Raw genomic sequence first — 72089 nt, 5'->3', positions numbered from 1 at the left:
CAGAGAGGCATGTGTATGTGTATGTTTGTGCATGAGTATGTGTGTGTGTTTCTGTGTATGTGTGTGCTGACCCACAGAAAGCTGTGGAAATGTTTACTAGAACACGACATGCCTAGTGGTGTGATTTAAATCCTACAAAACCTAATTTGTCTATTTCATCACCTACAGAATGGTCTGCAAACTGGTGGGGCATCCCCTCAAATATATAGTACAAATTGTTTCATCTTATAATTCTCATTACTTAGTAACAGTGCTCAGACCCATTTACAAGTGACTGAAAGATTTTAGTTTTCACTAGGGCTCAGAGCAGGTCCAGGATGGAATTGACATACCAGTCTCAGGTTTTTTGCATTTCCTGAGACTAAGCCTCAGCCAACATCAGTACTTGTGAACTGACAGAGTATGAGGCAGGAGTGGCCTCGCTTATCATTCCCAGTGGTCTACTGGGATAATTTGTGCTTCCTGTCCCCAAATTTTAGGTTCTGAGCAACTAGAATTCTTGTTCCACAGAGTGGGGATGGGTCTACCAGGAGACACAGTATGAGTCATATTAAAATTGAAGGTGTGGCTGCTGTATGTGCTGTATGGTCACTTTGGCTGCCAGGAGTATTGGCTGCTCTTAGCTTAGAGTTGAATACCTCTCTACCGATTGTTTTTATCCAAAGGGACCTGTCTTAAAAAGGTCATGCCCTTTCTTTGGGAAAAACCCTGCTATCCAATGACTAGTCAATATGGGATTTCAGGGACTCAGCCCTTTTGCCTCAATTCCAGGCACATATGAGGGGTAATCTCAGCTCTTGGACTTCCTGTGTGATTTTCTCAGTCCCCTGTTGTCTGTAACAGTTCAGTTTCCATTTCTGCCTAATTCTGCTTCCTTCACTTCCTTACAAATCTTGTTCCTAGGAGCAACCTTTAAGAAAACTACTACATGTCAATTTCTGTCACAGAGTCTGTTCTCTGAGTACTCAAACTAAGTAATATGGTTTGGCTCTGTTTCCCACCCCCCCAAATCTCATCTTGAATTGTAATCGCCATGTGTCGAAGGAGGCATCTGGTGGGAGGTGATTTGATCATGGGGGCAGTTTCCCCATGCTGTTCTTGTGATAGTGAGGAAGGTTTCACAAGATCTGATTGGTTTAAAGGTGGCAGTTCCTGCTGGGCGTGGTGGCTCACACCTGTAATCCCACCACTTTGGGAGGCCAAGACAGGTGGATTGCTGGAGCTCAGGAGTTTGAGACCACCCTGGGCAACATGGCAAGACTCTGTCTCTACCAAAAATACAAAAAGTTAGCCGAGCATGGTGGTGTGTACCTGTGGTCCCAGCTACTTGGGAGGCTGAGGTGGGAAGATTACTTGAAGCCAGGTGGTTGAGGCTGCAGTGAGCCAAGACTGCGCCACTGCACTCCAGCCTGGGTGACAAAGTGAGACTCTGTCTCAAAAAAAAAAAATACATAAAAATTAAAAGAAATAAAGGTGGCAGCTTCCCTACTCTCTCTTTCTCCTGATGCCTTGTAAAGAAGGTGCTTGCTTCTCCTTCCCCTTCTGCCATGATTGTGTTTCCTAAGGCTTTCCCAGCCATGTGGAACTGTAAGTCAATTAAACCTCTTTCCTTTCTAAATTACTCAGTCTCAGGTAGTATCTTTTCAGCAGTGTGAAAACTGACTAATACACTAAGACAGTAGTGGATTGGTGAAGGTGAGTACACATGCTCTTAGGAAGCTACTTGAGTAGTTCAGGAGTGGCCTTCTTTATCTTAAACTTGCCAATTTACTTTCCAACTTCTAAATATAATTTTCAGTAAAACTTCTTCTGAAAGGTTTCATAAAATATCAGAGTATATTGTAGTATGTAAAGAAAACAATATTAAAATAAATTTATTTTATACAGAAATTGGACTTTATCAATCGGGGATTATTAACAGGAAAGTTAGGAAGAGAGATGCTTAATAACCAAGACAACTCATTATCCAGAACATGTCCAGGTGTATAGTGGACACTCTATAATTGTTTGTTGAATCAATACATGAATGAAATGTTTAGTAGTGTATTCTAATTTTTGTACTGCTACTAATGTCCAAGTTAGTATGGTATTTAGGACAAAGATGATTCTCAGAAAATTCAGCCTTCTTTAGTTGTGTGACTAGGGTAAGATGTTTAATTTCTATGAAACTTTGTTTCTTTGAAAGCATATGAAGGATAATGCAACTGTAGTAGTTTATAATTGCTACTATAATAAATTACCACAAATTTAGTGGATTTACAATGCAAATTTATTCTTTTACAGTTCTGTAGGTGTGGTATACAGAATAATGGCTCTCCAAATATGTCCACAAACTTATTGCCAGAACCTGTGAATATGTTACTTTATATGGTAAAAGGGATTTTAAAAATGTGATAAAGCTAAGGATTTTAAAATGGAAAGATTATTCTGGATTATTTGGGTAGACCCAATGCAATCATGATTCCCTGCCCCCCAACCCAGAGACACGGTCTTTCCCTGTCACTGTCCAAGCTGGAGTGCAGTGGTGAAAACATGGCTCTCTGTAGTCTCAGACTCCTGGGCTCAAGTGATCCTCCCACCTCAGCCTTCTGGATAGCTGGGACTACAGCTGCATGCCACTATGCCTAACTAATTTTTAAAAATTATTTTTGCAGATATGGAGTCTCACTATGTTGCCCAGGCTGGTCTCAAGCTCCTGGGCTCAAGCAATCCTTCCACCTTGGCCTCCCAAAATACTGAGATTACTGGAATGAGCCACGGTGCCTGGCCTATGTGAGACTTTATCAGAGGGAGGCCAACATGTCCAGAAAGAAAGAGATGTAATGAAGGAAGCAGAGATTGGAGTGATGAAATTGCTGACCAGTACTGACATCTTGATTTTAGCCCAGTGAAATCTATTTCAGAGTTCTGACATCCAGAACTATAGGATAATTTATTATCAAATTTGATAAATTTGATATGGGTCTTGTGTGAAAATCAATGTGTCAGCAGGGCTGCATTTCTTTCTGGAAGCACTAGGGAAAATCTGTTTCCTTGCCTTTTTCAGCTTATAAAGATTACATGCATTCTTAGATGCTGGATGCATTCCTTCCGCTCCAAATTCAGCAACACTGCATCTTTCCCTGACAAACTACAGCCAGGAAAGTTTATCCACTTTTAAGTATTCATGTGATTAAATTAGACCCACCCCCTCATCTCGAGATTCTTAACTTAATTACAGCTTCAAAATACTTTTTTGCGATGTAGGGCAATATATTCACAAGTTCAGGAGATCAGGATATGGATATCTTTTGGTGGTTGTGGGGAGATTGCCTTATTTTGCTTATCACAGCCACTTACCTTGCAAGGATTATATTAATTTAATTGATGAAATGTAAATATACAGCATAATGCAGTAAATATTAACAGTTTTTTCTCTTTGGAGTTCAATCTCATATTTAATTCCTTTTATCTCCTTTGACATGTTCCAATGGTTACACTATCCAAATTAAATATAGTGACTTGGTAGATGTTACTTTAGACTCATTTATTAAAACTGTTAAATAGTTTTCTTAATTTCCCTAGCCATCTGAACCTAACTTAAAATTATTGAAGAAGTATGTGAATTGGGTCAAAATAAGCTCACATTCAAACATTTAGTTTTTAAGTTAGAACTCAGCCTTGTCCATCCAACAGATATTTATGTAGTGGCTAGTATGAGCCAGGCACTCTTCCGGGCACTGGGGGTTCAGTAGTAAATAAATCAGCTGAGCATTCATGTGGGTTTCAACTGAATTCAGTCTTGAAAGTAAATTGTCATTTTTCTTATGCCTATTCTTTATGTGCAAAGAATAGCATTATTTGCTTAAGGAGTACCTTTTTCTTTTAGTATTGTTTTAATTATTGTTTTCCTGTAGGGGGCTTATATTTTTTTTTATTATTATACTTTAAGTTCTAGGGTACATGTGCACAACATGCAGGTTTGTTACATATGTACACATGTGCCATGTTGGTGTGCTGCACCAATTAACTGGTCATTTACATTAGGTATATATCCTAATGCTATCCCTTCCCCCACCCCACGACAGGCCCCGGTGTGTGATATTCCCCTTCCTGTGCCCAAGTGTTCTCATGGTTCAATTCCTGCCTATGAGTGAGAACATGCGGTGTTTGGTTTTCTGTCCTTGCGATAGTTTGCTGAGAATGATGGTTTCCAGCTTCATCCATGTCCCTACAAAGGACATGAACTCATCCTTTTTGATGGCTGCATAGTATTCCATGGTGTATATGTGCCACATTTTCTTAATCCAGTCTATCATTGATGGACATTTGGGTTGGTTCCAAGTCTTTGCCGTTGTGAATAGTGCCACAATAAACATACGTGTGCATGTGTCTTTGTAGCAGCATGATTTATAATCCTTTGAGTATATACCCAGTAATGGGATGGCTGGGTCAAATGGTATTTCTAGTTCTAGATCCTTGAGAAATTGCCATACTGTCTTCCACAATGGTTGAACTAGTTTACAGTCCCATCAACAGTATACAAGTGTTCCTATTTCTCCACATCCTCTCCAGCACCTGTTGTTTCTTGACTTTTTAATGATTGCCATTCTAACTGGTGTGAGATGGTATCTCATTGTGGTTTTGATTTGCATTTCTCTGATGGCCAGTGATGATGAGCATTTTTTCATGTGTCTGTTGGCTGCATAAATGTCTTCTTTTGGGAAGTGTCTGTTCATATCCTTTGCCCACTTTTTGATGGGGTTGTTTGATTTTTTTCTTGTAAATTTGTTTACTTTCTTTGTAGATTCTGGATATTAGCCCTTTGTCAGATGGCTAGATTGCAAAAATTTTCTCCCATTCTGTAGGTTGCCTGTTCACTCTGATGGTAGTTTCTTTTGCTGTGCAGAAGCTCTTTAGTTTAATTAGATCTGCAGGGGGGTTATATTAAGTGTATCTTTATTTAAATTCTAGATCTGTGGGTTCTTGCAAAGTTCATATTTGTAGTAAATGATAAATTGCAAAAGTCACTAAACATATATTCAATTAGAGAAATAATTAAATTGTTAACCATGAATTTTGGCAGTTTTCCAACTATAGTCAGCAAAAACAGCTGTTTTAATCAATTGTGATTATAGATCAAAAAATGCGTGACCAAAGCTTTTACATGTATGACTGAATGAGAAAGGCATATTTTTATTCACTGAAAATAAAATTCCTTTTAGGGAAGGAAGAGTCCTTACTTAGGAAAATAAAGATATGCAACTTTTAGGTCACTTGGAGTTGGAAAGAAAAACACCAGGAATTGAAGAAGATTTAACAAAAACACTAGAGTGACATTACTCTCTCTCTCTCTGTCTCTCTCTCTCTCTCTGTATGTATATATATATAAAGGATGATAAGCCAGCATTTTGAACCTTGAAAGTAGCAATGAGAGGGGAAAGAGAGAGATGGAGTCAAATAACATGGAAAGAACCCAGAACCAGAATGGCCAGAATTGTCTAAAAGACTTAAAAAAAGCAAAGATATCAAGTATGAAGTTGTTTTCTTTGCTGTGATGTTACTTCCTGCTCTCCACCTAGCCAAACTCTCTGTGAAGTGTGGCCTTTCAACACACATGGAATGGGATTTCTTTCTGGTGAAAGCTGAAGAAGAGGGATTGAAGTCCTAGTACAGAGCAGACAGAAAGGAACAACTTCATAACACAGAATGAAGACTAAAAATTCAGTATATATATATAGAAAAGGATAGCCAGAGGTGGTTCTAGAAGAGGAAAATTCCTGGGCCTTCAGGCCAGTCTTATTCCTGTAAGGCAGAATGAACCAGACTGACTCTGGGTTATACAAAGTTTGATCTCAAGGTGCATAGCAATCATTTCTACATTACAAGCTGTGATACTTTGATCTAATCACTTGTCACTTTTGGTCTTAGTTCACCTACAAAAATTGAATAAAAATTAAGGGCCTACATAAGTGGGTTGCTGTGGTAATTAAATATTAAATATTATCATTGCAATTGTTATTGTTACTGCTAATATTGTCTGTTCTTTTTTTTTTCTTTGTCTCTTTCATCCCTAGAGGGCAGCAATTTTTTTTTTTTTTTTTTTTTTTTTTTTTTTTTTTTTTTTTTTTTGAGACGGAGTCTCGCTCTGTTGCCCAGGCTGGAGTGCAGTGGCGCAATCTCGGCTCACTGCAAGCTCCGCCTCCCGGGTTCACGCCATTCTCCTGCCTCAGCCTCCGAGTAGCTGGGACTACAGGCGCCCGCCACCGCGCCCGGCTAATTTTTTGTATTTTTTAGTAGAGACGGGGTTTCACCGTGGTCTCGATCTCCTGACCTCGTGATCCACCCGCCTCGGCCTCCCAAAGTGCTGGGATTACAAGCGTGAGCCACCGCGCCCGGCCGAGGGCAGCAATTATTATAATAGACATGGAGACAAAGAAGAATTGAAGTGGATATGAGCAAAATAAATATCTTTTCCTCCTACTTATCCAGAGTTCTCAAAAGGTAGTTTATATTCACTGCCTCTCCTTCTTTATTTCTATTTACTCCTCCATGCACCTATCTTTCTGCTACCAATTACTTTTTCTAAAATATTGCTTACATGAAGGATACAAATGTTCCAGCTGGCAAAATTTATTCTTCCCTTCTTTATTTTCATTGTACCTTTCCTACATTGACACTATTGATACATGCTACTTCTTAAAATATTCTGCACTTTGTTTTCTGTATTCAGCTTTCCTGGTTCTGCTCATCTGTATTTCTTTTTAAATTTCTCGTGACTATCTTTTCCATACACCTCAACCCTATCAACACTGACACTACCATTCCTGTCAGCAAATATCGTTATCCCTTTCACCTCCGCCTGGACCTGCCACCTAGTGTTCTTCCACTTACCCACTTCCAGAGTTTTAACCAGCATTGTACCTTATTAGTTTCCAAATCTGTGTGTTTAATTCCTGAGTTTCAAACCAATTTATTCAATTGTCAGCTGGAAAGCTCTACCAAGATGTCCTCAGATACCTAAATATACATCCAAAATTAAATCTATTCTCACTCTTCCCTAAAACTGGCTTCTAATCTGTTATTTTCTGTCTTATTTGGTAGCAAAAATATATACCTGTCACTTGAGTAGAAACCAGTCTTCTCTATTCCCTTTTCTTCCTACACTCTATCCACATCTAAACAGTGGTCTCCAAACTATTGTGATCTTGCACCCTAATAGTAAAAAATGTTAATCGGGCACTTCAAAATGAGTTAATTTAGTTATTATTTACATGCATTATCAATTGATGTATTAAATATAAGAAAACTCTATTTTTTTAAGATAAAAGAATTTCTAATATTTATTTCCTATAACTACTATATAGCCATTCTACTCTATTTTGGAGATCCCTGAAATAATTATTAAATCCTGCTAATTCCACATCTAAATATTTGTTTAATTGATTTCCTTCTTTCATTTCCTGCCTTTTTCCTTTCCCCTGCTCTGGTTCAGAAACTTGTTGCTTCTTGACTGGGAGATTCCTGCTCCAAATGCCTCACTTCATGGTGGTTCCTGACTTTGTGTGCGTCTTTCCCAAATTCTCACGTCTTATTTTATTTATTTTTATTCAAACTATACAACAGAATCTTCACACTTCCCTTTTTAAAACCATTTGTTAACCTTTCATTGTCTGCTGGATAAAACCCAGGTCTGTTATAAAGCTCTGCGTGGTCTACATCCTTTTCTAGCTTGATGTGTTACTACTCCATTCTTTACATTTTAAATTTCAGCAAAATCAAACTGATGTATTTTCTTAAACTCAAACATTTTTCCCTCACTTCTTTGCCTTGTGTGTTTTCAGTGCCCTTTTTGTATTCTCACCCTGCCATTCACCACATTTCTTTTTCTGACTCATCTTTATTTATTATTTTAGGCTCATATTGGTTACTGCATCATTCAAAATACATTTCCCCTGGTCATGGGGGCTAGCCAGACCCACATAAATGTATAATATTCTGTGGGTAGCTCCACCATTCTGGAACTGATTCTAGCTAGAGAAAAATTCTCAACCATATTGATTACTCTCACCTTAAATATATGACCACAACTTTCAAGTAAGCTCATAAAAGCGTAGTGGATGCCCCTAGCTATTTACTCTCTAAATATCTTGGATTATTATTTGACATCTTATTTTCTCTATGCAAATTCCCAGCATCTCCAAGCCTATCCTCTATTTTACCTAGTGACCTTGCATCTTATTCACTAAAAATAAAAGCAGATGGAAGACATATTACGCATTATCCCACTACCCTATTTGCCAAAGTGCCGAGCTAGCACCTGTAACCACACCAGATACAATGCTTTCTCATCTATTATCATAAACTGTCCATACTCTTGTCTAAAGCTATTCCTGTACTTGTGCACTAGATCACATGTCTGTGTTGCCTACTCAAGGACATGGTTCCAACCATATTTTTTGTCTCTTTTATATCAGTCAATTTTTTCCTACTAGATTATTGTAATTATCATAAATTCATTCTATTGTTTCCCCTATCTCAAAAAACAAAGCAAAACAAAACTTACTAGGTCCTAGACGATATTAAGGACTTGTCATAAATTTTATTTACTGTGACAGTGGTATTGTGGTTATGCCAAAATGCTTTCATCAGTTGAAAGTACATTCTAAAGTATTTTTAGGTGAAATAATATGAAACATAAGATACGCTTTAAGAGTGAGGTGGGATATAGATTAAATTAGATTAGCAAAATATTGTTAATGATCAAAGCTTGGTGATGAGTACTATACTATTCTCTGTACTTACGTGTATATATAAAATTCTTGATAATAAAAAGTAAAACAAACAATAAGAAAACCTATTGACCCTACTTTCCCTACCAGCTACCATACTATTTCTTTGCTCACTTTTATTATTGAATTCCTTGGAAGAGTCATTTATACTCCTTGTCTTTAATTGTGTTCCTTAATTCTCTTTTAACCTACTCCATTTAGATGTTTGCCCCTCCACTCCTTTGAAATTACACTTTTTAAAGCTCATTCATGTTACCATCTTACTGAACCCAGTGGACTATCCTTAGTTACTATTCCATCCGCAGAATTTGACATAATTCTTGATATACTTCCTTCACCACACTCTTCTGATTTTCTTCCTTTCCTTTTCCTCTCAGGTTCATCTGCTCAGTCTCCTTAACTTCAGAAACTCAAGGCTCAGTGATTGATACTCTTTTCTTTTTATATTTATTCCCTTAGTGGTTTTATCCATTCATAAATTTTTAAATAATATATAGCCATCAACTCTTAAATGTATATCTCCACCCTATACCTCTCTCCCAAACCCCAGAGGCATATATCTATATACTCTACACTTTCACTTCAATGTTTAGTACATATTTTACCCCCAAATATCTCAGACCAAACCCCTGCATTACTCCCAACTTCTGTAACAAGGTTTTCCATTAGTTATTTACAACTTCATAATTGTCATTGATCAGGTCCAAAATCATTCATTCTTGCCTCTGCTTTATATCTATATTCAATCCATCAAGAAATCTTGTTGGCTCAACATCTGAAATACATTCAGAATTGGAACGTTTCTCTCTATATCCTTTATCACCATCTTTAAGTCATCATTATCTTTTCCCCAGGATTACTATAATAGTTTCCTAAGTGGTTTCTACCCTTGTCCCAACCTTCCGTTCTCAACATGAGGACCAGAGTGATCCTTTTAAAATGAAAGCCAGATTATGATATATTCCTCTCAAGATCCTGCAATGGACAGAAGTTATTTGTTAACGATTTTGTAATTTTGCATTGTTTGTATTGCTGTACAGTTGGAATTATATTTTATTTTGTAACTTAATATTATAAAATTATTAAATATAGAAATTTACAAAATAGAACAAATTTTCTTTTTTTTAACTTTTATTTTAGATTTGGGGGTACAGTGCAAGTTTGTTATGTAGGTAAACTCGTGTCATGGGGGTTTGTTGTACAGATTATTTTATTACTCAGGTACTAAACCAAGTACCCAATAGTTACTTTTTCTGCTCCTGTCCCTCCTCCCACCTTCCACCCTCAAGTAGTCCCTAGTGTCTGTTGTTCCCTTCTTTGTGTCCATGAGTTGTCATCATTTAGCTCCCACTTACAAGTGAGAACATGTGGTATTTGGTTTTCTGTTCCTGCATTAGTTTGCTAAGGATAATAGCTTCCAGCTCCATCCATGTTCCCACAAAAGACGTGATCTCATTCTTTTTTATGGCTGCAAAGTATTCTATGGTGTATATGTACCACACTTTATCTAATCTGTCATTGATAGGCATTCAGGTTGATTTCAACGTCTCCCATTTGACAGGATAAAAACCCCAATCCTTACTGTATTAGTCTATTCTCAGGTTGCTATAAGGACATTGCTGAGATTGGGTAATTTATATCAAAAAAATAGGTTTAACTGACTCACAGTTCCTGAGGCTGGTGAGGCCTCAGGAAACTTACAATCATTGAGGAAGTCACCTCTTCACAGGGCAGCAGGAAGGGGAGAATGAGTGAAGGGGGAAGCCCCTTATAAAACCATCAGATCTCATGAGAACTAAGTCACTACATGAGAACGGGATGGTGGAAACAGCTCCCATGATTCAAAATTATCTCCACCTGGTTCCTCCCATGACACATGGAGATTATGGGAACTACAATTCAAGATGAGATTTGGGTGGGGCACAGCCAAACTATATCACTTACAACGGTGTATAAAGGTCCCACACAATTCACCTTCCTATGACCTTTCTAACCTCATTTTCTACTATTCTCTGCCTTGCTCACTCTGTTCCAGACATACTCGCTATTCCTGGAACACATCACATATTCTCTCACCAAATTCATTGGCCAGTTCATGGGATTTTACCTCTGCCTCGAACATGCTTTCCCATGGTTTACATGGCTCACATTTCTTTGCTCCAATATCACTTTCTCAATGCAATTTACCCTTACCACCTGATTTTACATCGCAACAAGACCTTTACCTCCTCCACCTTCATATTCCTATCTCCCTTACCCTGTACTAATTTTCCTTTTTTGATAGCACTTATTACTTAATATATTATAATTTCTTCATTTTTTTGAACTTATTATGCATGTGCCCTCAATACAATGTAAACTTCATTTAAAAATTTTGGTTTTTTTGCTGATGTATCTTAAGGACTAAAACGGTGGTTAGCACTTAGTATGACCTCCACAAATACATGTTGAATGAAATATTTGTTGAAATGCTACCTTTAACACATTATATTATAGCTAGTTCATTTATCTGTCTCCAACACTAAATTGCAAACTCCATGATACAGAGACTGTCCTAGTCATCTTTCATTGAAAAGCTATATTTATTAAGGTACAATTTAAAGACCCTAAAACATACATTTTAGAGTAAACAATGAATTTTGACATTTATACAGTTACCATAACCACCACCACAATCAAGATATAGCATATATCCATTACCCCAAAAAGTTCACTCATGCTTCTTTGCAGTCAATCTCTTCTTTCTAGCCCCAGCTGCTGGCAAGCATTGATCCATTTTCTAAACTTGTTTTGCTTTTTGTAAAAATTTTAGAATGTCATATAAAAAGAATTTTACAATATGCAGCTTTTCATGTCTGACTTCTTTCCTGGCCATAATGATTTTGAGGCTTATCCATGTTGCATGTATCAATTATTTTTACTTGATGTTGATAAGGAATATTCTTTTGCATTTATGCACCACAATTTGTTTATTCATTCACCAATTAATGGACATTTAACCATTTCCAGCTTTTTGATATTATAAACAAATTTGCTATAGTAGCATTATTGTGGATTTCCTGGGATTCTCTATGTAAACAATCATGTAGTCTGTGAAGAGAGAGAGAGTTGTACTTCCTTCTTTCCAACCTGTGTGGCGTGTATGTGTGTGTGTGTATGTATGTGTGTTCCCACATGCATGAATGTGCAAATTTACTCCAGTGTTGATTAGGAGTGGTGAGGGTGGATCAACTTGTCTTTTTTATGATCTTAGGGAGAAAATATTCAGTCTTTCACCGTTGTATGTATTCTGTAGTATTTTACACATGTTCTTTTTAAGACTGAAGAATTCCCTTATGTTTCAAGTTGGGAATTGTGTGAATGGATGTTGAATTTTGTCAAATGTTTTTTTCTGCATCAATCAAGATAGTCATATATTACTTTTGCTTTCTTAGTATGTTAATATGATGAATTAAATTAATTGAAGTTTTAATGTTGAACCAACTTTGCTTTCCTAGGATAAGCTAACTGAATTGTGTTGTATTATCCTTTTTGTATGTTGCTGGATTGGACTGCTAGTAATTTTAAAAACTGTGTTTAGATTTGAATATTTATTTTTTTTTACATCTATATTTATAAAGTATATCTTTGTGTGTTTTTTTGCAGTGTTTTTCTGGTATTGGTGATAGGTTTATGCTGGCCTAATAAAATGAGTTGTCAAGTGTCAAGCCTTGTCGACTTTCTTAAAGAGGTGATCTAAAATTTATATTAATTCTTTCCTAAATTTTTGGTTGATTTCATTCTGTGAAGCCATTTTCGTCTAGAGTTTTCTTTGGAGGAGTCTTTAATTTCTTTAGTAGATATAGAGCTATTATGATAATCTATTATCTGTTCTTTCCAAGAGTTTGCCCATTTCATCTAGTTTTTAACATACTAATCATATTCATTAAATTAAATTAATTTATTTATTTGAGGCAGGGTCTTGCTCTGTCACCCAGGCCAGAGTGCAGTGGTGCGATCATAGCTCACTGTAACCTCGAACTCCTGGGTTCAAGCAATCCTCCTGCCTCTGCCTCCCAAGTAGCTAGGACTATAGGCATACACCACTACATCTGGCTAAAGTTTAAATGTTTTGAAGAGATGGGGTCTTGCTATGTTGCCCAGTGCTGCTCTGGAACTCTTAGCCTCAAGTGATCCTCTTGCCTTGGCATCCTAAAGCTTTGGGATTATAGGTGTGAGCCACTGTGCCCAGCCCATATTCATTTTAAAGTCTCTATCTTGTTGTACCATTATCTGGACCATCTCTGGGTCTAGTTCTGTTGACCGCTTAATTTTTTGACAATGGATCTATTTTTCTTGCTGATATTTTGTGTCTCATAATTTTTAAAATTTTAAAATTTTTATGGATACATGGTAGTTGCACATAATTATGGGGTACATGTGATATTTTGATACAAGCATACAATGTATAATGATCAAATTGTAATTAAAATATCCATCACCTTAAACATTTATCATTTCTTTGTGTTATTAATATTCCAATTCTATTCTTCTAGCTATTTTGAAATACACAATAAATCATTGTTAACTATAGTCACTCTATTGTGCTACCAAACACTAGATCATATTCCTTATATCTAACTGTATTTTTGTACAAATTAACCAAGCCATCTTTGTTCCCCCCTCCCCAGTACCCTTTGCAGCCTCTGATAACCATCATTCTACTCTCTATCTCTATGAGATCAAACTTTTCAGCTTCCAGAGATAAATGAGAACATGTGATATTTCTGTTTCTGTGCCTGGCTTATTTCATTTAACATAATGTCCTTCAGTTTCATCTAAGTTTTTGCAAATAACAGAATTTTACTCTTTTCTATAGCAGAATAATATTGTCTTGTGAATATGCACCATATTTTGTTTATTCATCCATTGATGGACATGTAGGTTAATTCCATATATTGGCTATTGTGAATAGTGCTGCAATAAACATGGAGTGCAGATATCTCTTCTATATACTGATTTCTTTTCTTTTGGATATATATACCCACAAATGGGATTGCTGGATCATATGGGATCATATGATGGTTCTATTTTTGGTTTTCTGAGAAACTGCCATACTGTTCTCCATAGTGACTGTACTCATTTGTATTCCCACCAATAATGTACAAGCATTCCCTTTTCTCCACATCCTCAGCAGTATCTATTATTGACTCTTTTTGATAAAAGCCATTTTCACTGGTGTGATATGGTATCTCATTGCAGTTTTGCCTTTCTCTGATGAGCAGTGATAATGAGCATTTTTTTGATATGGCTCTTGGCCATTTGTATGTCTTCTTTTGAGAAATGCATATTCGTATTTTTGGCTCATTTTTAAATTGGATTTTTTTTTTTTTTTTTTACTATTGAGTTATTTGAGTTCCTTGTATATTCTGGTTATTAATCTCTTGTCAGATAGGTAGTTTGCAAATATTTTCTCCCATTTGTAGGTGGTATCTTCACTTTGTCGATTGTTTCCTTTGCTATGGAGACTCTTTTTGGCTTGCTGTGATCCCATTTGTCCATGTTTGCTTTCATTGCCTATGCTTTTGAGTTCTTACACAAGAAATCTTTGCTCAGACCAATGTCCTAGATTGTTTCCCCAGTATTTTCTTCTAATATTTTCAGTTTCAGGTCTTACATTTAACTATTTAATCCACTTTAATTTGATTTTTGTATATGGCAAGAGATAGAGGTCTAATTTTATTCTTCGGCATATGGATATCTAGTTTTTCTAGCACCACTTATTCAGGAGACTGTTCTTTCTACAGTGTATGTTCTTGGTCCCTTTATCAAAAGTGTGTTGACTGTAAATGCATGGATTTATTTCTGGGTTCTTTGTTCTGTTCTCTTGGTCTATTTCTTTGTTTTTATGCCAGTACCATACTGTTTTTGTTATTATATCTTTGTAGTTTATTTCAAAGTCAGGTAGTGCAATGCCTCCAACTTTGTTCTGTTTGCTCAGGATTGGTTTAGCTATTATTTTGTGTGTGTGTGTTTCCATATAAATTTTAATATTACTATTTTTATTTCTGTGAAGCATGTCATTGGTATTCTGATAGGGATTGCAATGAATCTGTAGATTGCTTTGCATAGTATTGACATTTTTAACAATATTGATTCTTCCAATCCATAAACAGAGACTATGTTTCCATTTTTTTGTGTCCTCTTCAATTTCTCTTATTAATGTTTTACAGATTTCATTGTAGAGGTATTTTACTTTTTTGGCTAAGTTTACTTCTTTATTTTATTTTATTTGAAGCTATTGTAAGTGGTTTTACCCTTTTGGTTTCTTTTTCAGATCGTTTGCTGTTAGCATATAGAAATGCTACTGACATTTTATGTTAATTTCATATTCTGTAACTTTACTGAATTTGTTTATCAGCTCTAACACTTTTTTGATGGAGCCTAGGTTTTCCCAAGTATAAGATCATGTCTTCTGCAAGGAAAGCTAATATGACTTTTTTTTTTTTTTTTTTTTTTTTTTTACAAATTGAATGCCTTTTATTTCTTTCTCTTGTCTAATCAGCTAGGACTTCTAATACTATGTGGAATAAAAGTAGTGAAAGTGGGCATCTTTGTCTTAATCCAGATCTTACAGAGAAGGTTTTCAGTTTTCAGTATGTTAGCTGTGAGTTTGTCATGTTTGTGTCTTATATTTTTTTACTGCTGACATTGTATATAGGTCAGTAGAAACTGAAGTAAATAGTATTTATGCCTTGCAATTGCCACACCTCTTTTCCTATCAGGTCATTAGCATGGGGAGTTAAATTAATCCCAGTAGTTTCACTGGGTTTGAATTTTGTTGTTGCTAGTTATTTTATTGTGACATACACTTCAAATTCCTACAGTAGAAAACATGTTATTTTGTTCTTAGTGGAAGTTCTAGATTTCCAGAGTGAAATGGGAGGGAGTGGTAGTCCTGAGTCTTCCTCATCCATCCTCAGATTCATCCTTCTTTTTAGCAGGCCTTCTGTGCCTGCAGGTCAGGTGTGTCTCTCACAGTGGTGCTGTTTCACCTCTCCTGTGGTAATGTGCCATTGCTTTTTACTTGCTTCAAGACTGTTTGTGGTGATATTAGAGGATACCTTTGTTTTTCTTATCCGGCATCAGTCTTAGGTAGCTTTTTGTTCTTGAGCCTGAGCAGTGGGCTTTCTTAACATTCCTGACCTTTCTTCCTGTGTCAGCCAAACTCTGCTTTCTGTCTTTGGGGGATCTTGGGTACAGCCAAATTTCTTGTTTCTCTTTTATTGCAGCAGGCCTCTGCTTTGTATTAATTTAAGATCCTGAACATGAATGCACTTCCTGTCCTTCCCCCAGTGACAGATGTTTTTATTTTTGCTTCATTTCAGTGCAACGTGGGAAGGGTGGATTTCTGTCACACCCCAGCAATTAAACTTTTTTTTTTTTTTCCCAGGGGGTTCATTTTTAGGAGCACTTTCTAGTCTTTTTTCCAACATCATGGGACACTAATTTCCAACACTGCCCCAGTGCTTATCATCATTCACCTGGTAAGGGGGAGGTGAGCGTGTGGGTTTTACTTTCTAAGATATATGAGTCTAGGCCACTGCTGGGTTTGTGCCAATTCTCCATAGTACTGTGCCACCTCTATGATGGTACCCCTGAGAGAGACTCTATCATGTCTCCTGCCTCCCAGTCTTTCTTGTGAGCAGCTGGTAGAAGGAGGTGTAAAATTGCTGGTGAGTTTGTGCAGACTCTCTTTGTGTCTGGAGCTCTCAGGGATTCTAAATTATCATGTTAGCCCGCAGTTAGCCTTTAAGATACGTTAAAAGATTCGTTGTTTCCTTTTTACTCCTATTGCTGCTACCTCTTCTTCCCATGCTCTGCCAAGGGCACAACAGTTAATAGTTCCCAATTCTTGGAAAAGCTTGTTGCATTTTAGAATTCTGTATATTTGGTTGTTTTGAAACCTTGGCTCTCATAGGTTCCAATAAAATTATGACTTTATAGATTTTCTGAATTTTCCTTGTACTTAGGATGAAAGTGATACTCTCTTGCATCTATGTACATTGTAAGTGGAAGGAGAACTATCTTTTTAATCTTTGTGTCCTGATTTGGAACTCTCAGTTTTAGAGAACTTCTAAGAATCTCTGAGGATTTAAAAAAACTTTGCTTAATCTCTGGGTTCATCCAGAAACATCATGGAATCCTGGTCTTTGTAAGAATTTTGGTTTAGAAAGACTTAAATGGTTCTAATTCCCATGATCTCAAATCACAGTCTCAACATGCAATCTAAAGCCTTTCTGGCAGCCATTAGACTCTTTTTCAGGGCTTCACAGTTACCCACCAAGCTCGTTTCCCTCTCAGGGCCTTCACATGTGGCTCCTCCGCTTGGATAACTCCTACTTCATTAGCTCATGTCCTAAACTCCACTTCTTCAAAAATGCCTTAAAAATCCCTTGTCTAAGTAAGGCATCCACCTCCTTAATTATAGTCTCACACAGTACCTCGTTGATTTCCTTCTTAGCACTTACCATAGTTTATAATTTGTAGATATATTTGATTATTCATTTAATTAGTCTCTTCACTGTTAGTTCCATTGGATCAGAGCCTCTGTGCAGTTTACTGTTATTCACTGTCTTGTTGACACAGCTTAACTTGTACTTTGCCTAGTGCATAGTAGTTACTCAAAATTGGTTGAATGATAAAATCCTTCTGGAGACTCAGGAGAAACATGGTAGCTAAAGGAAAATAAATTAAAGGCAGGCTTCCAAGAAAAGGCTAGTTTTGGCATAAGAAAAATGGAAAGCCACTTATCAGAAACAGAATCCAAAACTAGGGCCAAACTAGGCCCTGTTTAAGTTTGTTCTTTAAACAAGCACACCAGTCTCTGCAAGTGAACAAGTAGGCAAGTTGAATATTTGCTTTGAATTTATTGTCCCATGTGAACTTGGTAAAAGAAATGCCCACATAAACTTGAGAGGAAGGGATTATGCATGAAAGCTTTGGGTACACACCTGACCAAAAGAACTCAATAGTCTTCTTAGAGAGAAACATACAGAATTTAGCATTAGGATAGGTTTTTATATATTAGGCAGCTGGCTTTTGCCATGCAGGGTGTTTCATAGAAATCATTCCAGCCCAAATTAATGCAGAAAGGACAGGTTGTTTAGTAAATAGTTTGCAAAAACTGGATCACTCCGTGGAGCAAAATGAAACTGAATTTCTGCCTAACACTACAAAGTTGGATTTCAGGTAGAATAATCCTGCAAAGTTAACCATCTATGATATAGGAGACTATATTTGTCACCTAAGGTTGAGGAACGACTTCATAAAGAAAATCTGAAAAGCACAAATCATGAGCTGAAAGAATGGATTTATTTGATTGTGTTAAAATTAAAGATTTCTTTTAAATTACGGGTGTCATGAACAAAATAAACAGATATAAGAATGAGAAAGGTATTTATAATGTCTATATCTGACAGGAGATATATATCTACAACACACAGGGAACTTTACAAATAAATAAGAAAAATATAGGAAAAAACAATAAAATATAGGAAAAGTAGGAACACACTATTTGCAGAAAAAGCACTCAGTTATCAGACACATAAGATGTTCAATATCAAGTCTAGTAGGGATAATGGAGAAATGGAATCTGGTGGACATACAATATGGGATATGATGTGGCAGTTAGAAGTCATAGCCCAGCTTTGTGTAGTAACATGGAGAGATCTTATAAGGATATATGAAACATATAGTGATGTTAACAATAATAGAAAACACTTACTAGTATTTACTATGTGCCAGTTACTATTCAGAGCTCATAACAACCATGTGATGGATTATTACATCCATGTTTTATATAGATGAAGAAGCTGAGGTATATAAGGTGACATTGTAAGTGGACATTCTAGATCTGAACTTGGGCATCTGGTTGCAAAATTTTTGCTCTATATGCCTAAGAACTACAATAGGAGCTATAGAACAATACTGTCAATGAAATAAAAAGTTTATGCACTTCAAACTATGATACATGTTTTTGTAGGATATATTAATATGAAAGAATATCAAAGCATGTTAATATGGAAATAAAAGGAAATTAAATACATCAAGACGAGGTTCTTGCACAAGCCTGTGATGAGTGTGCCAAAATGGAGGCAGAGGATTAATTTAACTCCTTGGACAAATGAGAATATGTAAATTTAACTTATACATATTTTGTACTTAAATGCGGTTTTTAGTGTGTTTTGTTTTTTGTTTTGTTTTCTTTTTTTTTTGAGGTGGAGTCTTGCTCTGTCGCCAGGCTGAAGTGCAGTGACACGATCTGGGCTCACTGCAACCTCTACCTCCTGGGTTCAAGTGATTCTCCTCCCTCAGCCTCCCAAGTACTGGGACTACAGGCGCATACTACCACGCCCAACTAATTTTTATATTTTTAGTAGAGACAGGGTTTCACCATGTTGGCCAGGATAGTCTCGACCTCTTGACCTCGTAATATGGCCACCTCGACCTCCCAAAGTGCTGGGATTACAGGCGTGAACCATCTCACCCAGACTTAAATGCAGTGTTTTAAAGCATTGATATGAGGAAAGGCCAAGAAGCAGCTCCAGGAAGAGCCCTGAAGCAGTAGCAGGTATGAGGTGCAGATGCTGATGAATAAACATAACGTGAGATACAAAGAGAAAAATCAGAAAGTCGAAGAGTCAGCAAGATGGCAACAGAGGAATATTCTTTTAGCCACTTTTGTGAGAAGGAATTGGACTTTTTGTTGATCTTGTTTAATATACAACGCTGGGCCAGCATGGTGGCTCAGACCTATAATCCCAGCACTTTGCAGGCTGAAGTGGGCGGATCATTTGAGGCCAGGAGTTCAAGACCAGCCTGAGCAACATGGCAGAACTCCTTCTATACCAAAAACACAAAAAACTACCTGGGCAGGGTTGCGGTTGTGGCGCACACCTGTAGTTCCCACTACTCAGGAGGCTGAGGTGAAAGGATCTCCTGAGCCCAGGAGGCAGAGGCTACAGTGAGCCAAGATCATGCTTCTGTACTCCAGCCTAGGTGACAAAGTTCAGATGCCTCCCATAACCTTTTACTTGTGACCTTTCATTAGCTTTACAAAGGTGGTTTTCAGTTCCTGAGGAAAGAAGGGGTTCGTTTTTTAGTTTTTTTGTTTGTTTGTTTGTTTTGTTTTGTTTTGTTTTTGGCGGGGGGAGGTTTTGAGATGGTGCCTCACTGTGTTGCTCAGGCTGGAGTGCAGTGGTGTGATCTCAGTGCACCACAACCTCCGCCCCCCAGGCTCAGGTGATCCTCCCACCCCAGTCTCCTGAGTAGCCGGGACCACAGGTGTGCACCATTACATCCAGCTAATTTTTTTTGTATTTTTGGTAGAGACAGGGTTTCGCATAACAATGAAGAGTTCACAGTTAAGGACTTAAACATTTTTTTTTAACCTTAGTCAGAAGTCAGTTTTCTGTCATTTGGCTAATATGGAGCTCCAAGAGCAGGATTTCTTATCTTTTCTGTACCTAACTTTAGCCTTTTTACATAAGTTTTGTCTTCATTCAGCAGCCATAAATTCAATTCAAACAATGAATTGCTCTTGCTTGAATTCTTCTGGGATGCCTGATAAAAACATAGGTTTTGGTATTATCCCCCCAAATCACTATAATCATAGTGATTCATAATCAAGGAAAAACACAAAACAAGACTCACGGAACAAAATAAAACAAATTATTGGGTATTTCCTATACTATACTTTTGTAAACACAAATATATAGCAACTAGAGATTAGGCAGTGGGAGCAATTGGTGTCAGAGTTGGGGCAGTAAACTGCAAGGCAAATGACAGCACCAAAAAGAGAACATGACCTGTTTCTCGTTTGGAGGTGGTTATGGCTGCTTGTGACTTTTAGAAGCAGAGGTAGGTTATTAGATTAAATTGGCAGAGTAGCAAGAAAATCAACTTATAAGGAAAACAACTGTCCTCAGCTTTTTCCTAACTAGTCAGCTGAATCACCTTTTGCTTTTTTCTGGAAGAACTAAGGGTCTGTTGGAAACAGCTTTTTCCCACCTTAAGGTAAGTTAAAATGTTTGGTCTGGCAAAATTAATTTAAAAAACCCAAAAACTAACAGGTGATAAAAAGGTAAGGTAATCTTAATTTTTCTTCCATTTTTTTCAACTCTCCCCCTGTTATTTCTAATGTGGGTACTGGCTGATGAAGGGTGGACGGGTCCAGGAGGATATGTGATGTATAAATCTACAGTAGAAATTGGTATAGGAAACACACACACTGCATTTTCAGTGTAATCATGGCATTGCTGTAAATATATATATAAAACCTATGATCTTCTGCTTTTGTACCTTAGCTCACATTTTCCTCCTCCTATAGGTTTTCCTATCTCTACCATTCAAAAAATTTATTTTCTTTAAAGCTGCCTCCAGATCCCACCACCTCAGTTACACCTTTCCAAATGTACTCAATGAGAATTAAATCCTACCATCTCTGAGTTTGCATAGAACTGTGTTTTAATTCTGTTCTGTCAGCTCTCAGTTCTGCCTAGGACTATGGTAATTTGTGTATACATATTTTACTGTCTTGTCTTGTTTATTTTTGCTCCCCTCATAGTGAATGTTTCTACATGGTGTGTTCTCAATAAGTGAATATTGAATGAATTAGAGCGTTTCAAACATAGTAAATGCAGATTTTTAGTGAGCTGCATCTGATAGTCTTGTATGGGATGAATTGGGGGCTGGGAGATCACGGAGTTAGAGAAGTTGTTTACAAATGCATCGTGATATTCAGGCATGAGGCAATGAGGGTCCAGAAGGACAGTGATTGTGTATCGGAGAGGAAATGGTGATTCATAGGGAGATACTGGAGGGAAAAAGAACAGATTTTATGAATAATGATGATGAGGATGATGATGGTGATGATGGCAATGAGGATGCTTATATTTGTATAGTGGTTTACAATTTATGTCGATGATTCCAGAGTTATGTATGCAGATCTAACTCCTGGGATTCAAGTGAAGTGATGCAATAAATAATCGTGTGTTAAAGTGATAAAATGCATGGCATTTTTGTATTTTTCTAGGAAAGGCTTGTTAGCCTCAAAGCTGAAAAGATATATAGCATAGAACATGGTGACAACTTACAATTTAGGTTAATCATGTCAATTTAAGAGTTGCTGCACTTCTTCTGCTCATCGGGGGGTAGTCAGAAGATTTATCTGAGGAACAGTCTGAAAAATCCATTACAACAAGTCCCTAATAATGAATTCCAAATACCAGTGTTATTTTTAGCAAATATTTATTTAACTCCCATGGATTCTGTGGGCACTGTATTATTCCTCCAGAGAATGGAGACGGAGTAATAGTTCCTTATGCCTGGGGAGACATTGGTGTCCAGCTTGCTATATTCTGGTGCAAAGGCTAAAGTGAACGTGTTTGTCTTCCGAGGGCAAAGGGCATAAAACACTTTTAACAGAATGCTGCCAGGTCACTTACATCTGTACCATGGGAATCTGGAGCTATAAAGGAAGCTGACTGCAGAAACCTCAAGGACCCGGGTGCTCTATTATTGTAGGCTCATGTATCTTGGTGTATGCTGATGAGTGTCCCTCCATCCTTTTAATCAAATTGATTGAAATACAAAGTACCACATGCTTAGCTGGTATCTGCTTAAGAATTTCCCAACAACAGCTAAAAAAAAAAAAAATGAAGAGATTTCATGTGTGTACACATTTAGCTGAACTGTTAAATTTTTTTGTTTTTGGTTTCTCCTTTAATTTTGACTTGTGGAAAGGGCTTGAACTTTGTCTTGTTGTGGGACAGGGAAGAATTATATTATTTTGAGATATAAATTGATGATACCCCGTGGGTCCCACTTTCCTTTTTATGGCCAGCAGGAATGAGGGAGTAAAAGTTAGACTATCAGGTCTAGAGCTGGCTCCTGGGAGAGGAGTAAAGCTTTCAACTCCTATTTTACAGTGAGAATGGAAGATGACCATTTGGTCTGGGCTTGAAAGGAGACCACAAGGTTCCAATGAATATGGGAAAGAGGCAGCGTGGAAGAACTCTTTAGATAACGATAGTTCTCTTAGGAGGTCAGGGATCAGTACCCTGGCTCAAGTGAGGATGACTGAGTAGAAGCAAGACCCAAGCAAGTGTAAACCCGACATGAATAAGACAAAGGGGGTCTCATTGATCAAGTTGAATCAGGAAGGGAAAGAGACTAAGGCTCTCTTTATGCCGCGTCAACTCCAGTTACTGCAACTTGGTATGAATGGGACTGCTAATTGTATAGAGGGAGCATTTAGTGGTAAAGTTGGGAAAGAATTGGAATTTAACAGGGGGATAAATTAGTTGAAAGAAAAAAGTTTGATTATAGTGGGATTGGCAGGAAATTGATAATATGATTGGTAGAGGGCTATCTTTTTAGGTAACATTTTAGAATGTCTAAGTGGAAAGTAGCCCCTTTTATATATTTCTTTTAATGAGATAGCATAGGAACAACTGAAATGGTCACTTTGGCACAAAATATTTCTTTATTAAAAAGAATACCCAGTGTAGTCACTCATTACCCAATGGGTGTGACTTTTAGGAAAAGAGACAGGTGAGAGAGGAACATATTTTCCCCAGGCTTGACTTATTTTCCCCAGGCTCACATTCACAAAACTAGAGGGAAAGCAAAAGTTTAAAGACTATGTTGACTGATTTGTGTGGCATGTTAGCAAAGGACCCAAGGCAAATTGAAAGGGATTCAGAGATCTTTGATATCTACAATGATTCTGGGACCTTTAAAATATATGTCCTAAAACCCCTTATTGGCTTGCTGTAGTTTGCCAACCAATATGGTATGTGAGTCCAATCTCGTCCACGTATCTATTTCAGTTGTTTGTTTCTGATAACCATGACCCCAGGGGCTACCACAAATGAAATTTTGTACTTGGAAAAATAAATAATAGAAAATATTGAGCCAAGAGAATGGAAATAATACATACCAGGGACAGTGAAATTGAGTCTTTCTTTAGAAAGGGAACAGAAGTTAAAGAGCCATCTAAAAATAAAACACAATGAAATCTATTTCCAAGACTGCAGCTAAACTTTATACTGACTTTTCCAATAACAGCTGCATTACAGAATTGTGTAAACCCCACATTTACTTATCAGGAAAGTCCAAAGATTAGTATCAAATGAATCTGCAATTGTTTCAATAAATGGTCATATTAACAATTTGCTTAAATCAAGGGGATGAAATCACATGATTTGCTGAAGTATTTTTATCTAGAAATCATTTTATTAGAATGTTATTATTTATTAGAATATCTATTATACATTAAAGAGGCAAGAACTTTTAAAGTAAATAAATTAAAAACTTATGTTGGAAAGAATAGATCGGGAAACTAACATTTATTGCACGCTACTTTATACTAACCATTATGTTAATATACTTATATACATTATCTTCTTTCAATTTCACAGAAACCCTAAGAGATATAGTTCTTGACCATTCTGGAGATAAGGAAGCTGAGGTACAGACAGGTTGAGAACTTGCTCAAATGAAAGGTCTTTTTTTTTTTTTTGTCTTGAGAATAACAATAGCAGAATGACAACTAAAAAAGAATGATGGGAGTTAAAACATCACCACTTTACAACCATAATGATAAAAATGAATTCAGGTTTCCAACAAAAAGAATAATTAATAGATTCTGAGAGTGGGGAAATTTAATGAGGAACATGTATTTACATAGTCCCAAAAGACAGTCATACACTGCTTAACAATGTTTTGGACCATTGGACCAACAATGGACCCACCACACATGCACCAGTGATTCCATAAAATTATAATACTGTATTTTTACTGTATCTTTTTGTGCTTAGATGTTTAGATACATAAATACCATTGTGTTATAGTCACTTACAGTATTCAGTATGGTAACGTGCTATACAGGTTTGTAGTTCAGGAGCAATAGCCTATACTATGTAGCCTAGGTGTGTAGTAGGCTATAGAGGCTAGGTTTGTGTAAATACACTCTGTGATATTCACACAACGACACAATTGCCTAACAACATATTACTCAGAACATATTCCTGTTGTTAAGCTAAGCATGACTGTATCTTTCCACAAATTATTTACTAATAAAAAATTTAAAAAATCTTAATGCTGTGCAGAAAACGGTCAACAACTGATCAAAATTAGCATCCTCAATAAGAAGCAGCGAATATCATGTGCCTCTGAATGACATATGTACATAGCATCACTGTACTATTTCAGCTAAAATGCATAATCTAAATCAAATTAAAAAGAAAAATCAGAAAACACACACTGAGGGATATTCTATAATGTACCTGGCCATATTCTTCAAGATTATTAATGTCATGAAAGACAAAGAATAAACACAAAAAGAAGAGAAGCTGCCAAACTTAAGGAAGTGAATGTAACCTCGATACTAGGGTCACAACATATCAAAGTTTACTGCCCAGGAGACCCTGGCCAAGGGTGTGAGCAGCAGTAGGTGTTGAATATAGTCTATTATATCCTGCTTACCAGCTGTGAGCCCTGCACAGTCTACTCCAGACAGTGGGAATTTATATAAAGATGCCACAAGTGCTACTTTTTTGTTACCCAAACCTGAGAAAGCATGAAAAGCAAAGCAATTTCTCTCATGATTATAGATGTAAAAGCACAAATTAATACAATTGAAAACTCACCACATGCTAAAAGAACACCACGTTATGATCAAGAAGCTTTTATTTCAGGCATAGGCAAATGGTCAATATTAGAAACTTGCAGCTCAGTTTATCGGTAAATCGAAGAAAAATTAAATGTAATTATTTTAACAGTGCCAAATAGATTTGATAAAATTTGACATCAAGTCCTGATATAAAGGTTCTGTAAACTAGAAAGATGTTTTCTTAACATGATAAAACCAAATCACACTCAAAGATGAAAACATGCATGAAGCATTCCCATCAAAATCAGAACCTCACCTCTCTCATTTTACTGTGGATATAATACTACATTTCAGTGCTGCCACAAGGAGGAAAAAAATGCTGAAAATAGCTAATAAGCATATATGAATTAATACTGAAGTAATGAAATTAAGTATATTAGTCATTATACTAAATATGATTATAAATAATTCTCCTGTTAAATATATGCACACATGCACAGACACAAACTTGAATTATTGGTAAAATATCGGTAATATGAAAATATTTTTAAGCTTGCCTAATCAAACTGTATTTGATCAGAAGATTCACAGTCCATACCATAGTGTAAAGGCTTAATAAATGTTATACTGTGTATTCTCTTCTGGTTAAAAGCATATAATTATGTAGATCTTCTAAATAAGTATTAAATTATGGGACATTTTATCATTATTATTATTGTTATTAAGATTCTTGTTCAGGTGTGGTGGCATGCAACTGTGGTCCCAGCTACTTGGGAGGCTGAAGTGGGAGGATCACTTGAGGCCAGAGTTTGAGGTTGTAGTATGCTATGATCACGCCTGTGAATAGCCATTGTGTTTCAGCCTCGGCAATATAGCAAGACCCTATGTCTAATTAACTAAAATAAAATAAAAATCTTTGTTTTTTAAATTATTGGTTCCCTAAACAGAAATATAAGCTCAATACATCACAGAAATACTAACATATCATATAAACAAGTTCTGAATGACATAGCCTGTAATGCCCATGTAGAGATTAATTTTTATTGGACTAGAAAATAAGTTCTAAAACATATATGCCTGTAGGTGTTGGTAGAATACGATAGTAAGACATTTATAAAATGAATAATTTATATCATCTCTTACCCGATAAAATGCTTGGGGAAATCTTAAGTCAAGCTGTTCTGAGAAGAAAAAAGTTTTAAATAATCAGAAAACCCCTATCTGGTATGAAGAAAGAACAGAAAGAGAGAAGGAGCTGTCAAATTGAGTGGATTTTACCACCAAAATCTCCAAAAAGCAAAACACGTACTTATGAAATACAAAAATTTAATTATTTAAAAAATATTCTGTAACATCAGCTCATTTATGTGACTGATTAATTTCTGATGCAGAATATGTCTACACAGCCTCCTGACTCTTCTCTTTCATAGGACTTTTCCTTTTCTTTATAGCAATTACCACAATTCTAGATTGTTTCTGTGAGTTTGCTTTATTAACGTTTGCTTCTGCAAATAAACCCTAAATTAAAAAGAACATGCTTTATTTGTCTGTTATTGCTACCTAGAAGTTAGCAGGTGCTAGCACAAATTAGTGCTCCATCTATATTTGCTAGTGAATAAACAAACAAATACATGAACTAGTCAAGTCAGTAAATCAAATTAATTGTAAATGCAGTGTATCTAATCAATAAATTTGACTATTCCCCAGACAGCCTTCTTCTCTTCCTCTTTCTTATTCTCTGGCAATTTAATGGATAAAAATGAAGGAATTGAACAAAATTACTGGTACATAGATGGAATTATTTTTTTAAGGCAGCATAGATGAATGAAATGCTTACCTGGTGTATTTAGACGGAGTACTAGTATAGTATCATTACCATAGTTGTCAATTGGGTCTAGTGCTTTTGCAGCTGTTTTTTAAAAGACCTGAAAAACTGATTATAACTAAAGGCAATGAAGTGTCTAAACCCATGCTGTGGAAGGAGAACTATATATAGTTCATATTGAATATGGTTCTGATGTTTTCTTCCAAGCCTTTCCTATTAGAATCATGGGCCAGTGGTTTAGGGGGACGTTTCCTTCTTCAATTCTCAGAAAATGCCCCTTTTTCTTTCATGATTTTACTTAAGTATCTCCAGTGATATGCTTCTGAGTTCTGCATTATCTATTGCCTAACTGCACCAAGGCTTTTGTACAAATTACAGCAAATTCTCTGTCTTCTTTTGTAAATGCTCAAATTACACACATTAAATCCTTAGTACATAGTTTTTATTGAGTATATTTATATAATTCTAGATATCACCAGTTGCAACTACAAAAAAATTATAGAGAAGTTGCCAATATTCTTTGAAAAAGATCCTTACAACTGGTTACTCATTTACTCCAGGAATGGCTTTTCTGAACTTTGCTGTGACCTTTTGGTCTATCTTCAGTAGTTCTCCGTTGCAAAGAGCTGCAGTGGTGGAATGGGAAGCTACTTTTCCCCGTTGTGATGGGTTATTTTATGTGTCAACTCGAGTGAGTTATGGGGTGCTCAGGATAAACATTGTTTCTGTGTGTGTCTGTAAGGGTGTTTCTGGATGAGATTGGCATTTGAATTGGTGGATTTAATAAGGTAGCCTGCCCTCCCCAATGTAGGTGGGCATCATCCAATCTGTGGAGGGCCTGAATAGAATAAAAGGTGGAGTAAGGAGAAATTCACCTTTTTCCTCCCTCACTGTTTGAGCTGAGACAGCTCATCTCATCTCTTCCTGCTTTCAGAATGAGATTTACATAATCACTGGCTCCGCTTGTTCTCAGGCCTTCTGATTGGGACTGAATCACACCACTGGCTTTCTTGGGTCTCCAGATTGCATGCAGCAGACAGTGGACTTTCCACCTTCCATAATTTCATGAGCTAATTCCTAATAATCAGTATCTCTCTCTCCATAAATATATGTGTGTGTGTATGTATATATCAGATAGATAGATGGATAGATAGATGATAGATAGATAGATAGATAGATAGATAGATAGATAGATAGATAGATAGATAGAGCCATATCCTATTCATTCTGTTTCTCTGGAGGACCCTGACCAATATACCTAAACTCATGCTCCTTGACATTTTGGGTAGAAGAGAACATCTTCAGAACTGACTGTTACTTAAAAATTACTCTGTTTTAAAATGCACCTGAAATTTTGTTTTCTTTCAGATATGGTAAGGCCAACAGATCAGGAGAAAATTGCCATTGAAAAGGTAGTTTGTTACTTATAGCTTCCAAGAGTAGGGGCACAACAAGCCATTCAGGGCCACATGGGGAAGCACCAAAGTTGATCAGGAGACAGAGGGAGCAGGGGGAATGCATGGATCAGAACCTTTATTGTGATTGCTGTGGGATGCAGTGAGAGAGGCAGGGTAAGCAGCTGTATAGGTTTAGGATTGGATAGTTTGAATAATTTTGGTAGATTCTGGGCTATATGAGTGGCCCCTAGTTGTATAGTACCTGACCCTGGGGTGATTATGGAACAGGGAACATTGGCTTGGTGTGTGAGAATTAGATAAAATAGATGATTGAGGTATGGGGTCTGGATTGGTTGGTTTGCAAATCAAAGGCATGCTCTTGGGTAAGTCATTTGGTATTTCTAAGAATTGGCTAGCCTTGAGAGGGGCAGTCTCTCCCTAGTCTTCAAGGCCCGGATGCCAGAGCATCGAGAATACAGAAAAGAAGAAAACATTGTTAATGAATATCTCTTCACTACACCAAAGTAATTGGGAGCTACTCCTGTGTTGGATGGAATATTTGATTACATTATTCCCCTTCTTGTCACAACCCTGATATGGTTTGGCTGTGTCCCCACCCAAATCTCATCTTGAATTGTGGCTCCCATCATTCCCATGTGTTGTAGGAGGGACCTGGTGGAAGGTAATTGAATCATGGAGGTAGGTTCTTTCCCATGCTGTTTTCGTGATAGTGAACAAGTCTCACAAGATCTGATGGTTTTACAAAGGGGAGCTCCCCTATACAAGTTATCTTGCCTGATGCCATGTAAGATGTGACTTTGCTCCTCATTTGCCTTCCACCATGATTGTGAGGCCTCCCCAGCCATGTGGAACTGTGAGCCCACTAAATCTTTTTTTCTTGATAAATTACCCAGTCTTGGGTATGTCTTTATTAGCAGTGTGAACAGACTAATACACATACACTACCTGCTGCAATAGCTTTACTAGTTAACTCTTTAGTATTTCCTATACATGGATTCTGTGCCTGCAGGTTAGATACAGCTGTTAACAATGTAGTCAACTTGGCCATATGTTTTATGTAGGTTGATAAAAAATTATTTAAAAAATCAAATCTTAAAAAAACCTAAATACATTTAAATTATTGCTGCTTTTAGTATGTATAACAAGTCAAAGCCATTTTAATTTCTCATGACTGTGTAAGAGATCTGACCTGTGGATATAAAGAGCAAAATCTTCCTTCAGTCTCTTGATGAAATCAAATGAAATAGGATGATTTTGGAATATTTAGCATAGGACCAGGCTCACACTAGATGGTCAGTAAAGGTCAGTTGCTTTATGTTTTTAAGCCTAATTTATTTTTTAACATCAACCAAAACCACGCAAATGTCTGGCATCCAAGAGATGATTAGTCTTTTGACTTCACTCTCTAAAAGACCGATATTCTGAAAAATAACAACAAAAACATATTTTCTTGAATTATTTATTTATTTATTTATTTTTATTTTTTGAGGCAGAGTCTCACTCTGTTGCCCAGGCTAGAGTGTGGTGGCATGATCTCAGCTCACTTCAACCTCTGCCTCCTGGGTTCAAGTGATTCCCCTGCCTCAGCCTCCCAAGAGGCTGGGACTACAGGCACACACCACTATGCCTGGCTGATTTTTGTATTTTTAGTAGGGACGGGGTTTCACTCTGTTGGCCAGGCTGGTCTCGACCTCCTGACCTCAAGTAATCCATCTGCCCACCTCAATCTTTTATATATTGATTATTTTAAGCTTTTTAAGAGGAGAGAGATTCCTCCTACTTCAGGAAATAGAGAAATTAAATGTTTATATCGTTTCATTGTTTAGTAATCTTCAATTAAGATTCAAAGTTCATATGCTTATTTATTTATGGATAATCAACTCCTAATTTCCTGTCATACTGATGATTAACTTAATGAATAGATTGTTTTTCATTCCTCATAACTCAGCCCCAAATTGTTTTCTACAGACAACCAAATACTCTTAAGATTTTGTCTTAGCCTGTTTTGTGATGCTATAACAGAATACCTGGGATTGCATAATTTATAAAGAACAGAGACTTATTTCTTACAGTTTTAGAGTCCGGGAAGTCTAAGGTGGAGAAGCCCACATCTGGCAAAGGCCTTCTTGCTGCATCTTTCTATAACAATAACTAACCTACTCTCATGATAATAGCATTAATCCACTGGTGAGGGCAGAGTCTTCATGCCCTAATCACCTCTTAACCGTCTCTTTTAACACTGTTGCATTGGGGATTAAGTTTCCAATACATAAACTTTGGGAGACACATTCAAATCATAGGAGATTGCATGACTGTGTCTCTTTAGTATTTTAATGTATCTAGAGGTCTGGGAGAGGAAAAAGATACTAAAGATGCCCTTTAAGTCTTTTAATAGCATGGCCACAAATTCTCATTTTGCTGTAAAGTCAAAATGATGAATAACTGCTGTATGTAGTCATGTATTTGCTGTGGCGAATTAGCACTCTTTCAGTGTAAAAGTCCACATTAAGCTTCCTTTAAACAAGCTTCCATAGTCTTTAATTTTAACTGTAATGGAACAACTAGTGTTAGTAATAAGAAGTCATTTTGAAATGATGGTGTAAGAATGCTACTCATCAGCTCATGGACCCAGGAGGTTAATGGAGTTATTTTAATTTCCAAAGCATATAACCAAATACTACTAGAAAGCTGGTTCTCTGGCAGGAATACATCGTGAAGAATACATTGTACCTAATAAAAGAAGTTATGATTGTCAATATTTTAGTTTCCTTTTTTTAGGAAAATTAAGATAAAACACTAAATTGCACTGTAAGCCATCATTGATAATAAAAATTGATTATATTTGAATAGTCTATATTTTTATAAATTTTCTTATAAAATGTTATCCAGTTGCAAATTTTTTTTATATATGGTTTTTCTCTTAAACTTCCTCATATACTAGAACCTTAATGATAATTTTATAAAAGAAATACCATGGAATACTGTTACAGTGCTTTTCCTTCTACCTCTTTCTTTCTCTCTGTTTCTCTTTCTGTTTAGCTCTCTGTCTCAGTCTTGATTATATAATAAATTAAAATGAGAATAAGAACTGATTTTTTCTATTAAAATTGAATATATTTCTCTCTTATTTTCATTGCAAATATTGACTGGCCAACAATCTTTTAAATGGGGCCACTGACAGAAGATAAAGTGGGCAAGAGAGTATAATTGGAACAGGTTACAGGAATTTGAGCTGCCCGAGTCTATAGATGATTAAGTCTAATGCCTCATTTTAGAGCTGAGAGAGAAAACGTGGTTGAGAGACATTGTCATTTATCTAAGAGTGCTGAGCTATTTAATGGTGAGACTACACACACGATTCCATTCCCAGTGTTCTTTTACTGAATTCAATTATTTATATTGCCAATACTTCAAAACTTATTCCAAGTACATGTCAAGCAAAGGGAAGAATGTTTATAAGCATAAGGTGTTTTGTGATAGTGGGTATAACTATTTTAAGAAGGCCTGTCTGGGAAGGCAAATGAAGAATTATCATTTCCATATCAGACTCCCATTTTAAAATATTTGTGACTATATCAGCCTGAAGCTCTGTGTTGTTTACTTCTTTTTTTTTATTATTATACTTTAAGTTTTAGGGTACATGTGCACAACATGCAGGTTAGTTACATATGTATACATGTGCCACGTTGGTGTGCTGCACCCATTAACTCGTCATTTAACATTAGGTATATCTCCTAATGCTATCCCTCCCCCCTCCCCCACCCCACAACAGGCTCTGGTGTGTGATGTTCCCCTTCCTTTGTGCATGTGTTCTCATTGTTCAATTCCCACCTATGAGTGAGAACACGAGGTGTTTGGTTTATTGTCCTTGCGATAGTTTGTTGAGAATGATGGTTTCCAGCTTCATCCACATCCCTACAAAGGACATGAACTCATCATTTTTTATGGCTGCATAGTATTCCATGGTGTATATGTGCCACATTTTCTTAATCCAGTCTATCATTGTTGGACATTTGGGTTGGTTCCAAGTCTTTGCTATTGTGAATAGTGCCACAATAAACATACATGTGCATGTGTCTTTATAGCAGCATGATTTATAATCCTTTGGGTATATACCCAGTAATGGGATTGCAAACAAGGCCAATTATTTGATCAACAGGGTCAACCAATCAGCCCAGAAACATTAAAGTAGACCAAATCAAAAATACCTTTCCTGGCTCCAAAATTCTAGCTAGTTTCTCATTTTTTTAAATAGCAAGATTAAGTACAAACAATACACAAAAAAAACAAACCTGGAATTCTAAGAAGGTAGATGCTGCTACTTTTTCTTTATTAGAAACAGAAATAGAAAATTTTCAACTATCTAAATAACGATCAATTAGCACCAATATAATCTGAACTATAATCAAGTTTTTATTTAATTTATTGCTGGAGAATATTATCTAGTTCTTTAGTATATTATACCGTCACACTGTCAATAAATTATAATACTATTTGAACACTTTTAAAGATTAATTTAGTGTACAGAATCCAATTTCCAATGCAATTCAAATCACAACTATAGTGCTATTGGGCTAAACTCCCAAGGCATCAATAAAAGGAAAAAAATATTTCCCTCTTTTCAAAGCTTCTCAGTCATTAAACACAATATTTCTCTGAATGGCTCAGCACTGTTGCCTTATACTTTTTCCAACTGTGTAATAGAAAAGAGAGACATTTATGGTAAGCTTAGTTTTCTTCTTAAGTTACTGCTGTCCACCTACTTTTGTACTTTTTGAGAAGGAATAATTATTCTAGATATTCTGATTTGTTTTCAAAATTAAAACATATAGAAAATATGCACTGTAATTAAAGCTTGGGCCTCCACAAGGCACAAATGGTTAAATCTCTATCAATTTATAAGTCAAAGGGTTAATTATACCAAAGAGCTTGAGAATATATACAGGAAATAATAACTAAAATAAGACCAATGCCATTACACAAATGCAATGTAGGCAGTCAAAGAGAACTCCAATTAAAGAAATCAAGTTCTACTTATAGTTGATACAGGTAGATATTGATCCATAATAAATAATTTTATACCATAAGCACAAGTTAACAAAGTATATGAATTCACGTTTCTAGAAGAGAAAAACAATCTGAATGTGTACATCTTTTTCTCTCTGTTTTTTTTTTAGAGTTTGATATTTAGTTATTTTTGGCTACAATCTTTCTTGGACCCAAAGGGAAGAGCTCTCATTATAAATGTTAAATATTAAGGTGCTCTTTAAGTAGTTTTAATCTTCACTAAATTATTTCTTAAGTGAGCTCTTCCCGAGGTAGTAGTATTTGAAGTAGGGAAAAGAGCAGAAAAAAAGAAAAAGAGTAGAAGAAAGATTAGGATCTAGATCACTTTTTGGCAAACAAAAATCTAAGTATCTCTCAGTAGCAAACTTTGTAGCTGCTATGCAATCAGACCCAGAAATTCAATATAAAACTTGAGACTTAATAAACTTCACACAGTTCATACTAAATTATCCTAATTGCCAATGAATAGTACACTTGTACATAGAAAACCAGAAAGGTCATGCTAAATTACACAGGCCCATGCTGTTCTGGAAATCCATTGTTCCTTGCATCTCTGTCTTGTTGTCTGCTGTGCAATCTTCTGAACTTTGCTCAACTTTACCACATGCTGGTTATTCAATTCTAATCAATAGAAGCAAATATTCACATAGCCTGACCTTCAGCAAATTTCAAGAAGGATAGAAGGGCAAAATAATTCAGAGTGGAATAAAATAGTGACCATGTCTTATAAATTCCAGGAATATATTTAATTTTTTTGTTTTTATTTTAACTGAGACAGGAAGTGAATGAATTATAAAAAGAAATTGACTTTAAATTGGAAAAATTTATATCATAGCTCTGGAAAATATTCATGAACTCAGCTTTTCTTGACTTCTGTATATTAAGACTGGATGTAAACATGTTACCATAGTAGTCAGGTTTTTTTTTTTTTTTTTTTTTTTTTTTTTTTTTTTTTTTTTTTTTTTTTTTAAACCAGGGGATAAGAGAATCACTTTTATAACTTTTATAATTCCAGGGCTAGAAAAAAGACCATAAGGGAAGTTATCATGGTTTTCTTTCTCTCGGTCTTTTAAATCCCGGCCTTACACCAACTGTTTTATCTGGAACACTTATAAAAGAATGCTTGAGGAAATGTCTAGCTTAGCACTTCTTGACCTTTAAAATGTGCACATAGGTGTCATCCTTATGAGGAAAGAAGTGTTTAGAGCTAAGACAAAGGGAAAGAGAGACAGTAAAATGGAAAGGCAGAAGAGGAGGCTTTGCAAATAGAAGGCAATGTTTGCCCTTAACTTATGCCCCTTTCTTCTCACCTTCCTTCTTTTTCACCTCTCTTCAGTGTTCTTGTCTGACTCCTATCAAAACTCACTTCCAGAGGGGCTCACACATCAGTCCCTATAACTTTGTGGTGAGTTGAAGTTAAATTGCTGGTTTTAAAACATTATATTTACATATTTTAAGTGTAATCTATCATTGTGGAGTAAGGTTTGTCTTCTGTCAAAGCATTTTTAGGCATCAATAGGCAACTGGAGGAAGGTTTATTATTTGTGAGGCTATGTAGTTAAATGAGATTGTATCCTATTGTTCCTTGGAATCTGTGGTGGATTAGTTGCAGGACCCCTAGGGAACCAAAATCCACAGATGCTTGTCTCTGGTATAAATGGCATAATACTTGCATATTATCTATGCACCTCCTCCCGTATACTTTAAATCATTTCTAGATTACTTATAATATCTAATACAATGTAAATGTTAGGCAAATAGTCTTTATACTGTATTTTTTATTGTATTTTTTGTGAATTTTTTTTTTAAGAGACGAGACACTATTCTGTTGCCTAGGCTGGAGTGCAGTGGTGTTACCACAGCTCATTGCTGTGTCAAACTCCTGAGCAGAAGGAATCCTACCTCAGCCTCCTGAGAAGTTGGGACTACAGCTATGTGCCACTGCACTTGACTAATTATTTTCTTTTTTAGACATGGGATTTTATTATGTTGCTCAGGGTGGTCTTGAACTCCCGGCCTCATGTGACCCTCCTGCCTCAGCCTTCAACTGAATATTTTCAATCCACAGTTGATTGAATCTGTGGATGTAGAACCCACGTGGATACAGATGGCTGTCTGCTTCAAAAAAAAAAAAAAACTAGATCAAATTCTACATCAATTTACTTTAAACTTTAATGAAAGCATATAAAATTATTTTCTGATTTGACTTAATTGTCATCTATTATGCCAATTCAGGATTTTACAGATCGGTAATAGGTAAAATTAAAATAAAATTCCATGATGTGCTGCTTGAAGAGATTTTAGCATCTATGAAAAGTCTGTATGCTTGTATATTGCAAAATTTTATCTACATTCTTTTGGTTAAGAAAAGGATAAAGAATGAGAATGTTGATTTTCCTGTGTCTTCTTTGTGCCAGGTATCTCCTAGAGGCTTCTACATACATTATTATTATTATTTTACTTTAATAATTCTTTCTTTAAAAATAGTATGTGCATTATTATTTTTAAGGATTCAGGAAATTGAGATTTTAAAAAAATACATTGTTTTTGGTTATCTGAAATTCAGAAGCTAAAGTTATGGACTATATAAAATTAGGAGCTTTTTAAAAGCATCAGATACCTTTTTTTTTCCTATGTCATTGGGTATTCTATAGAGAAAAGTATGAGTTATGAAGTATGCTAAGAATTTGTATGATATTTGCAATCCTTTTTATTATTTAGACTCAATTATTTTCAATTTTTTCTAAAAGACTTATTTTTTTAAATGTAATATACCAGGAGGAAGACCATATTCCCTTCTTTTCCAATAATTTGTCATTGTATTAGTACTTTTGATGCTTGTTTGCTGGACTAGTATATTTCACTTGCCCATTTTATGGGACTGTGTATTCTGTGTTGATTTAAGTAACTCTTGAGAAAGAGTGATTTCATACAAAAGAACAAAAGGTTCCTAACCATAGACTAAAAGCAGAGGCAATGGGACCTAAAAACTCCAGGTGTGCTGCCCCCATTATCTCCTAATGCTATCCCTCCCGCCTCCCCCCACCCCACAACAGTCCCCGGCACCAACATGGCACATGTATACATATGTAACAAACCTGCACGTTGTGCACATGTACCCTAAAACTTAAAGTATAATAATAGAAAAAAAAAACTCCAGGTGTGTTATATGGAGGATGATATAATTCTAAATGTTCCCAGCATCTGTAGGAAGAATACAAGATGTTGGGTGGTGTCACATCTTGGAAAAGTGAATCATTGTGTTTTATAATGGATTGTGAAAAGAACTTGATCTAATATATCACAGATATTTTGATTCCATAGGTCACCCAGGGAAGTGGCTGATAACCTACTTGTAGCTAGCAAGAATATATGATGGGATTAAATACATTTATTCGTAAATGAGCAAAAATTGTATATTCAAGGTGATAGGCACTTTAAGTTCTCATAAGCTTTCAGGACAGTTCCATAGAGTGGATTTTTTTTTCTTATTTATTCTTATTGACTGTGAGGTAGATCCTAAATTGATGAATATCCAAACTTTTGTTTCAAAACTTTAGCAAGATAATTCTTTTGAAAGTAAACCCTTCATTAATGCTACAGAGATGACAGCTGTGTCCATAATTCTTTAAGCAGATCAGAAATGTTTTTGCAATGTAACAAAAGGTCAAAGACTGAAAGCTCACACTTTTAATAGACTGTTTCTCTAACCATGTTTGTATAAAATTTTTTTATTAAAATTCAGTATACCTATTTCTTCCACTCCAGATATTAATTATTTTGACAAGCAGCAGGGAAATGCCATGAATATGTGAGCTGATGAAAACAAAAGCAATGATACTTCCAAGCATGCACCTGACAGCTCTTATGGGATCTAGAGAAATGAGAGAATTACAAAGAAGACTTCAAGTGTTTTAGTAATAAACTCAGGTAATTTAAAGTTGCAAAATTTATCAAAATTTTACTCAATTTAGATCCTTTCTAAATGCATAACAACTCCCTTTTATAACTTTTCAATGCTATAAATTTATATTAGAATAATTTGACTTCATATTTTGGTAAAATATATTAAGCACAGATTTAGAGAATAAAATTTAGTTTTATATGTTATAGAAACTGTGCCCTGATTTCTAGTCCACGTATACTATATACTTGTCTGGATTACTACATCTTAGGTTTGGGGACTATGTTACAATTCCATTAACAGCAATTTTCCTTTGCAATCCAGTTATTTCTTTAAAATAATAGAGCTTACTTTATTTATTATTTGGTACCTTTTTCTATATATCTTAGGTTTTTATACTTTCTTTTAAATAAAACAATAATAGAGCTAACTAAATTTCTTTTATACAAAGGTAGAGATTCAAAGCTAATGTATTGGGTTAATCAAAATAAATGAATAGACCACATTCAGAAGCTTGAAAGATGGTGGAAAGGTCATGGGAATTCCTGGGGATTCCTTCATTTAAAAATTATCATTGGATTTTCCACCTGTCTGTGTGTTACAGCAGCAACATCCTAGATTGAGATTGCAGTCTAGATTGCAGCAACATTCTAGATTCCACCATCACCATTGTCTTCATTGCTGCAGAGACTTCTGAATAATATTGAGGTCCATGTTAAGGACTGGTTGTCTTAGTCCTCTCTGATTCACATAGTCCTATCCTATCTGTTTTGGATAGATGGAGCACACTGTATGTTGGGGCTTTAAAAAGTGGAAAAGAGGCAAATTTATAAGCACAATGGACAAAGAAGGAAGTGGTATTAACCATTTGCCCATCCTATTTTTCCAGAGAAGGATATTTAAAATGTTCCAGGAATTATTCCCCTAGAGGTAGATTAGGCTAGCTGCAAAAAGAGACTAACTACAGAGGAGGATGTTTGAGCTGTAGAAGCACCCCAACAAGATAGATGGTATTAACCAGTAGTAGTAATTTTGCTTCATATCTCAGTCCTTCTATAGTATTCTCATATTCCTGTCCATTATGGCAAGATTAGCTTCCCACTGGTCCATCTCCCCAAGGCTGCCACATCAGAAGCTAAGGCTTACTTCTCGTTTTCTTATTTTTTCTTAATACTTCTTAAAGAAGTGTGGGCTTAATTACTTTTGGATCAACAGATTGTTTTGCTTAAACATACACAATTAATACTGGAAACCTTAGCATTTTTGTGTCCCCGTCCCATGTACCAGAGTGAAATGAACTCTAATTAGTTTTCCAAGAGAAATTAACTCCAAAACAAAACGTATTCCACATGACTCTCAGTTTTCCCTTCCCCAAAGTGAGATACTATCACTATTTTATAGGAAATTATTAAGCATTTACTAGCAACAACTTTTTCTCTATGCAAATAATATCAACTACAATAGCAGAAATGTGTCAGTTGTGACCAATTTTAGACAAACAAACCAATATAGAGCACATTTACAGCAAGTTTTAGATAGGAATTAAAGATGCTTAGAACTCTGTGATCATCATGTTTATTGACAAGACCATAATGTTATTAACAACAACAGAAAATGTCCATGTTCCCTAGGAAATTAATTCCTGGAAGAAAGGCTCAGACAGGAACAATTATGTCATAAATTAACATTGGAAGGAGGAGGAGAATATCTTCCTGAATTTCTGCATTTATGAGGGAGGTAATTGGTAACCATTCAGAGCTAGGATAGGGATAAGGTGGTATTTCAGAAATAAAATGCCAAGTTTAATAAAGATGATCTCAAACTTATAATATTTTGACTTAAAATTTTCAACTTTGTAATGGCACAAAAGTGATAAACATACAGTAGAAACCGTACTTTATCCTTACAACTATTTTGTTTTTCACTTTCAGTACAGTATTCAATAAATTACATGAGATATCCAACACTTGCTTTTTAAATAGGCTTCGTGTTAGATTATTTTGCCCTGTTGTGGGTTAATGTAAGTATTCCAAGCATGGTTAAAGTAGGCTAGGCTAAGCTATGATGTTTGGTGGTTTAGGTGTATTAAGTGCATTTTTGACTTAATGGTGTTTCCAATTTACAATGGGTTTGTTGGAACTAACCCCATCATACGTAGAGGAGCGTATGTACTGATAATACTCAAGGATGACCTTTTCACCTCATGAACAAAACTCAAACCTTTTCTGCAGCCCATCTGTTTATCTTCTGATTTGTAATTATTAATAAAATATTGGTTTGAATTCCCATAAATGATTTAATTATACCCATCTTGCTTTCCCAGTTGACTTTTCATTTTAAAAGACTTTTTGTCAAAGGAGAAATCTAATTTATTATTAGTTTACTTATGATCATTAATTCACTCATTCCACAAAAGTTTGTTATGTACTGTTGAGTCAATAAATTTAAATGGAGAGCTTTGTTTGAAGGGGGTTCCATCCTGCAGGTGCGCCTGTGGGAAGTAAGCCTCTGGCCAAAACTATAAAGCCATGCTTCAAAGGGAGAGAAAGAAGAGGTAGATATATATTCTAAATGGGGTGGCAGAGTGTACATATTTAACAGGAGATGGGAGGATTTATGAATATTCATGAAAGATGCTCACATGTGTGCACTTTAGATTTACATGTATGAAACATACATTATGACCCATTTTCACTTTGGGGTGGAAATTTAACATTTAAATGCATTATAATTCGGTTCTATACATAAAAATGTGAAATACAGGGTACAAGTTCTGTGCATCCTCAGGACACTGGCCAAAACAGGTCCACAGCTGGTAGTCAGTTTTGAAGAAGAAATTCCTTGTGAACTGGGATAGTTGTTATGCTGGAGCTATAAAAATAGAAGGAGCTGATGGGCCTTCCAACCTTTTGTTTTCTCAAGCTGGCTTTTGAGAAAATCTAGTAATGATGAATGAGTAAAAGAAGGTGGAAGCAAATGGGATGTAATTAGCCTCCCACCTGACCTTGGAAGGGAACTTAAAATTTGGGGTTTTTTTAGTCAAAGGAGTGTCCGTTGGAGAAATTTAGGAGTTTTATTTTATTTTGGTCTTCAGGACCCATTATGTGCCATGGCTTATGGTGCTAGGTCCTATAGTTCTAAATGTACAGTTGGAGACAAATGTGTACATTTGTAATTGCATTAGGGAACAATATGTTCTATATTTATAAACATCTGTGGTGGCACAGCCTTTGCTGAAGAGGCCATGGAAAGCTTAACAGAAAAGATGTCTAATATGAATTCTGGTGGCTAGGTTTTCTAGTGTACAAGGTGAGGAAGACATTTCTGGCAGAGGAAAAGCATTATAAAAGTACAGAAATATAAAAATACAATGTCTTCTGGAGGACACTTTATGTTGTGATAGCATCATAGGTGCAAGATAAGGTGTAGAAAGCTGGAGAGGTAAATTATGATCAGATCATGACAAAATATGGTGCTACAAAGCTTAGGCTTTACCCTAGAGGAAATTTGAAGCCATGGATGAGTTTTAAGCATGGGCCATATGGCCGTATTTAAATTTAGAAATAGCACTCTGGTGGCAGTATGAAAAATGGATCTGAGAGAAAAAGAAATGAGGAAGAGAAGACCAGTTATGAGGCAAATCTTGCACTACGGAAAAGGGGTGAAGAGCATTAAAATTAGGACAGTGACAGTGCAAAGGAAATAACGAAAAGGTTAACCAGTTAGGACTCTAGGACCAATTGCATTTGAAGAATAAAGAAAGAAAGTCAGAATGAATTGCATGTTCCTTGTTTGGGAGACTATGGCACTGGGTACCATTATCTAGTTATGAGATAGAGTGTGGAAACGTTTTGGGGAGAGAATAGCAAGTTCACTTTGGACATGCTGAGTCTGAGATAGTTTATGCCCATTATACAGATGGCCATGTGAGCCTTAAGCTTAGGAGAACAGTGTAGACTATATACAGATTTGGAAGTAATCAGCATAAAACAAAAATTGTGTTTAATCCCTTCCAGAGGGTTTAGTGAGATGAAAAAAGGGTAAGATTTTTTGATTCCAGAATACAGCTCAGCACCAGATACACAGTGAGTTTCGATACGTGCTGTTTAAGGAAGAAACGGAGAAAAGCCAGGAAAGGGAGTGATGGGTAGCAATAGAAAGAAAGGAAGAAAATTAGGAGGAAAACCTGGTGTCATGGAAGCCCAGAGAAAAGACTTTGAAAAAAGACTTATCAACAGTGTTTAATGCTACAAAGGGGTGAAATAAGATAGAAATTGTAAAACCAGAACATGTGTGGTTCTTCTTTTATGCACAAACCCAAATATGTGTATTTCATTTTTATTTACATTTAATGAAATCTTAATAGTTGAATGAAAGTCAGGGTATGTTTTTGGTAGATAAATTTCTTTTTATTCAACTTCAAATTTCCTTTCTAACTCTCCAAAGTATGTATTTACCAGAACCAACAAGTGTATATTAAATGAAAGGGTCAAGAAGCAAAATTATGTTTTGTGGAATGTAGGTTAAATTATATAATCAATAATACGATATATTGATGTAAATACAAATCTGGAGCCTCAAGACTGAAAACAGCCCTGTTTCATTTTATTTTTTAACATGTTACAATCTTGTGAATTCTCATATTTCACAGAAAGATGGCTAAACACTCAGATATGGAACAAAATTGGAAAAAATCCTTGGAAACATTAATTCAGAGTAAACTCACCTATGGCTTTTTAAGTAAAATAAGGACACTAATTATGCAGAGCAGTGTCTCATTTATTCATTCAACAAATATTCACTGAGCACCTACTATGTTTCAAACACCGTTCTAGGCCATGGAGTTTCAGCAGTAAATAAAGCAGACATAGATTTTGCCCTCTTGGCTCTTGCAGTTACAGGCAATATGAAAAGCATATGATTAGGTAAACATTAATTGAAATCAAAATACATTCTCTGGCAACTACATAGAGGATGCTATGAGGGTGTAAAACAATGTATCTTGCTATACAATATAAAACAGGATTTATTACATGCCCTCATAGTGAGAGGTGAGAGCATGCTGGCAGTCAGTCCTCACAGCCCTCACTTGCTCTCAGCACCTCCTCTGCCTGGGCTCCCACTTTGGCTGCATGCACTTCAGGAGCCCTTCAGCCCACTGCTGCACTGTGGGAGCCCCTTTCTGGGCTGGCCAAGGCGGGAGCCGGCTCCCTCAGCTTACAGTGAGGTGTGGAGGGAGAGGCGCGAGCGGGAATCGGGGCTGCGCGCGGCGCTTGCCGGCCGGCTGGAGTTCCAGGTGGACGTGGGCTTGGCGGGCCCCCCAACTCGGAGCAACTGCCTGGCCCTGCTGGCCCTGGGCAGTGAGGGGCTTAGCACCCAGGCCAGCGGCTGCGGAGGGTGTACTGGGTCCCCCAGCAGTGCCGACCCACCGGCACTGCGCTCGATTTCTCACCGGACCTTAGCTGCCTTCCCGCGGGGCAGGGCTCGGGACCTGCAGCCCGCCATGCACGAGCCTCCCACCCTCTCCATGGGCTCCTGTGCGGCCCGAGCCTCCCCGAGGAGCGCCACCTCCTCCTCCACGGCGCCCAGTCCCATGGACCACCCAAGGGCTGAGGAGTGCGGGCGCACGGCGCGGGACTGGCAGGCAGCTCCACCTGGAGCCCCGGTGCAGGATCCACTGGGTGAAGCCAGCTGGGCTCCTGAGTCTGGTGGAGATGTGGAGAACCTTTATGTCTAGCTCAGGGTTTGTGAGTGCACCAATCAGCACTCTGTATCTAGCTGCCCTGGTGGTGCCTTGGAGAACCTTTATGTCTAGCTCAAGGATTGTGAATACACCAATTGGCACTCTGTACCTAGCTCAAGATTTGCAGACACACCAATCAGCACCCTGTGTCTAGCTCAGGGTTTGTGAATGCACAAATCGACACTCTGTATCTAGCTGCTCTGGTGGGGCCTTGGAGAACCTTTGTGTCCATACTCTGTATCTAACTGATTTGATGGGGATGTGGAGAACTTTTATGTCTAGCTCAGGGATGGTAAACCCACCAATCAGTGCCCTGTCAGAACAGACTGCTGGGCTCTACCAATCAGCATGACGTGGGTCGGGCCAGATAAGAGAATAAAAGCAGGCTGCCCCAGCCAGCAGTGGCAACCCGCTCGGGTCCCCTTCCACACTGTGGAAGCTTTGTTCTTTTGCTCTTTGCAATAAATCTTGCTACTGCTCACTCTTTGGGTCCACACTGCTTTTATGAGCTGTAACACTCACTGTGAAGGTCTGCAGCTTCACTCCTGAAGCCAGTGAGACCACAAGCCCACGGGGAGGAACAAACAACTCCAGACGCGCCGCCTTAAGAACTGTAACACGGTGAAGGTCTGCAGCTTCACTCCTGAAGCCAGCGAGACCACGAACCCACCAGAAGGAAGAAACTCCGAACACATCCGAACATCAGAAGGAACAAACTCCAGACGTGCCGCCTTAAGAGCAGTTAACACTCACCGTGAGGGTCCACGGCTTCATTCTTGAAGTCAGTGAGACCAAGAACCCACCAATTCCGGACACAATAGCAGCAAAAGATATGTTTCAATATATTTGCAGAAAAGATATTTTTAACTACTTAAGGAAGTGGTTTTTATTCTAAGAATTAAAGAATGAATACAAGTTTGCTTGATGAGTTGGGAGTGGAGAAGATTAGAGAGATCTTTTTGGATGGAATAAACAGCATATGCTCTCTAGGGCAGGGAGGAGTCAGCACATTTGGGGCATTAGAAGCAGAAGGAACATTAGAGAGAAGAAAGGAACGTGGTCCGTGGAGACACTGGAGAGATGGTATGGAGAGCTTCGGGACTGTGTTGAGTTTTGTCACCATCCTTTTATGAAAATTAGTACATGGTTATAAATAGGTAAGTGACAGGAACAGTTGTAATTTCTTTACAGGATCTCTTTTGTTTAGAGTGTTAAAAAATGAAGAAAAAACTGGTAAATGAAACATACAAAGAAAGCAACTATTATATTTAGGATATTACCTTCTATGTTTATTAGGAATTTTCTCATACAGAAAATGAAAATAATGGTGACTTCCTTTTAGTTTTCTTAGGAAGACTAAAGATATAAAATACTAAACAAGGTTTCTGGTACGTTATAGACTCTTAAATGTTATTTTCCTTCTTGATCCTAGATAAGCAAAATCAGCTCTGTATTTAAGAATTTCTTGTCTAAGGCCAGGTGCGGTGGCTCACGCCTGTAATCCCAGCACTTTGGGAGGCCGAGGCAGGTGGATCACGAGGTCAGGAGATCGAGACCATCCTGGCTAACACAGTGAAACCCCGTCTCTACTAAAAATACAAAAAATTAGCCGGGCGTGGTGGCGGGCGCCTGTAGTCTCAGCTACTCGGGAGGCTGAGGCAGGAGAATGGTGTGAACCCCGCAGGGCAGAGCCTTCAGTGAGCCGAAATCGTGCCACTGCACTCTAGCCTGGGCGACAGCGAGACTCCGTCTCAAAAAAAAAAAAAAAGAAAAAAGAATTTCTTGTCTAACAGTAAGTTAATGCTGACTGGCATTGCTAGGGGAAAATAAAGGCTTTTCAAGAATATGACTTTCCAATCCAGGGACATCCTTGAGCCAACCATTAAGGAGGAAGCCTAATATTATCACAGAGACATCCTGGATGGGTGCTGGCCTTCAGAGGTAGCCAGAATACCCAGTCTGGTACCCTGATTGAATAGGGCTAAATCTGAGAGAACCACCCTTATGTAGAACAGCTTCAGGAAATTAGCATTTGGTTTGGGGTTAATTATAACTATCTGGAAATTCCTCATAAAGTATCATGTTAATATCCTCAAGCACTCTGAATATTCTTTTTCACTAGAGAAATCTACTTGAAACCAAACTAGGCCTAACAGAAATTTCCAGAATTTTATGCCCCATAATCCTTGGTTGCTTCAGAACAGTATTGATAAAATAGTAGCAGCAATGTATAATTCTGAAGTTTTGAATGATTTTTTAAAAAAACGTATCCAGTTCAAGTTCACATCACACATTAAAATCCAGGGTTTCTTTTTCACATTGAAATGTACTAAAAAGGGAAGTATTATTTAATGTATTCAGCAATAATGGTGCTTGAGAGTGAATGAAAGCCTGCTAAGACTCCCTGTTAGTTTTCCAATGAGAGTATGGGAAGACATGACCTACACACAGTATCCCCTAACTTTTCTGAAGAAATCCTCTTGACAGAATGGCTGAACACCTGTTAAGCTAAGTGCTTTTCTAGAAAAATAAAGCAACAAAAAGCGGCAGTCATGAGTGTTGTTATATTGTTTCAAAACACAGAAGTTTTTTTGAGCAGGCTGTAGTGGAAAAATACTCATGCCTGGGTAGGCATCTCTGTTGGAAATTAATCAAAACATGGTCATTAGAGCTCATATTCAGATTATAAGCATTTCAGGAAAAGTTCTCCTTTCTGTTCCCTATGCTGTGAGCTGTTGATGTTTTTGTTTCACTTATTAGTTTGTTCTAATGTAGACATATCATGCAGCCCTTAGGACTGATCCTTATATTTGAGTTAATTGGAATTGTACCCAGTGAAAATTGCAGTTTTCACACACTATGGGGTTTTTATAATTTTTTGGAAAATCTGGAGAGTTGTTTAAAGAAACAGAGAGCCTAGTAAGGAAAAAATGGCATGCTCATAGAGAGATGACTAAGAAAGGTAATCAACGCAAGGGATACACATTCTTTTTTTGTTAGCAAGATAAACTGTTTAGATCAAAAAGATTTGCCGTTTAGCTCTTCAAAGCATGGCCTATCAAAAGGAGGAGCGAGTTTATTTTGTAGGCACTACCAGTCAATTGCATTAACACTTTACTGCAGTGGAATAAAGGATCACAAAAACAAGGAAGTTAGAAGAGATAGAAAGTGACAAATGCATCGATTCCTGTTTCTCTGGGCTGACTAGAAACATACAAATTCAGACATCATTTGCCAACAACTACAACAACCAATTGGCTATTCAGATGAATTGGGTACTGGGAGAAAAATCAAAGGATATTATTTTTATTTCTCATCATGACTATTCAATGTACATATAGGCATACTAAAATGTATGCTTACATGCACACAAGAAAAGTGGCAAGATTTATAGGCAAAGATCAATAACCTGCCTATATCTGATTCTTAAGGTGTATGCACATTTTTCTACTGACAGAAAACATGATTTGAAGCTAATCAATTTTGGCACTATTAAAATTAATTTAGAAAAGGCATAACAAAGACTAAAAACAGAATATTAATGCTCACGCGCTTATTTTGTGATAGGTACTGAATTTAAAGGAGTGACCATGGCTTCTACCCTAGAAGATCTTAGAGTATGAATGGAGGAAGAAAAGCTAAAAAGTAATGATAGTGGCATGTGAGGAAGGCATGTAATAGAGGAAGGCATGTAAACACTAAAGTGCCTCTTTTCCTGTGAAATATTCAGAAGATTATATTTGGTTTGTGTCTGAAAGCCCTGTGGCTGTGTGTCACCAAAAATGGTGTAAAAGGTGGTAGTGCATACTGGACAGAAGGGATAGTCTATATGACAAAGACTCCAAGTCATATAGACTTTAAGTCTGTTGGAAGAACTAGAAGGAATTTAGTGGGCCAAAGTCATAGTCTGTGCTTGCCGGTCAACACACCTGCTTTTTCCTTCCTAAAATTCTCATGCAAGCTAATCTCATCAGCCAAATTGTTTAACCCCAGAGCTCTAGAGACCTGCTACTCCTACAAATCCTCCTTTAAAAATTGTTTTAACAACGAATAACAGTGTATATTTATGGGGTACAGTGTGATATTTTCATAGGAATATACAATGTGGAATGACTAAATCAAGTGAATTCACACATCCATTACCTAATTTATTTATGTGGTGGCACATTTAAAATTACTCTTAGCAATTTTGAAATATACAATACATTACAAACTATACTCACCATGCTGTATAATAGATATCAAAGGAGATATCCTTCTGTCTAACTGAAACTTTGTGTCCTTTGACCACCATCTCCCCAGTCTTCCATTTACTCTCTCCCCCGCCCTCTGGAAGCCACCATTCTACTACCTACTTCTATGGGTTTGACATTTTCAGATGTTTGTCTTTCTGTGCCTGTTATTTCACTTAGAATAATGTTTTTTAGGTTCTTCTGCATTGTTGTGAATGGCAGGATTTCCTTTAAGGCTGAATAATATTTCATTTTGTATATACTATTACACATTTTCTTTACCCATTCACCTATTGATACAAACTTAGGTTGATCTTGGCTATTGCAAATAATATCCCAATGAACATGGAGGTACAGATATCACTTTGACATACTAATTTTAATTTTTTGATACATATCCAGAACTGGGATTGTTGGATCATATGGTAATTTATTTTTAGTTTTTTGATGAACCTCCATACTGCTTTCCATAATGTACTAATTTACATTCCCACCAATAGTACCAGGGTTGCTTTTCCCCACATACTCTCTAACACTTGTTATCATTTGTATTTTGATAATAGGCATTCTAATAGATGTGAGGTGATATCTCATTGTGGTTTTAATTTGCATTTCCCTGATGAGTAGTAACATGGAGCATTTTTTCATGGACCTGTTGGCCATTTGTATATATTCTTTTGAGCAATGTCTATTCAAGTCCTTTGCCCTTTTAAAAATTTGATTATTTGTCTTATTTGCTATTCAATTGTTTGAGTTCCTTATATATTTTGGATATTAACCCCTTATCAGATATATATGGTTTGCAAATATCTTCTCTCACTCTCTGATTGTTCACTTTTTTAATTGCTTCCTTTGCTGTGCAGAAGGCTTTTAGTTTAATATATTCCCATTCATCTATTTTTGCTTTTGTTACCTGTGCTTTTAACATCATATCCAAAGTATAATTGTCCAGATCAATGTTGTAGAACATTTCCCCTATGATTTCTTCTAGCAGTTTTACAGTTTCAGGTCTTATATTTAAGTTTTTAAGTATATTCAATGTTTTACGTATATTCACCACAATCAAGTGAGATTAATCCCTGTAATTAAACCCATTTTCAGCAGTAGTAACAATTGCAAAAGTACAAGTAATATGAGGAATAGGTGAAGCATGGAGAGGTTTGACACAGCCAATGTCACTTCTCAGGTCCCTTTATGCTGCATGCTCAGGCCAAGATTTAATATATGACCTCTCTAAATGTGACTATATCACACATACAAAGAGTGAAACCACTTTTGTAAAAATTATGACAGTGAGAGAATCTAGTCTAATTGACTCCATCTTGCTTCTAACCTCACAAGCTAACCACCTTTGTTAACGTTAAAACAAAGATGATCATAGTCTTTTCCCAAAACTGACCCTCTCAGGATCTTGAAATCACCTTTGTAGGACTCATGAAAGGCCACAAGGTTAGGATTATGGGAAGGGCCTGACTTCTGCTAAGGTGTAGGTGTAAACGATAACCAGTCATTTTTCTTTACCTTGCCTTTCTGTAGTTGTTTACTGCTCCAAAGGTCACAAGATTTTGTAACTTCCTCAGTTGCTCCAATAGATAACCTAACTATTGTCAAAACCTAAGGTTGGTCTTTGAGATATTTTTTAGACTTTTGTGTTCTAGTGACTGACTGACTCCACCTAGACCCGTGACTCATACCAAGAAACTAATTCAACCGGTTCTATGATCCCCATCCAAGTACTGACTCAGTGCAAGAAGATAGCTTTGGCCTCTTATGATTTCATCCCCAGCCCAACCAATGAGCATTCCCCATTTCCTAGCCCCCTGCCAACCAAACTATCTGTAAAAAACCCTAACCTCTGAGGTTTTTGGCAACGGGATTTGAGAATTAACTTTCATCCTCCCTCCTGACTTGCCCTGCAGTTATTAAACTCTTTTTTTGCTGCCAAATTCTGCAATTCCCAATGCATTGGCTTTTTTGGGCAGTGGGCAAGATGAACCTGTCTGACAATTATAAGTGGACTCTTTCAGTCATGACACATTTCTCTCTTGTGCATTATTATACCTTGCATATTATTTATCTTCATCTATAGATTCTGGGTATTTTTGTTATGGTTATTTATTTACTTTTCCTCAAGCAACCCTAGACAGGTACATCCTGCTGGAAATATCTATCCATAGAGTCTTTCTAGGAAATATCACTAGTGTATTGGCCTTGTGGCCTGTCATTAGCATGTCCATAAAGAAATTTGACAATTCACCTCTCTTTTTCCTTTCTGGTTCTGCTCCCCTGTCCCCATATAAGAAAAGAATAGAGTGCAAGCTTGATTACAATAATTTCCTTCCCACCTTATAGTGCCCTCTTCATCTTTCCCTACTTTCCATGGATATGGGTGTTTATGGTGTGATTTTATGATTGGTGGAAGATGCAACTGGTGGGAGAAAACTTGATTATTTTCTGTAATTCGGAAGCGTACGAAATGTTCATGAGAGCTTCTCATTTTTTGGGTCAGTCTTGACCATGAGGACTATGAAATCTCTTAAGTTCCTTCTGGCCAATGGTCCTTTTGGTCTTATGTAACCCAGGAACTATTCAGTAATTTAGGTTACTCCTCTGCAAGGAGGCAATTTCAGTGAAGTGAGAAGGCATATATAATAGATACCACCTGCTTTTTAACATTAATTTTTTTATATTAGTAACAAAATTTATTATCAAGTATTATGTAGTGTACATAATTGTATGTGGTATACTTTTAGATGACTGGCAGCATGGTGTGTTTACACCAGCATCACCACAAACACGTGGTGTTTGACAGTTATCATGTCATTAGGCTATGGGATTTTTCAGCTTCCTTGTAATTTTATGGGGCCAGTCATTTTTGTGGTCCATTGACTGAAACGTTATGCAGCATATGACTGTATCAGCACATGAATGTCTGTGATCCATTTTAAATTATTTATTTATTTATTTTTAATTATACTTTAAGTTCTAGGGTACATGTGCACAATGTGCAGGTTTGTTACACAGGTACACATGTGCCACGTTGGTTTGCTGCACCCATCAACTCATCATTTACATTAGGTATTTCTCCTAATGTTATCCCTCCCCCAGCCCCCCACCCCCAGACAGGCCCCTGTGTGTGATGTTCTCTGCCCTGTGTCCGTGTGTTCTCATTGTTTTAAAATTAATTTTATTTGGAATTATAGAAAGGAAAATGAGCTAGATACCATATTGATTCAGGCAGTATTTACATGATTCCTAACTCATCAAACTAGAGAATAACTGTGAAGGTGGCTCACACCTGCAATACCAGCACTTTGGGAGGCCGAGGCGGGTGGATCACGAGGTCAGGAGTTCAAGATCAGCCTGGCCAACATAGTGAAACCCTGTCTCTACTAAAAATACAAAAAATTAGCCGGGCATGATGGCAGGCACCTGTAATCCCAGCTACTAGGGAGGCTGAGGCAGGAGAATCGCTTGAACCTGGGAGGCAGAGGTTGCGGTGAGCTGAGATCACGCCATTGCACTCCAGCGTGGGCAACAGTGCAAGACTCTGTCTCAAAAAAAAAAAAAAACAAAAAACAAAAGCCTCAAAGTCGTTGTTAAGTGAAACAAAAACCAAATGAGTGAGTGATTTGTTGCATCTTTCACTTTTCAGCTAGCTTGGCTGGAATTGGTTAGAAAAGTTGTATCTGACAAAAGGGAAAACAGCATAAATATTCTGCCTATATCCCCTTTAAAATGGAAAAGAAAAAACAAATATCAAACTTTTCAACTATTCTGAAAACATATTTGTTTTCTGTTAGCCATTGTTAGGCTTCCTGTATCAAGAGGGAATAATACAGAATCTACATTTAAAACAAGAGCCTGTTTCATAGCCCAACATGATTATTTTGGCTTCTCATTTACATAGAGTACTTTTTATCTTTTATTAAAAATACTGGCCAGGTGTGGTGGCTCACGCTTATAATTCTAGCACTTTGGGAGGCTGAGGCAGATGGATCACTTGAGGTCAGGAGTTCGAGACCAGCCTGGCCAACATGGTGAAACCCCATCTTTACTTTAAAAACACAAAAATTAGCCAAGCCTGGTGCATGCCTGTAGTCCCAGCTACTTGGGAGGCTGAGGCAGAAGAATCGCTTGAACCCGGGAGGTGGAGGTTGCAGTGAACCGAGACCATGCCACTGCACTCCAGCATGGGTGACAGAGTAAGACTCTGTCAAAAAAAAAAAAAAAATTGTTAATGTTTAAAGTCATTTCATCAAAATATTTTTAATCACAAGAAATTATATGTAGAAATTATACTAAAATGGAAATGAAAGTAGTTTTATTTCTAAAAGTCAGCAAATAGTTCCAGCTGTCCTTGAAAAAAAGAATAATGCCTAATATTTACAGAGACAGGTTAATGAACAGATAAAGATATAAGAATAAAGCATAATGAGAAATTGTTCTATTTTTTCTTAACTTTCTTAAATCCACTTGCAAATTCATCATTCACCTTTGAAAGGCAATAATGCGTTGTGAAACTAGTGGATCAACATTGCCTGGAGGACCTGAAGCAGCTCTCAGCTTCCCTGGACCAGCCTTCTCAATAAAACAGAGCAGCTGTGTGACATAACCCCAGCTAACCTCACAGTCTTTCTACATCTGAGAAGACTAATACAAATCAGATGAGAAATTGAGATGCTGACCCTAAACTCCCGATGACAATGCCTGCTTTCAAATTCACATAGTCTTCCTTTAATACAATTCACCCTTGCTCCCCTAGTTTTAATGAAATCTTGAATGAAATATATATTTTCCCTCAAAATAAGATTTCTAGTTACATTTGGCTTTTTACACGCTCAAGGTTTCTGAAAATTGCTAAATATATTACTCATCAGTTGCTTTATGAGCCTTCAGGAGAGATGTGACAAATCTTAAACCATGCCCAGTATGACTTCTTTTAAATCATAGCCAATCATTGATTTTTCTTACTCTTCTTTTAAATCTAACTCGAATAGTTCCTTGAATTAAACACCTGATTTAATGTGAATACACTGGCTAGCAATGACTTTTTAACAAGGCATGGTATCCTGAGATTTTACTGGCATTCAGTCTTCAACAGACTTTTTTGATTTGTGCATTGAGGTTTGTAGAGATTTGCCTTACTATCCTATCATATGACCTCACTTTCTGTTTTTAATTTATTACTATTTTTTCCAATTCATAGGCAGATAGATGAAACAAAGTAGCTCACTGGTTTGGGTTTGCGAAACAACCCAGTGTATGACACTATCACACTGTATTTGGTCTACACTGTGATACCTTTAATAAGAGGCACCTACACCGATGTCCTTTTGAAAAATAAAAATAAAAAGCTGAAGGAACAAAGTGGAAAAGAAGCCCACATGAAATTTTAATATCTCGTCATCCTATGAAAAAGAGCAGTGCCATAATGTGTTGAGACAATTTCCAAATAAGGGATGTATAATCCCATTGAAAATGTATCTTCCAGAGAAGTGGATTAGTGTTTGTGGAAAGATATTTTAAATACATTTCCTTGGGAAGGGCACTATTAAAAAAAAAAAAAGCTGGAGAAATGCAACGAAAAATTGATTCTCCTTTAGGGAAAGGATAATGATGTATAGAAACTAAGTACTATAGACACGGGAAAGTTGTAGAGCAGTTTTCACATAACTCTGTGGAGATTGAGAGCTAACCAAGGTCAGAGGAGCATGCCTTGAGAAAATTGCAATGAAGTAGCAGGACATCCTGAATGCTAACAACTGCAGGGGAGCCAGCCAGGCACTTTATAAGAGAAGAAATGAACAGAGTGCAGTAGGAGCCAGCTCTTTAACTTTTTGAACAATGTTAAATGCATGCTAACGATTTTTTTCAAGAGCCTCCTATTAGTAAATTTTAGTTTAAAAATATACATAAAACAAAAAATAAATAGAAGAATTCACACTCCTAGTGACATTGATTTCACTGTATTGTATTTCCTTCCTATCTTTTTCTGTATATTTTTGTCCCCAATAGTTGTGTCATATGTATATATAGATACACACATTTACATATACACAAATTTTCTATTTATCTTTTACTTAATAATTTTACACAAAGTTATTTTCATATTAATATTATAAAATATTCTTAACTCTGGGTTGCTCCTGTTATAAGAAAGGCAATCTGAAAATATATTAATATCACATGAATATTTGAACCACATGGTCCATCCAGGGAATATAAATACACTTCAAAGAAAAAAAAACACACAAATTAATGACATTCTAAAGGTGTTGCAGCATGTGGGTGGAAACATTGTTTTAAGTCATGAGGTTTCCTTGGTATTCCTCCAAATATAAAGTTTAGACAATTTATTTATCTACTGTCAACAGTCCTCACAACACACTGCACATATTGCGTAATGTCAGAAACAAAATATATTGGACTATAAATTGAGCAGTGTAAAAGAACAACTGAGTTGACCCTCACCATGTACTTACTAACTGTTGGATATTCTTGTGCTCCTTGAATGCAAACTGTATGATTTTGGGATTGTTAAATATACAATAACATATTAAATGATCATCTTTTCTTGGTAATAACTCAGAATTTGGTACTCTGATTTTCATTTCAAAGATTAAATTGGTCATCGCCATTCCTCATCTGGCAAGTTTCCAACTATAGTTATGAATAAGTAGAACTGTTAATTTGACTGCTGACCATAGTGTGTTGGGAAGGGGTTCCTACACACAGGCTACTGCCTACACTTTTGAGTCAGAGATGTGTGAGCAAGGTCAGGCATGGCAGTCTGAGTATGCCTGCGCGATTAGAAGGGCATTGGACTTGTCAGCTAAGTATAAAATACCCTTATGCTGCAGAGTGAGGCCTTCATTTTCTAAGTAAATTAACTGTAACGACTATCAAACTACATATGGTAAGCAAGCCAGCCATCTGTGAAAAGGGAATCCATTGACAGCAAAAGTATGCTAGACATTTCTTTAAGATATGGACAATTAGAACAACCTGAGCTGTTTTTGAACCCATGAAAAGCAAAAGACGACACAAAATGTCATTATTATTTCATCTTTGCAAAGAAAATCAAACAGTTAAAAGATGAAAAGATACGTTGCATGGGTAGGAGGTTCATTTGAAACTGGAGCAAGTACAGGTAGATGGGAACAGGTGGAGTGAGATCATGACATTTTCAAGCTAGTTGTGATTATGAAGCAGATGCCTTATGCAGGTAACCCTCAGCTATTCCAGTGTACCTGGATTCTCTGAAGTCCTCTGGAGTCTCTTAATTATTTGTAAACTCTCACTAGTAGGCCATGTAACTGAATTTGTGAACGTTTTTTCAACTTCTCTTTAGTCAACATTTAATGTAATAATTAAATCTGTTTTTTTTTTATCTGAAAGCTCATTAAAACAACATCCATATTTAAAATTCTTCAGCCCTAATGCATGTGGAAATTGGAGTTCTTAAATCTCTGCAGAACCCCACTATGCTGGAGACCCAAAAAGAATATGACACACTTTTTTGATGCTTAAAGAAATTCCTGCTTCTGCACCAAACATAATGATTTTTACCTTAGCTCTTTCAGAGGCAAGAGAATGGATACAGAATCAGAAAAACTCGTGTTTGAATCTCAGCTAAATCACATTCAGAGTGGGCCAAATAATCTTTTTGATTCTAAGTTCTGCCAGTTTTTTTTTTAATAAAGCAAAAGTAATATGCCCCTTGCAAGATCTTATAAGACTGAAGTGAAATAATATCTATGAAATATCTAAGCCTACTGCCTGCCCCATGGAGGATGTTTAATAATGGTTTGTTTCCCGTCTTCTTTTAAGTCAAAGAAGCCCACATTTCCCTATACCCAACTGGCATTCACTATAACTGTCCTTACATATTTTGTCAAAGAATGTCATGACAGCATGAAGAGAAATTAGGGCCATTCAAAGAATGATACTGGCAGAAAGTCACTGGTAAGGCATTTAGAATGAAAACACATTAATGGGAAGTACATAAAGCTCAGATTGGGGAGCTGTTACAAAAGCAAAGTTATCTATGCCTACTGCCAAGTGGGGAGCTGTCTCTTCTAGAAGAATTTTCAAGATTTTTTTTTAATCGAGTCTAATATATTTTCACATGTGGTAAGCCCTATCATAGTAAAACTTTTTTTTAACCTGTATTACATGATGAGCTGTAAATCAATGATTGAAAAGTGCCTTGAGGAACAATAACACTAAATAAATACATAATTATTATTTAGGACTATTTCTTTCACTTGAGTAAAAAGTTGTTGACAGCTTCATTATGTCAGGCCTATAGCAAGCTGATAACTTACTCTGTGGTCTTTGAAATTATTTGTTGGATTTTTCTGTGCATGAGTTGATGAATGGTGGCTAAAAACATTGTTAAATAAAACTATGTAGTACACACACTATTTTCTCCATTAAATTTTATGTAAAGAGTTTATGCATAAGAAATGATATGCACAAAGGGAGACCTAGTTTGAGAACAGTATGTTTGAAAAACACCTAGGACTTTGGAAGACCACAAGGTCAATATGTTAGCACATTTGTCAAAGAAGGCTAATTCTTATGCTGTGTTATTAGAAATGGAACATTCTGATTTCGTGAAAGACTTGCACTGATGAGGCTTCTATGTGGAATGTTGTGTTCAATTCAGGACACACATTTTAAGGGACACTGGCAAACAGGTTTGGGCTCCAAATGAAAAGCAATTAAAGCTTCTGTAAATATTTAGCTAGGAGAAATAATTGTTTTATTCAATATTTTAAGGTTCTGCAGAGTGAAGGATACCTAAGCTATGTTGTTTCAGACAGCAGAACTTTGAAAAGAGAGAAAACGTTAATAGAAAGTAAATTGACTAAAAATAATGTAGAACTCTCTAATAATTAAAAAGAGGCACTGTAGATAGATGCACTGAATTAGAAATATTCCATTGTTCTCCATTGGTTGGGAGGATAAACTAGTTAACATTTTTAACCCTAAACCTAAGATATATTTTTCCATTTAAAAATATTTGATAATAAATTTCTATATAATCTATAAGGTAATTGAAGTCAGCTGGGTTTGTGATTTTAAGATTCTGAGTAAATATTTAGATGAATTCTTAATTTGCATAAATTGCAACAAAACAATTTTCATAAGGTTTTTGTTGAGAATGAATAACTGCTTTTTAAAAACTGACTAGTCATTTATAATTAAAAACATATAGGTATCTGGGAAAATAAAATATGAATAACTGTAGACTTTTATTTTTGCTTTGCCTTAGTTACGGAAAAAGAGTACACAGACACAGCCATCTCCACTCTCCACTCTCTAAGCTCAGAGGTTCGGTTCCATGTCTAGGCAACAAAATCCTAAACCAAACAAAAACAAATGAAGACAAGACATGCACACACACACACGTGCGCACATGCGCGCGCGCGCACACACACACACACAACAAAACCCAAGCCAAGAATCCTGCTTTAGGAGTGACTTAAAGTTTGAAGTTTCTACCATCATGTAACCCTATGGCAATTCTATCTGGTACATATTTTTGGAGATTTCCACTCCCAGAATATTAACAATGATGATTCATTTTGTACTGAATGTGCATGGTCGGGACTTTCAATTTTTTAAATTAACCCTGCTATTTCAGAAGAAAAACATAAATAGAGAGGCTTGGTTCTGGGGAACAGGACTAGACTGGAGATAATTGAATATTGTTTTTCATTGTATGCTTTTATTTTTCATTTTTAAACCATATGTAACTATTACTTGGGTATAAACAGTTAAGAGGAATATATAGAAATCAAGTGACAGTAAGTCAACCAGGGAGAAGCATGAGATGTATTAATACTAGAATCAAGAGGTGGAGGGAACTCTGGAGTTTGATGGGAGGCACCAAATAACACTCAAATGTGGACTCTATTTCCTGTGAGTATAAAAACCCCTCCTTAAGGGTATACAGTTAGTGACAAGATCAAATAAGGTCATCTTGATTCTAAATAGTTGCCTAGAAAGCTTGGGAACCCCTTTTATCTTTTGAGTTCAGCTATATTGAACTACTGAATTTTCCTTAATCCCTCTTAAACTCTTCGTTCTTCTCAATCTATTATTTATTCTCATTAATTTCTCAAATCCCTATTGGCCTTTAATTATTACATAAAATTAATTCTTCACTCATTTGACTTGCTTTCTTACCCAGCCTGCATAACTGGGTAAGAAAGTAAGACATTTCAATTATTCTCAAGTCAGAAACCTAAAATTCTTAGTTACCTTCATCTTTTGTCATATCTGTGTGTCAGTCACACATGGGTCAATCACACGGGTATGCCTTATTCTTAGGGATAAGAAACAAACAAAAAATCAATTCTAGCTGATTTACCCAGGTAAGTCATGTATCGAAAGGATATTGACTAGCTCTCCAAACTCTCTGGAAGGTTAGAAAACCAGACTCAAAAACTGGAAAAGAATCAAGGTGGACAGCACAGCCAATAATACAACCAAAATGATGTTTTAGAAATGGCCCAAGAAATGCCATTATCACCACTGCTGTACAATGGTTGCTGTTGCTGGCACTGGATCCTGCTGCTTCTAGAAATAAGATGTTGCTGGTGCTGCTATTGAAAGAAATTGTTCATTCTCCCTACTTGTCTGTGTGACTTACTCCACAATCAATTTTTTGGGCAAAAGTACGTACACGGACAAGCTCCAGTCATGCGCTCTTGCCCCATGCGTGGGCCAGAGGGACGACCTTGTCTTTCCAGCTTTTAATGTTGTCCACCAAGATTTCTACTGTGGGACATATTACAAACATAGGAGAGGGTTCACATGATGGAATGCTACAACTTGTATTATTAAAATAAAGTAACATATAATAAATGTTAACAACAGTATATTTTGCCATTTAATAACTCTCAATAACTCACTTTTTACTTTTTCTCATATAAATCTATACTCCATATCTACCTTTCCTCACTGTTGACTACCTGGTAACATAGCTTTTATCCTTATAACTCTTCTGACATTTCTCTATAAAAGTCACCTAGTTACAAAATCAAATTGATTCCAATTTCTCACCCTTTTTCTACTTCATTATCTTCTTTATGAAAATTTATTCTTTTGGCTTCTGTGTCATTGCTCTGTGTTAACCTTTTGATATTTTCTTCCTAACTCTACTTTTATTTCTTAATATATCTAAGAATCTCTTCTCTGGTTTCCTTTTCTACATTTTTTTCTCTCTTTTCTTGCTGAGTCACTTATTGCTGCAATTTCAACTATCATCTTTATTCAGAGAAATCTCAAATACACATTAATCCCCTAATCTCTCCCTTGAGTTTCATACTCAATAAGTGTGTGATGAGTATCTTTACACAGATTTTGCTCTACCACCTTGCATTAATCATGTCCACAAGCCAGCCTGTTTTTCCCACAAACGTTTCCCTCCATAATCTTTTGCTGGGTTAATAGCTTCCTATTTCTTACAATCAATTGGACATGAAATTTTAGAATTAATTTTTAATTTTCCCTTCTTTTCCTCAGAAACCAAGTATAAGAAATTACCTAGAAAGTTCAATTTTTTCTTCAGTTTCTCTCTCATTCATTTCCTCTTTTATTTTTTTAACATTGTCACTGACCCGGTCTAGATCCCTATTTCCAATAGTTTGGACAACTGTAATAGCTTCCTAATTAGTCTTCCCACCTCTGGCCTTCAACCTTCCCAGTTAATTCTGCTCATTGCTCTGAGAGAACATTTCTTAAATCAAATGTCCTATATCACACGCTGTTTCTGTAATCTTCTATGACTTTTACTTGTGTTCTTTCTTGACATTCAAGGCTCCTCATCATTTGATCCTAGGTGTCTATGGCAGTCCTGCTACACTCTTTTTCCACTGCACACTGAAGCCAAACTAAGCAGTTGCCATCCAGAGAACCTTCACTGATCTTTCCTGCCATTTTGTCCTTGCTCATGATGCTCTTCCCATTAGTAGTTCCTTTCTTTCCATTTCTATCATTCTTGTAAAATTCTATTTATCAGGACTCAACCTTGAATAATATCAAACCTCAAATTTTTCTTTTATATAAGGTTTAATAATGCTTCATTTTCTTATATTTTCTTAGCAGTTTGCATTGTGTTATAGTTATTTTGTACATACAGTATATTTTACTCCTTCTAGTGCATCTTAAATTTTATGAGCGTACACATTGGGTTCTGTTCACACAGCTCTACCCCTCTTCAAGATCTGGCTCAAAGTTTTGAAAATATTAGATGGCTAGTAAAGGTTTATTGTATTGTACTGAATCTAGAAATGCAAACTCAAGATCTTTGCCTCTTCAGAGGCAAAATCAAAAGAACAGAAACAACTTTCTATTCGTTATTTATTTGAATCTTTTTTTATATTGTTACAGTTTTAAAGTGTTAGTTATGCAAATTGTTTATCTTTTGACTCTTAATCATACAGGCACCAGACAATAGATAGTATTCTCCTCAAGTACACTACAGTGTGTGATTTGACATTTTGATGTATTAGAATACTTAGTCAATATTTCATTAGACCTTATGGTAAATTCAACATTTTGATTTTCAAAATGTCCACAATTTTCAGATAGTTGCTAAGATTTGGGGACATGGAAAAATTATACAAACCTGGTGATTAGAATACTAAGTTGGGAATTTATAAATGTCTATTTGGTAGCTAAATAGCAGTGTTAACTACCCCATGTTCTATTTCCCTTTCTTAGTTTTTCTTTACACATATGAGGAATAGAAATATTATATATTTTAAATATTTTACACATTGGTAGAATAAATTAATTTGCATGATGCTTTGTCTGGTGATGTTAAATTGCTACAGAGAGGTGTGAGCTGTGGGAGAGTGAATAATCAGAATTATATAAGAGGCTGCTTATAGAACAGGGAGGACTGCCTATGATCAGTTCCCTCTCAGAAGAGGCAGTTTAGAAGTTCGGAGTATGGACTAGAGCAGACCGCTAGATAGAGTTTAAATTGCAGCTCCATCCCTCACTAGCCGTGGGACTTTGGACCAAGTATTTAATCTGCATCTATTCAATTCCCTCATCTATAAAACAGGGGGAATAATAACAACACCTGCCACGTAGGGGTGTGTAAGGGTTAGCTGAGCATTTATTAAGTGCTACAGAGTATTTGTATTGAAGATACGCTTTCTGCTACAAATATCTACTGTTAGCTTAAATATTAAATGCATTTATTGTTTTTATTAGCTCAGTGACATTTATTTCAGCTTTTGATCTGAGTTTGTTTTCCTGCTCGCAAGCTTTCTGAGAAACACAAGAATCAATAGGGATTATTTCAACTGAATTTAGGGCTTATCTAAGAGAACTTCAAGGGTTAGGAGACCAAACAAAACAAGAAAAGAGGATTTAAAAAAAGGAATTAGATTTCAAAGTGTAAGAGATTAAATGGGTGGATAAAGGCATTCAGCATGTACTTTAGATAAAAGCTGGAAAAGTAGTGGTGCTATTCTGCTTAGTCAGTGGCTCTTGACCCCATTAGCAGTAAATGCTTAATCTTACTCTTACTATTATTAATAATGCAAAATGAGTAGGATTTTCCTATGAAAAATATATTTAGTATAATTTTTGATTTCCTTTCAGAAGTAAAAATAACGACCTGAAATGAGGATGAATGAGGAGCATATGAGAAAAATACAGAAAAGAATGTATTAAAGTTGACATATATGTCAAACATAAATAATACTTACCATGGAAATCAATGTTGATGGCAGATAAGAGGAGTTAAATTTCCACTGCTATCTTTCAGCTATAAGATGTAAAATCTAGGAACTTTCAGGGGATAACTACAGAGAAATCTGAGAAATATTAGAAACAAATGAGAAATTATTATGGTTCAAATACTTTTATATTTAATCATTATAGTTTTTGTAAAATTGAAGATTTCAGAAAATATAATTTTCGTTTGTGAAGAAATTTAAGCCTAGAGGCAAATTTGTAGGCCATCTTTAGCAACTGTAAGAGTTTGATATTTATAATCAATATCTATAACTATATATATCTACCATCATATATATTATCATCTGTATCTATGTGATATGGGGGAGGGGGCAAGGAAATACTGGGTAAAAGAGGGCACTGCTCCGGCAAAGGCCCTACTCAAGCCTGAAGACCCGCGGCCCTAATTGAGGACAGGCATTTCTGTTTTCGTGCCCAAAAAGGTGCGTTTTCACCCACCACGTGCCCCATACTGCCCCCATATAAACCTGAGACCTTAGCGGGCAAACATACAAGCAATTCTACATCTGGAGGAACAGAGGAACAGATGGCAGAGAAGGAGGGAACAGGCCTCTGAATGTCCGCCAGCAACAGTTGGACTCCAGGGGAAGATCACCTTCCCACTCCATTTCCTCCTTCTGGCTCCCCATCCATCTCGCTGAGAGCCACCTCCACCACTCAATAAAACCTTGCCTCATCCTTCGAGCCCATGTATGATCCGATTCTTCCCGTACACCGGGCAAGAGCTTGGGATACAGAAAGCTGTCACACTGGCCCTCTGCCCTTATGATAAGGCAGAGGGTCCATTGAGCTGATTCACACTCATGCCGTGAGTGTTGAAAGACCTGAAAGAGTTTTGTAACACTGGGGTTGCAGGCACCTACCCCTAGACATTGCTGTGAGGCCAGAGCCCAGAGCACTTGCCCTGGCCTCTCCACCTGTTCATCTGCCTGCTTCCCCTTGGGGTTTGAGCAGTGGGGCGACCAAACAAGTGAGCCATAGCCCTGTAGCACCTCCTGTCCTGTGAGGGTAATAAGAGAACGCTCCCATTTCATATGTATCTAACCCTACTGCATGTCATCGTACAATTTTTATTTTTCCTTGCTCTTATTTCCTTGTTCATTTTTTATCTTGTTACAATGTAATTGTGTTTATATAAGCATGCTCAATCACTTAAAAATTAGGTAGAATATCAAATAGATACATAAATACAAAGGGAAAAATTGGTACACTGGAATCATTTTCCTAATTATTGTCCACTGCTTTGGACCTAACCAGCCAAATTTGGATCTGACAAGTACGATTGGTGCTCTTTGTGGAATCACAGCAGAGATTTTAGTTTCTAGTATTAATGGAAAATCAGTGGAAGTAAACTATTCCTCCATTTTATTTTCTTTGAAAAGGGAGTTTTTCATGTTCTTGAATTCTATTTTAAGATATATTCAAGAGTTATTAAAATCTTAGTCTACTTTCACTTATTTTAAACCATCTGGTATTTTATCATTCATATTTATCACAAGGTTCATTGATTGATTTTTGACCATTCTTGAGGAACGAAGCCCATTAGATACTAAACAATGATTAAGCACTTTTTTCTTTCCATATAAATCAAAGAAAAAATTTTATTCTTAATTTCAGTATCAAGTTTTCATTAACTTCCACACATTAATATGCTCCAATTAGGTCCTTAGATTTTATTTTCAATGTCATGCCATAGAGAAATGTAAAGTGTGCCAAAATCATCATTATATTGGCAGAGTTGTTAAACCAATAACTAATTTTTGTCATGTAGGATACCCTTTCTTTTATGAATAAAAGTCATAGAGGTGTTTAAGTTTTTTAAATCTGTAGATGTTCTTCTAGCATATCCTATGCTCAGTGATTCTGTATGATCAGAATAATCTGTAAACTCATTCAATCCTTTATTTATACACAGGCAAATTCTGTTTTTGATCTTTTATTTTCTCCAATTCTACTTCAATCACTAATTTGTATAACAATGCCGTAAGACATCAATATTAAATAATAGATGAAGAGTTAAATTCAGAAATTAAACCCCTACAGGAGACAGATATCCGTTACAATTTTGTGAGCCCAGATGAAGGAGGCTTTCATCTTCACAACGGTGTGCCATTATATTTCAAGGGCTGTGAGAGCAGTCACTTTAGCACTCCTATTTGGGGTCAAAATTTTCAATGAAAAGGCACTACATGCTTTGGAAAATCTTAATAATTGTATGTTTGTGTATGGAGTGTTAGGGTATGAGATTTATGGATGAGAGTGATATCAGTATTTTGAATAAGAATCCTTTACAGTGAGAATGAAAGCACTGAGAAGGAGGTAAATAAAAGACGATTTTAAGGGCAACAGTGGAAACAAATGTTCCTTTGTGAGTACACTCAGTCATGATAGCTATCTGTGATGTACTGTGCTCATTTTAGGAGTTGTCCTTTCAGTTGCCTGCTTATCAAGACTTGTAAATAAAAGGAAGAGATAAACCTTGTATGTGCCAGAGTCTCATTTTTCTCAATGAAGCTATTCTTTACAGTGAATCAGACACACTATTTTCCAGTCAGAAGCACACACCATCGTCTCATTTTTCTATCTCTGTCCATTGTCCCTTTAATCTTGAAAAGAGTATGAAGAGAAAAGATGGTGGTTGTAAAATGGCCTAGATTAAGGCAGAAGACGTATTTTAATACCAAAAAGTCAATAGAAAGTGCAGGCTGTGAGGGAGAAACTAAGGATTTTCTTTTTATGTTGGCAATTGGATTTTAAGAGATCCAGATGCACATCTAGTTAGTAAATCAAGAATAACTCCACAGAATCAGACTCTCTGAAGTATTCTTGCTTTGATTTTTATATAATTCTCTATGATACTCTAACACTTCAGTTTCTTTTATTCCAGATTTCCATTTTTAGAAGTAACACAATAGGGAGTCATATATATAAGGCTGCAAATTATACCTGTAGCTGCATAATCCAAAAAAATTACAATGTTATTAAAGGCATGTGAAATTGCTTTGCTTGGTGGTGTTGGTGTGAAGGGTGGCCTGAATTCCACACAGGCCAAAAAGGAAATTCTGATATCAACCAATCAACAAAGAAAGAATGCCATCTTCTTTCTCTTAAGTATGAGAAACCAGGGGGAGTTATTTCTGGAAAAAAAAGTTACCTTTCATTAAATCTGCGTGATAGTTTAAATTATATATATACACACATACACACACACACACATATATATATGCATGTAAATCTATAGATGTTCTTCTAGCATATCCTATGCGGTTCTGTAATTTTTCTTTTTCTTTTTCTTTTTTTTTTTTTTCTGACGGAGTCTCGTTTTGTCGCTAGGCTGGAGTGCAATGGCACGATCTCGGCTCACTGCAAACTCTGCCTCCCGGTTGAAGTGATTCTCCTGCCTCAGCCTCCCAAGTAGTTGGGACGATAGGCGTGCACCACCACACTCAGCTAATTTTTGCATTTTTAGTAGAGATGGGGTTTCACCATGTTGGCCAGGATGGTCTCAGTCTCTAGACCTCGTGATCCATCTGCCTCGGCCTCCCAAAGTGCTGGGATTACAGGCGTGAGCCACCGCGCCCAGCCTAAACCTATATTTTTCATATTGTGGTTTCTGAACTAACATCGCCTGAAATGCAAACTGTCAAGCTTTACCCCTGATTTACTAAGTCAGAAATGTGGAGATGAGGTCCAGCCATATGCACTTCAGTCAGCTGTCCAGGTTTTTGTAATGCATGATAAAGTTTGAGAGCACTCATTTAGACCATTGATTTGCTTGGCTAATATGGCCTTTACACCTTTAATGATGTCAATTCTTGCATTTTTTTCTTACATTTAATGATTTTGTTTGTTTTTTATAAATAATTGGTAACATTTTGAAAAGTAGTGCTGCTGCTACTGAAGTTCTTGATTTGGTGCAATCATTTTCATTTAATTTTCTCCAAATCAGGCACTACTGTAAGAAATTTTAGAAGAAAACCATATATGATATTGTTTTTATCTTGAAGTTTATATTCATTTTAAGATTAGCAGTGTGAATTAGACTGTGATTAAAACCTTAAGGAAATTAACAAACTTCAGATTTTATGATCATTTCAGGCCTATTATGTTATTCTTCTAAACCTAATGCAATATCTCTATTAGTCATATATTAGTTTATTCATTAATTGTTATTTACAAAATAGAAAATTTTGTTTCTATGGTTAGGTGGTCAAATCAACAAGAAAGTTAAAAGATTCCAAAGGAATGTGATTGAACATATTATTGGCTGCTGCTTTGGGTGATTAATGTATCATGCTTGGAAAAACATTGCTTGCTTCTGACATACCATGTGGAATAAAGTCATTCATATATCACAAATATGTGTGTGTGTGTGTGTGTGTGTGTGATGTCTACTAAATATATGTAGTAGGGTTAAATGTAATCTTAAGTAAGGAAAGACTTACTAAGGAGGATTATTTGAAGGAATATCTGAAGAAGTAGATGCAATGAGGCATGTGGATGTCTGAGGGAGGAATAATCTGGGCAGAGGGAACAGAAAGGGCAAAGGTGCTGAGCATGAGCATGTCCATCCTGTTCCAAAGTCCTCAAATAAGCTAATGTGGCTGGGGTAGAGTGAGCAAGGGCAATAGTAGCAGAGGACAGAGAAACTAGATAGAAGGACTTTGCACTAGTTTAGACCAGAGATAGTTACGCCTTTGACCATGGCCTAAATGGAGGTAGTGAGAAGTATATAGATTAAGGGAATGTTGTAAATATAAACCTAGTAGAGTTAGCTGACATTGACTTGGGCTATGAGAGAAAAATATGCATCAAACATGATTCTGGTTTTTTGTCCTGATCAATTAGATGGTCAGAGTTGCTCTCACTGAGATATAGACATTCTCATAACATTCTGTTAGGAGAAGTAGATTTTGGGGGAAACATTGGAAGTTCAGTTTGGGAGATTTATTAAATTTGGGATGCCTATGAGATATGCAAGTAGTTATGTCAAGTAGATAATTGGAATTACAAGTCTAGGGTTCAAGGTAGAGGTATCTAATGGAGCTACAAATTTGGAAATAATTTATAGATAGAATTTAAGAATACAAGTTTAGCTGAGATTACCTAGACAGTATAAAGAGAAACAAAGCAAAAGTTCAGAGATCATGGCTCCTCCAATGTTTAGATGTTAGAGAGGTAAGGAGGTACCAGGAAAGGAGACCAAAAGCATGACCACTGACATCAGCTGAATCAAATATCAGATTGAATAGGATCGTACTATTAAATAATATTAATAATAAATATTAAATAATATGTATACATTTATTTATGTATATCTATTTATATAAATATTGTTTATATAATATTTATAAAAATTAAATATTATTTAATATTAAAATATTTTATATTTAATACTTATTTAATATTAAATATTAATATTATTATAATATCATATATTATTATATTATTATTATATATTATCTATAATATTAATATTATATAAATATTAATAAAATATTAAATAATATTAAATAAATATTAAATAATATTAAATAAATATTATTTAATATTAAATAAATATTAAATATTAAGTAATATTAAAATAGGATGTACTATTAAAATAATATATAAAATAATATTAAATGATTTATTATTAATAAATTAATAAGTCTAATAATTGACCATTGGATTCAACAACATGGAGATCTTTGGTAACATTATGAAGGTGAAAGCCTGATTGAGACAAATTCAAGGTGGAGTAGGAGAAGTGGGGCCAAATACTGATAAGTATTTCAAGGAGTTTTGCTATAAAAGTGAGCAGATATTAAGGGCTGTAATTAAATGAGGATGTAGGATAAGTATTTCTTTGTGTTTGTGTGTGTGTGTTTTAAGATGGTGAAAGTATCATCTGTTTGTGGATTTAAAAATGTAGCTAAAAGGAAATAATTATGTTTGTGGTAAAAGTAGAAGAAAATTGCCACAGTGATGTGATATACTTCGGCTACATGGCACAAGCATGCATGGGATAAACTGGATTTAACCAGAATTGAGCTTTAGCTTGGCACAATAAAAGCGTTTAGAATATATGCAAGTAATATTAATGAAGAAACATAGAATCTAATCTGGAAAATAAGTGAAATGAAAAAATGACAGTTATGGGTTTGTATAGTTGGAGTACTAATAAAGCCTGGAAACATAAGAATTATGGACAGAAATGGAGTTTGTGAAACTGATTAAGGAAGGGGTGCAGATATTGTTAATGACAATGTCTGGAGTACAACCTGGGAGTAAGGCTGACTGTATTATTTGTGTTTGCTAATTTTCTTAATATTGTTTATTTATGTCACAAATTATAATACTGAGCTCCAAACAGGTTTTACCTTTAAAAGTTGTTATTAATTTTTGTATAAGGTATAAGGAAGGAATCCAGTTTCAGCTTTCTACATATGGCTAGCCAGTTTTCCCAGCACCATTTATTAAATAAGGAATCTTTTCCCCATTTCTTGTTTTTGTCAGGTTTGTCAAAGATCAGATAGTTGTAGATATGCGGCATCATTTCTGAGGGCTCTGTTCTGTTCCATTTATCTATATCTCTGTTTTGGTACCAGTACCATGCTGTTTTGGTTACTGTAGCCTTGTAGTATAGTTTGAAGTCATGTAGCGTGATGCCTCCAGCTTTGTTCTTTTGGCTTAGGATTGACTTGGTGATGCAGGCTCTTTTTTGGTTCCATATGAACTTTAAAGTAGTTTTTTCCAATTCTGTGAAGAAAGTCATTGGTAGCTTGATGGGGATGGCATTGAATCTATAAATTACCTTGGGCAGTATGGCCATTTTCATGATATTGATTCTTCCAACCCATGAGCATGGAATGTTCTTCCATTTGTTTGTATCCTCTTTTATTTCATTGAGCAGTGGTTTGTAGTTCTCCTTGAAGAGGTCCTTCACATCCCTTGTAAGTTGGATTCCTAGGTATTTTATTCTCTTTGAAGCAATTGTGAATGGGAGTTCACTCATGATTTGGCTATCTGTTTGTCTGTTATTGGTGTATAAGAATGCTTGTGATTTTTGTACATTGATTTTGTATCCTGAGACTTTGCTGAAGTTGCTTATCAGCTTAAGGAGATTTTGGGCTGAGACAATGGGTTTTCTAGATATACAATCATGTCATCTGCAAACAGGGACAATTTGACTTCCTCTTTTCCTAATTGAATACCCTTTATTTCCTTCTCCTACCTGATTGCCCTGGCCAGAACTTCCAACACTGTGTTGAATAGGAGTGGTGAGAGAGGGCATCCCTGTCGTATGCCAATTTTCAGAGGGAATGCTTCCAGTTTTTGCCCATTCAGTATGATATTGGCTGTGGGTTTGTCATAGATAGCTCTTATTATTTTGAGATACGTCCCATCAATACCTAATTTATTGAGAGTTTTTAGCATGAAGGGTTGTTGAATTTTGTCAAAGGCCTTTTCTGCATCTATTGAGATAATCATGTGGTTTTTGTCTTTGGTTCTGTTTATATGCTGGATTACATTTATTGATTTGCGTATGTTGAACCAGCCTTGCATCCCAGGGATGAAGCCCACCTGATCATGCTGGATAAGCTTTTTGATGTGCTGCTGGATTCGGTTTGCCAGTATTTTATTGAGGATTTTTACATCAATGTTCATCAAGGATATTGGTCTAAAATTCTCTTTTTTGGTTGTGTCTCTGCCAGGCTTTGGTATCAGGATGATGCTGGCCTTATAAAATGAGTTAGGGAGGATTCCCTCTTTTCCTATTGATTGGAATAGTTTCAGAAGGAATCGTACCACCTCCTCCTTGTACCTCTGGTAGAATTTGGCTGTGAATCCATCAGGTCCTGGACTCTTTTTGGTTGGTAAGCTATTGATTATTGCCACAATTTCAGAGCCTGTTATTGGTCTATTCAGAGATTCAACTTCTTCCTGGTTTAGTCTTGGGAGGGTGTATGTGTCGAGAAATTTATCCATTTCTTCTAGATTTTCTAGTTTATTTGCGTAGAGGTGTTTGTAGTATTCTCTGACGGTAGTTTGTATTTCTGTGGGATTGGTGATGATATCCCCTTTATCATTTTTGATTGCATCTATTTGATTCTTCTCTCTTTTCTTCTTTATTAGTCTTGCTAGCGGTCTATCAATTTTGTTGATCTTTTCAGAAAACCAGCTCCTGGATTCATTAATTTTTTGAAGGGTTTTTTGTGTCTCTATTTCCTTCAGTTCTGCTCTGATTTTAGTTATTTCTTGCCATCTGCTAGCTTTTGAATGTGTTTGCTCTTGCTTTTCTAGTTCTTTTAATTGTGATGTTAGGGTGTCAATTTTGGATCTTTCCTGCTTTCTCTTGTGGGCATTTAGTGCTATAAATTTCCTTCTACACACTGCTTTGAATGTGTCCCAGAGATTCTGGTATGTTGTGTCTTTGTTCTCATTGGTTTCAAAGAACATCTTTATTTCTGCCTTCATTTCGTTATGTACCCAGTAGTCATTCAGGAGCAGGTTGTTCAGTTTCCATGTAGTTGAGCGGTTTTGAGTGAGTTTCTTAATCCTGAGTTCTAGTTTGATTGTACTGTGGTCTGAGAGACAGTTTGTTATAATTTCTGTTCTTTTACATTTTCTGAACAGTGCTTTACTTCCAACTATGTGGTCAATTTTGGAGTAGCTGTGGTGTGGTGCTGAAAAAAATGTATATTCTGTTGATTTTTGGTGGAGAGTTCTGTAGATGTCTATTAGGTCCGCTTGGTGCAAAGCTGAGTTCAATTCCTGGGTATCCTTGTTAACTTTCTGTCTCATTGTTCTGTCTAATGTTGACAGTGGGGTGTTAAAATCTCCCATTATTATTGTGTGAGAGTCTAAGTCTCTTTGTAGGTCACTCAGGACTTGCTTTATGAATCTGGGTGCTCCTGTATTGGGTGCATATATATTTAGGATAGTTAGCTCTTCTTGTTGAATTGAAGACTTACATGTTAGACCTAAAACCATAAAAACCCTAGAAGAAAACCTAGGCCATACCATTCAGGACATAGGCATGGGCAAGGACTTCATGTCTAAAACACCAAAAGCAATGGCAACAAAAGCCAAAATTGACAAATGAGATCTATTTAAACTAAGGAGCTTCTGCACAGCAAAAGAAACTACCATCAGAGTGAACAAGCAACCTAGAAAATGGGAGAAAATTTTCGCAACCTACTCATCTGACAAAGGCTAATATCCAGAATCGACAATGAACTCAAACAAATTTACAAGAAAAAAAAAAACCCCATCAAAAAGTGGGCGAAGGACATGAACAGACCCTTCTCAAAAGAAGACATTTATGCAGCCAAAAAACACATGAAAAAATGCTCGTCATCACTGGCCATCAGAGAAATGCAAACAAAACCACAATGAGATACCATCTCACACCAGTTAGAATGGCCATCATTAAAAAGTCAGGAAACCACAGGTGCTGGAGAGAATGTGGAGAAATAGGAACACTTTTACACTGTTGGTGGGACTGTAAACTACTTCAACCATTGTGGAAGTCAGTGTGGCAATTCCTCAGGGATCTAGAACTAGAAATACCATTTGACCCAGCCATCCCATTACTGGGTATATACCCAAAGGACTATAAATCATGCTGCTGTAAAGACACATGCACATGTATGTTTATTGTGGCACTATTCACAATAGCAAAGACTTGGAACCAACCCAAATGTCCAACAACGATAGACTGGATTAAGAAAATGTGGCACATATACACCATGGAATACTATGCAGCCATAAAAAATCATGAGTTCATGTCCTTTGTAGGGACATGGATGAAACTGGAAATCATCATTCTCAGTAAACTATCACAAGGACAAAAAACCAAACACCACATGTTCTCACTCATAGGTGGGAATTGAACAATGAGAACACATGGACACAGGAAGGGGAACATCACACTCTAGGGACTGTTGTGGGGTGGGGGGAGGGGGAGGGATAGCATTAGGAGATATACCTAATGCTAAATGACGAGTTAATGGGTGCAGCACACCAACATGGCACATGGATACATATGCAACAAACCTGCACATTGTGTGCATGTACCCTAAAACTTAAAGTATAATAATAATAATAAAAAAAGAAAAAGATGTGGAGAGTTGAAACTTTCAGATCTTTCTGGTAGGGATGTGAAATGGTGCAGCCACTTTGGAAAATAATCTAGAAGTTCTTCAAAAGATTAAACGTAGAGTTCCTATATGATCCAGTTATTCACTCCTCAGTATACACTCTATACAATGGAATGTTATTTGACAGTATAAAGCAGTGAAGTACTGGTACATACTGCAACGTGAAGGAGCCTGTAATACATTATGTTAAGTGAAAGAAGCAAGATGGGAAAGACTACATATCAGTGATTTTTTTGTGAGTCCATTTATATGCAAGGTCCAGAATAGGCAAATCCAAAGAGATAGAAAGTAGATTAGCGGTTGCCAGGGTCTGGGGTGGGATGAAGGGAGAGAAAGGGAGGAACTGCTAATGGGTATGGGGTTTCATCTGAGGTCATGAAAATATTCCAATATTCTGGTGGAAGTTACACAACTCTGTGAATATAGTAAACACCGTCAATCTGTTCACTTTTAAGTGGGTGAATTGTGTGTATGTGAATTATTAATATATTTCAATAAAGCTTTATTTAAAAAAAAGTTGTTATTATATTTTTAAC

Source organism: Symphalangus syndactylus, chromosome 2 (assembly GCF_028878055.3).
Source record: "Symphalangus syndactylus isolate Jambi chromosome 2, NHGRI_mSymSyn1-v2.1_pri, whole genome shotgun sequence".
In the NCBI taxonomy this organism is placed as follows: domain Eukaryota; kingdom Metazoa; phylum Chordata; class Mammalia; order Primates; family Hylobatidae; genus Symphalangus; species Symphalangus syndactylus.
Note: the sequence above shows the minus strand (reverse complement) of the source record.